We start from the raw sequence: 72,089 nt of genomic DNA, 5'->3' as shown, positions 1-72,089 counted from the left end.
GTGATTTGATTCCTTCCCAATTCGTCTAAATCTCCAACTTACTAATATTCTTTTGCACGATTATAGATATGTTTGTTTGGAATCCTTCTGTCCTTTCCTTATCTTCACTTTTTAGTTCCTGTAATAATTGATTTTCTATGTTTAATTGGTTTGAAACATAGTCCTCCTTAGGTGGTAGTATATTAATTTCCTTCCCTTCGATATTCTCATCTTTTTTTTTCCATTAATTTGGCTTCAACTATCCGAGTGGATCCCTTGCTTGAATCATCTTTTCCTATGTTTAACAAGTCTCTTCTTAGATATTCTATAGTATACTTATCTCTTCCTAACTTTAGGACTCTCTGGATTAGGTTCTCTTTCTAGATATCATTGCTGTTACTTATATTTTCATAACCAAATACTTGTATTAATTCTGCCATTAATAAGTCTAAATTATCTATTTCAAACTTGAAGAGGTTCAAGTTTTCCAACTCTTCATCCCAATTCAAGTCCCTATGAAGAAACTCCTAAAAATCTAAAGTAAGTTGTCTTTCCACTTTGCTCTGTTCACTGATCTTACCCTTGCGACTGCTTCCAGATTGAAGAGGAGAGTTAGACTTGGGTTGGGGGGGGGGGGGTCTGCTAGAATTTAGACCTCCTCTTGTTAGGCTCTTTATTTATGATATCAAGTTGTTTCTCTTTTTTCCTATTTTGATATTGTAGTAGACCAAAGTCTTCTTCTTTATTTTGAACCTTGCCATTACCTACCATTTCTTTTTCAAATAAGAGTAGATTTTCTTATTCTTCTATACTAATGTCCTCATTATCTAGAAGCTTCTTAGTATGCTAATTCTTTGTACTTCCTACTAGGACTACTTCTACATTTATTACCTTATTATTAGTGCCAACTCCCTGTAACTAAATCTTTGTCAAATCTTGGTTGCTAATATTACTTCCCTTAATTTCTCCTATTAGACTCTACTTGCTACTGGAATTCTACCATTTTGGGGGAGTTATGCTTTTATTTCCTATTCCCCTATTTGATGCTTCCCTATTTCCTTTGCTACTATCTATTGATGCTGATTTCCTTTTTACAGTCCTTTGCTTATCTGTTATCTTGTATGTTAGTCTAGGTTCTGTAACTTCCTTTTGTGCCTCTTTTGCCTCTGATAGGAGATTATGTATAGTCCTTGATGCTAGGTTTTCTGATGTTCCCTTCTCTTTCCTAACTATCCCTTCTTTCTAAGTTATTTCTGAATGAATTGGCATCTTTTGATGAGATTGAGCTACTTCTTTGAGATTCCTTATATTAATCATTAGAAAAGTCCTAATAAGATCCACTATATGATGTAGTCTTTTGAATATGATTTTCTTGTTGTCATCTAATCTTATGCATTCTAAGATTTTTACTTCATATTTAAAATACTTTAATCTATAAATAGCTCTATTGAATTATTTAAATTTGACTGGAATCAGAATGATGTCATTCTTGGTTTTTGTTTTGTTTATGTTTTGTGAGTCATGGTGTTTGCCTTGTGTCCTTTGTATGTTTTGTTTGGCTGCAGTGAATATTTTGTTTGCATTTGTCCTTCTTTTGGCTTGGGTCTCATTGTTTCATTATTTTGAAGCCCCTATGGTGTGGTGAAGATTTGCCTTCAGCCTAGTTTGCTTGTGCCATGGGAGAGTCAAATCATGGTAGAGATAAGGATTGCAAGTTGTAGGATGACATGGGAAGGAGTACATCTAAGGCAGATACTCATAAATCTACAAGTGAGAATGTTGGTGATGGGGAAAGAAAATTATCCTACAAGCAAGTGGTGGCTAAAAGTGTTCCGTCCATCTCAGCTATAGTGGTGTTTAAGGGTGTTATTCAAAGACAAAATGTGGAATCAGGGTTACGAGGAGGGGAAGGAGGATGGGCTGCAACCAATGGAAGTGGATCCCCCAGTAGAAACAATACTACCATTGGTGGAAATGGAGGAGAGAATGAAAAGTATCCATCTCTCAGCCCTAAGGTTCTTTCTCTTTCCCCCAATGAGGACATGGTGTTTGCAATTTTGAATGAAAGGTCTAGATTGAAAAGCATTGTTGTTTTCTTTGTGTGTTTGGATAAAGATGCTTTGCTTGCTAGGAAGTTTTTTGATGATTGGCTAGCAATAGTTTGTGGAAAAAAGCTTGGCATTTATGTGATGTATTGCAAAATGATTCAAAAGGGTTTGTTTGTTTTTTTTTTTGAAAAATATGCAAGAAAGAGTTTTGGAAAAAAGATTCTAGAATTTTGGTAGATCTATGTTCAAAGTCTACCCTTGGTCTCCAAAAGGTGATTTTGATAAAGTTGTCGCTAGGGCTCCACCGAATTGGGTGGAAATTAAGAGTTTGAATGTGGAATTTTGGCCTTTTATACCACAAATTCTTAAACCTTTAGGCTATGTGTTACAAGTTGAGCAGTTCGGGGTGACATTGCCTCACCTTAATGCCAGAGTTCTTCTAGCTCTAGCTTCAGAGGTGGATTTTCAAGATAATATTTCATTAGAGCTTGAGGGTGAGAGGTTTTGTTGGGATATTTTCCTCTTGGGGAATCTAATTGCATGTTTTCAATGCAGACTTAATGGGCATACCAAAAAGGACTGCCCAACTCTCCAACCTTCTCGTAAAGAAAAATTTAATGTGGTTAGTAATCAAGAAACTCCTAGTTTACTAGTCATGGGTAGTAAGAGTAAGAATAATAACAAAATCCCCAATAAAAATGTGGGGTCTAATTCGCAAGAGTTGGAATGTGGTAGTTTGTAGTCAGGGGATCTTGTTACCACCCCGAGTGTAAAGTCTCATGATGCCATTGATATTGATATCCCCATGAGTAATAGTTTTGTGTCATTAGCTAATCTACTTTTTGAAGAAGATTTTGATGTGGTGCCGGCTAATGGTGGTGCCTCAGATATTGTTCCTGCACTCATGGCCTCTCTTGTGTCAAGAGGTTGGTCTCATTCCCCTTAGGCTCTTAGTAAAGTTCAGCCTACTCTAAATGCCCAACAATTAGCCCTCATATCCATTAAAGAGAGGGTAGTTAAATCAAAACTAGGTAATAAAGAGGTACTTTATGTGTCTTTGGCTCCCGCTTCCTCACCTAGATATTTAGCTTTGGTTGTGGCTAATTCAGAGGGACAATTTACAGAAGTTAGTAGAAAGAAAAGGAAGACTGTAGAGAAAAGCTCTAGTCCTTTAGGGGATAGAGGGAGAAGGAATCTTACTGATTGCTTTAATAAGTTTTGTAAGAGTTCAAAAAATCCCCCTAAATGAACATGATGTTACACATCCATAGTTGGAATGTTCAACGATTAGAGATGCCTGATAGGAAGTATTTAGTTAGAAGGTGGTGCAATAATTTGAAGGAGAAAGATATTATTTTTTTACAGGAGATTAAGGTGGTCAAATTTCAAGCTTATTCTATGATGAAGTTCCTTTGGGACAAGGCTATTGGCTTTCAATCCAACCATGAGAGAGGAAAGGGAGGGGTGGCTTTGCTTATTCACCCGAAATGGGAGAGTTATATTGATAGTCATGGATGCTCCAAGTGTTAGAGGGTAATTTGGGTTCTTATCAATCAAGGAGGATGTGTTTTTGGTTTTTGTAATGTGTATGCCTCAAATAACTATAGAGAAAGATCAGAATTATGGGAGTGGTGTTGTGTACACTTGCCAAAGATTCCATGGGTAGTTGTGGGAGATTTTAACAATGGTGGAACACATAATTGATAAGGCTGGAGGCTTGCCTCATTGTTGGAAAGGTAATGAAATGTATTTTTGGTTTAAATTTAAAAGAAAGTTCAACTTGGTGGATCCCATGGAAAATATGCATGGCAAGTTCCAAGACATTTGGTTTACATGGTGCAATAATCAGTTGGGTAAGCATAGGGTGTATTGTAGATTGGATAGTGTGTATGGAGATAGTTCTTCTGTCTCTTTCTTGCAACAAAATTGTCATGCCCCTATCCAAGTTGTTCCAGCTTCTCTCTTTGATCATTCACCTATTCATGCTTGCATTAAGATAGAAGATTTAAGGAGTGCTGTAGCTTCTAAGAGGACCCACAATTCTTTCAAGCTTAATTCTTCTCTTCTAGAAGATCTTGATAATGTTGAGGCCATAACCATGGTTACTGAGATTCTTAATATTAGTAACCCTTTGCTTGATCCCATTGAACTCTGGAACTTAAAAGTGGAAGCTTGGAAGAATTTATTGTAGCTAATTGGTAAGAAGTTAGCCACGGATATGAATCAAGAGGAATCTATTTGGCTCTAGAATAAGCTGATTTGTCCAGAAAAAGAGTTACAAGAATGAGGACAGAGTGAGGAATTGGAATTGTAAATGGCTAGTATTAAACATCAGTTGAGTTGCATACAGAGGTACAAGATTCAAGGGAAGAGGATTAGAGCTAGGATGAATTGGATTGATGAAAGGGATAAAGGATCAGGATATTTTTTTAACATAATTAGAGCTAAGCACAAAAGAGAACTTATTAGTGAAATATTGGTTGGGGATAGAATTTCAAATGATCTTGAGGAGATTAAGTATGCCTTTAATAATTTCTACAATAACCTATTTTCTTCAGAGATTACTCCAGACAGTAGGATAGTGATGGAAGATTGCTTTAAACTTATTCCTCTAAAAATTTCAAAAGAAGAATATATTAGCCTTAATAAGGACATCTGTGTGGAGGAAATTGAAGCTGTTATTGATTCCTTTCCTAATGGAAAGTCTCTTGGACTGGATGGCTTCCCGGTTGAGTTTTATAAGATTAATAAAAATTGGATTTGTTCTGAGTTGTTGGGGGTGTATGAAGAAGCATTCAAGAAAGGGTCATTAGGGGGCTCCATCAATAAAGGAGTTATTAAGATTTTTCCCAAGATGGGGGATAAGTCTCTAGTTAGAAATTGGAGACCCATAACATTACTAAATTTGTCCTATAAAATTCTAGCCAAAGTGCTTGCTAGAAGAATTGATTTATTACTTAATAAGTTTGTGTCATAGACACAAACAAGTTTTATACAAGGGAGGTACATCTTGGAGAATTTGATCACTAGTTGGGAGGCTATGAAATGGGCTAAGAATGATGAGCAAGGTGTAGCCATGATTCTATTAGACTTTGAGAAAGCCTATGATAGGATTGAGTGGGAATTTGTAATAGTTATGCTTAAAGCTTTTGGATTTTTGGAATACTACTACAAATGGATTAATGTTCTCTTTAATGATGCCAGTACTATTATAGATGTTAATGGGTGCTTGTCAGAACCTATTGTGCTAGAGAGGTCGATTAGGCAAGGCTACCTGATTGCCCCTTTGTTGTTTGTGATTGTAGTTGATGCCTTGTTTTATATTCTAAGGGCAAAGGAGTTAGGTCCTCCACTGAAAGGCATCATTTTGCCTAATGGGGAGTCTTTGCTTAATGCTCAGTTTGCAAATGACACTTCTTTGTTCCTAGGATTTATTGAGGAGAATTTTGAGAATACCTTTAAAAGGATCAATTTCTTCTGCATGGCCTCTAGGTTTAAGATTTCACCTTCTAAATCCAATGTGTTGGGATGGTCTGTTGATCGTCTAGATTGGTTGGCTAGTGAAGGTTGGCATTGGTCTAGATTGAATCAGATTGTTAGGTATTTGGGTATCCCCTTCTTAGTTGAGCCAAATCTTAATAAGATGTGGGATCGGATCTATGAAAAAATTAATAAAAATAACCTAAAATGGCAGACCCACTCCTTGTCTTTTGTAGGAAGATTGCAAGTGGTACAAAAAGTTCTATCCTCTCATCATATATTTTTTGCTTCGACCTGGTTGTTTCTTAATTCTCATGTGAGTATGTTAGAAAGGATTTTGAGAGACTTTCTTTGGTCAGATGGTAAAGGGAACAAGAAGAGGCATTGTGTTAAATGGGAATGGTGTTATCAAGTTAGAAGGCAAGGGGGTTTGGGGTTGAAGGATATTAAAGCCCAAGGTTTGGTTCTTGCATCCAGATGGGTGTTGAAAGCATTATGGGGAGAGGAACCATGGAAAATTTTGATTAGGAACAATCTTTTGAAATCTATCATTAGGAAAGGTAAGAATTGGAAGGATGTTCCAGTGATTGACATTGTTTTAGAAGATTTTAAGATGAGACTGTTCGGGTCAAAAACATTTCAAACTTTCTAGAAGGCTTGGATTTAGGTGAGGAAGTTCATATAGGGTAGAGAAGCTACAAGGGGACCTCCTTATTTCTTGGTGAAGGATAGGTCCATTTGGTGGGGGCTTTCATATAATAATAAAGCCTTGGCCCTTACTCCGAGCTATTCAGCCAAAGCTTGGAATTTGAAGGGGATTTCATTGATCCAAGATATCTTATTAGAGGGGAGGTTAGGGGCGTGGGAGGAGATTAAAAGCATATTTAACATTCTTGATTCACAGAAAAATTCTTTCACCTTGATTAAGAAAGTGATCAAATTTGACAGCCCTTGTGATGTTATTGATTCAATGCTATTTCTTGATAAAATTAAGTGGGTTGATGGTGTTATGTTGAAAGACACTACTTCTAAAGGGCTATATCTCTGTATGAAGAAAGATTCTTCTCTCATTGCTAGAGTGATCTAGTGCTGGGGGAAAATTAATCAATTCTCTGATTGGTCTTTTTTCTTTGATTTTTTTTGGAAAGGCAAAGCTGAGCCTAAAAAACTTTGTTTTAAATGGTTGTTGTTGTCAAAAAAGTTAGCTGTGGGTCAAGTCCTTTCTTCTATTGGTTTATCCTCAGTATCTTGCAAACTATGTAATGTGATTGAATCCTTTGAGCATTTATTTTTTGATTGTGTGTATGCCTGCAAGTTGTGGTCTATTATTCTTGGTACCTTTAGTGTTTGTAATTGTGCTGGTAGTGTCTCTTGGAGTAAAATTCTGGCTGGATATGTAGAGAAATTTGATTCTAAACTTAACTCCTTTTGGTTTGCTCTTTCTACTGAGATTTTATGGATTCTTGGGAAGGATAGGAACAAAAAAATCTTGTAGGAAGAGAGAAGGGTACTTACTGAGTTTAACTTTAAACTCACCCATTTTCATATCATGTCTCAGGTTGCTTTGGTGCTCCACATTTCTAGGAGCGATTTCATGTTACTTATGAGGGAAGGCAACTTGGTAATTCACAAGGATAATGTGCATGCATCAAACTACACTGCTGAATACCAAAGTTTTTTAGTCTCTTCAGAGGCAACAGAGTTGAACAATATAAGTAATGTGTTACAGGAACTCAATTTAATCAATCAGGAAGAAAATACTGCTAAAGTGAATCGGAATCCCTATGAAGTTCCAGGGGCTCAGCGATATCCTAACAGCTAGAATGATGGCTAGAACTAGTTTGTTCTATTAGTTGGTTTTGTTGTTTTGGTTAAAATATATAAAGAAAAGTTGTAATTAAAACATGTAAAGGTTAAAAGTGACAGTATGTCGATGTTTTAATTTTTTTTGTTTTCACCCCCCAAAATTTTTGTAATTGTATATGTAATTGGGGGTGTGATACAATCTGTACTTTTTTATCAGACTTTCGATTATACTTGTAAATTCTTAAACTATCTTAATAGAAAAATTTGACTGGAATCTAAATTGTTAATCTTGCATTTGATCAACACTTTAATAATATTGCAATAAAGGAATGAAAAATCTATTCCTATAAAATCACCCAGAGATGAACCTAATTTCTTAATAATCTCCAAACTGATAAGTTTTGGAGGAAGGGATTGAAAGACAAACTAGGTTGGAATACAAAGATCTAACAAATTTTCTTTACAATCCAGAATCCAATCAAAAAATTTAACAATATAACCTTTAAAGAAAAAATTTGACACATAAAGAAAATCATTCTTGACATATTTGTCCCTATAATGAATATATAGTAATCTATCTGAGAGGTGAGAGATACTTACCTGATTCTGGCAAAATTCCTATAACCAGCTAGAGAGATTGAGTAATTCATCTTTTGGGCCGTTCCAAAATGCAAGAACGCCTACTTTTTGGCAATCTCTCCATCAGTCTTCACTTTCTTGATTACTGATTATGAGGGTTTTATCATTAGAAATGGATGGGGATGAAACATAAGAGAATTTTTTGTATGGATCAAGAAAACCAAGAGACATAGTCGAGATCCTGTGATGGGGAGGAATATATGATTTGGGTAAACCATATGGATTTGAACCTCCACCGCTTTCATTCCTACTAGGTTGATCTTGATATAGATGAGAGAGACTAGGATTGTTCTCCAAGAGAAACCCTTTTTGCTTGTAAAACCACTTATTCTTGTTTGAGCAAGCATATTTTGTAAGATTGAAGACTCTAATCTGGTGATCCAGGCTCGATGTGGAGAAAATGATGGGACGATTTTTGTGGAATCTCTACTAATCTCAGGGGCTAGGGTTAGCATCATAAACATGTTGAAATTTGTTCCATAATTTACCATTTTCTTTAAAGAAGATTTGGCACAAAGTTGTCTAGAATAATGATTGTGTGATCTGATTTCCATCCTTCCGTGCCTTGATGATTTTGCCATTTCTTTTTTTAAAGGAGTTATTGCCTGTAAGTTGAGTGTGTCCTAATGTCTTGTTATTATCTATTTGCTCTTGCTTATTTAAGACATCAAAAATGTTAGAAAGGGGCATTGCATATTCAATCTTAATGTTAGATTTGTTGAGAGGAATAGAAATAGCAGGATGCCTAGTCTTATTCAGCTCATTCAAATTAGAAGTTTTTGATGAAACGTTCTAACCTAGGCTAGTGTCCAAACTTGTGCCAGTCTTAGGGTTTCCTTTCTCTCTAATTTTCCATACAAATTTGATTGATCAATTCGCTTTTTTTGCATATTCTGCTCTACTCACCATTTCATTTCTAGCCACGAAGATATTAATATAGTTATTGCATATAATTATTAGTTAATTTAATTAATTGTAATTTAATAAAGTTTAATTAATAATAGATGTTATTGATTGAAGTTTTAAATTTATTTAATTATTATTAGTTATAATACTAATTTTAATAAAATTGTAAGTTATTTTATTGGAAAACCAATAAGTATTATTTTAATAATTTAAATAAATAATTATCCTTAGATTATTTTGGAATATTGGACTTAAAATCAAATTAGGGTAATTGTACATTTTATTCAAATATAATAATGGGTAAATTGTAAGGGTTAAATTGTAAATCGTAGGTACTCACAAACTTACACTGAAACAAATGTTTAAACCTTACTATTGACTCAATTATGTGCTTTCAAAGTCAAACCAAACTATGAAACTACTATGTTATCTATATGTTGTCTATGTTTTGCGTTTGGGTTGACTAGTTTTAGGACGTCTACCAGAGGCTTGGGAGTTTTGTGATTGTGGTATTATGATGAATTGATCTTGATCTTTTAAACTCAACAATGGTAATGTGTTGGTATGCTCTATGATCAGTTTGATTATATTGTTGGTTATTGCTTTTTGTGTCCTTGTGGGATAACGAGATGAATGCTATGACATATTTGACTTAACCTTTTTGAGTCTTCGATCAATATATTTGGGATATTTTCTAGTTGCTTGTAGAGAACTGATGGGTTATTGTGAATTATCTTTTGATGCTTTCCAGTCACTTTTATAGGATTGAGGTGATATTATATGATTATTTGATTTGTGATTTCATGAGCTCAGGGTAGGTTATCTATATGTAATGTTGGGAAGTGGCTTACAATGGAGGCCGGGGCCCTAAGTGGCTGCTAGGGTAACCCATTGTAAGTTTTTTAATAAGTGAAAACACTACACTAAATGAGAGTAAAATGAACCTAATAAGAGTCTTTGTATGTTCTCATCCATGCCTTGAGTGCTAGTACAGACTAGGATGGGAGTAAAGAGAATGCTTGGTTGTGACCATGCATCGTTAGTATGCCTTGTCAGTACGAAAAGATACTAGTGCTACATAGAGTCATTAGGGGGTCGGACTCAAGTTAGACTGCTAGGATAACTCTAGCGTTGATTCAGGTGATGACACTTTCCCACTTACATAGTCAATTTCCTATGTGTCTTTGTGTGCCTCTAGGTCTAGATGTCTATTTATCTTGTAACCTTTGAGTTAGATTACTTTTAGGGTTTCCTTGACATAGATATTACTTTTGATTTTGGGATTGATATCTTGTTTGGGACTTGAGACTATCTCCTAAGTGCGGTGGGAGTGGACCTTTTTGGGTTACCACAAGGTCTGGTGGTAGTGCTTTTTACTCTTACCATTGAGTTCTGTCCGTTGATGCCGTGGTTGGAGTTCCTCATCTGCATTTCCTTTCATTTTATCTTTGTGTATTATGATGGATGATTTCACTTATTGTATTGCACTTTGTTTCATAGATCTGAAAGGGACGATGTAATCTATTTTTATAAATGTATATTCTTTTAGCCTTTCATACCCTATGACATAGACAATGGATGATTGAGCATTTTGAATTTAATTGCCAAGTGGCATTCAGAACAAATATATATTATTTAAGTGGAATGGATTTGTAGTTGTACTTTCATGTGGATATGTTATTTGTTAGACTTAGTATTATTTAAATTTAAATGGGATTCAACATCATGGGATCCTTAAGGAATGTAATCTATTATGTTTGCTTATGTATGATTGTATGTTATTGCTTCTGCTACTTTATGATTGATGTGTATGTTATTCTTTCTTTAAAATAAAGATGTTTGGAAAGCTTAGAGAAACTTTAGGTTAATTCTTTTGGATCCCTTGGCAGGGCGTTACAGGTTGGAGTTGGGGAGCCATGGAGTATTGGGCTTTTGATGACATTGAAAGATGTGTAGAGGGGCCCAGGCATCACCCACTCACCTACCCTAGAAACCTCCACATTTACATGCCACTTCCACCATTCCATTTCATTCCACAAACCCCACTTTTCTTCTCCTCTTCTTCACTTTACTACCTCCATCATTAACAAAGTACATTTTCTTTTGCTTGCACCACCTATATAAAATTACCTAGAAATGGAGGGGTAGGATGTTGTTGTGTAGTTGTAGAAGGCATGTGGTTTGAATATCTAGGAGGGGAGTATGTATATATTTTAGAATACGTATGGCTTCAAAAAGAAGATTAAAAATAATAATTATTTTTTCAGTTGCGAGGGAAAAGAAGAGCAAGAGGGTTAGTGTTTATAAAGTGATGTTGGGATGGGTGAGTACCAAAAGAACACCATCACATTCACAACAGTTGGAGGAGGAATGCTACAGTTTGAAAGAGGAGAGTAATGGAGAGAAGGAGAAATCTCAAGACCAATCTTATGTTGTCTCCTGTAGTGTCGAAAAATTATGCTATTGAAGATGCCGAGAGAATGGAGCACAAACAACATGTTGAATTGAAAGGTGTGAAGAGAATAAACAAAGAGCTATAGGCTAGGGCATGTAAAAACAAATCTGGATTTGTTGCCACACATTGTGCTGGTCAAATGCGACAAGGGTCACAATGATCTTCGAGTGCAATTAATGGTATTTTTATTGAGATTTTTAGTGGTTTCAAGGGGTATGCATATTGTTTCAGCATAGATTTTCTTTCAAACCTAGATAAGCATGGGCTAACTACATGAGAGGAAGGAAGATTTTTGGGCATGAATGGCACAACTAACCTTGTGATAGTAAAAATGGGTAGGGAAAAGAAGAAGATAACAACAAAGCAAGACAAGGATCTTCTTCCTTCAAAGAAAGTGCACTATTTGATGTTATCATTATCATTTTTTTGATTGTTGATGGCTTTTGGGGGTTTGTAAGCACTACTGCTGGAGATTGGCAGGGTAGACAGGTGTGCAAAGTTGTTTTCGTGTTGATCCCTTGCTTTGTATTAGTCTATGAAAAATTCTACAGTTGGAAGAAATTTCTAAAGTTTTTTTTTTCTCAACTTTTTGTGTGAAAAATTCATTTTTACGACAAAATAGCTAATAAAAAAATAGGAATTATTGATTAAAAACTAATTAAAAATAAACTGATTTTTCGACTTTAGAAAATAACTAGTTTTAGATGTAAAAGTTAATTTTGACTAGGAATCTTCTCTTGAACTAATAATAAAATTGAAAAAAATTTCAACTTCATTTGCATGATATATTTTTTTCCTATTAGATGTCCACATGACTTTTTGCATTAGACTAAAATGTCTACAATATTTTACATCATATTACCTGAAATATATTTAATTATTCTAAATATTACTCCAAATAGTAGTTTAATTAGTTTAAGACTTTGTTTCCTTTTGATAAAGAATTTTGAAAATAATAAAAAGGGCCTTCCAGATTTAAAAAAAATATATTAATGTTGGGGAAAAAGCGTTGTACCATTGTACCGTTGAATTTAAAAAAACACATTACCGTTGTAAAGAAAAAACTTACCGTTGCAAAGAGAAGCCGCTGATGGGATATTGTTTCCATGCCTCGATTTAGAAGTTTAATTTGTTTCCTTCAAGCGCTGCTGGTGCAATTTTTAGTGTTAACCGTCGCTTGAAAAGGGATTCATATATCTGCAACGCAGCTTCAAATGAGGTTGAATGGTTGGATTATGGGGAAGCTCTGTTTTAATGAGTTGAATTATGGGGAAGCACCTTTCGTTTATTGAAGCCCAGAGATTGCAACAGATATTCAGGCTTTTGATGGTTGTTGCAATGAATATTCACAGAGTTTGGGTTTCTTTTTAACATTGAAACAAATGTTGCATAAGAACTTTTCATATTGAGTCTGGGATTACTGTAGGATTGGAAATGGTTCTGTTAAATTCTCATCCCCAGCTGGATATTGGAAAAGGAGTAATGGGGAATTGATATTGCAGGGAGAATGGATAAGTGTTTCAGGGGATAAATAGGAGAAATGCAAGAAAGATAATGACCGCAAGTTTCAGGCTTTTATTGTGAGGTATGTGTCAAAAACTCCTGTTCAAATTGTGTCAGACATTCGTGTTCAAATTGTTTTTCAAGGAGGATGGGTTCATTAAAAATATTCATTGCACTAAGGATTGGTTTATTATTATTCTTGTTAAATTTTCTTTATGATTTTTTATAGTGCGTATTAATATCATTTTTCAAATATATTAAATTCCTTCATATTCGTACAGCAGCAAGATCATGTATAGTATGTCAAATGACATTTTGAATATGGCTTTGCATTTGCTTTCAGTTTACATCTTTCATTTTATTTCTCTACTCCGTGCCTTTATAGCTCTTCGGATTAAGGAAAATGTAGACTTCACAGTGTTTTGTTTTTGAAGTAAACCCTCATTTTGGGTTTTATTTGAAATTCATGTAATGAATCCAAGCTGCAAGGAAGTTAATGGAGCTTTTCCTGAATCAAAGTAGCATTATTGAAATTTCCAAAATGTCAACCACAGCAGCCTTTTACTTTCAGGGAAAAGTGATAAATACGAAAACCCTTTTCTCCAAATTTAAATTAGCATATACAGATTATAAATAAGGAATAATGTGCTTATTTTCCTAGTTCTGTCCTCTGCCACAACTACTTTCCTCTGCCCCGAATTACATTTCCCCTGCAGGCAGGACATTTGTGGTCCTCAACCTAACAACTGTAGGAGCATTACAACTTCTCAAGAATTCGGGTTATGGAAAAATTGTCATATAATAATCTTACTCTCTAAAATTCATTTTCGTTTAGAAGACACACTTCCGAATTCTTTAGAAATGGTTCAGCATTTTGTAATCTACAAAACTTTGGTAGCTTTGATAGCGCATCTCCTTGTTTTAAAATAAATCCTTATAGCATAGCTATCATGAAGCAGAACTCATTGCACAACTATTGATAACCTAGGCCAAGGTCTTATGGGCACCCACTTTCTTAAAAATAGAGCAGGTGCTGGTGAGAATTTTTAAGAATATTGAAAGAAGTGATCCTAAATTTAAGGAAGCCACCCGCTCCACAAAAATAGAGCCCAAGCCCCTCCCATATCATCCATAGACATTATGGTAGCAATCATAGGATATTTACATTTTTATGTTTCATTATTCCTATATAATTTGTATAAGCATTAGGCCTAGAGTCATTTGTTATCTACACACCACAACTTTCGCAATCCTATCTTGTGGAACTCCTGTTACAACTAATTCAGCATTTTTTCTTTTATTTCTTTCAGTTCACTGATAATCCATATCACACATCCTGTGCTTTTAATTTTATCTTTTCTTCCAGGCGTTTCCAAATGATTTATAGAATTATTACTTTGAGTTTCTATCATTACATTCTTCTAACCCTGCAAATTGTCATCACTCATCCTAACATTTTCCATCAAAATAGATTTAGGATATCATCGTTGCCTACTTCATCCTTTCCCTATTGTGGCTATTGATGTAATAGTTAATACCCATGATAACATGTTCTAATGGTACTAGCATAGAGGGATTACAGAAAGTGTTTCCAACAATTACCATGTATCTATGAAGGTGCACCATGAGCTCACCAAAAAAATGTAGTTCTTTCCAAAATCCTTACAAAAAAGAAGGCAAGAAGGATCACATACATAAAAAATACTACTAAGATGAAGATACAGGATATGAATATTTGACAAAGGGAACCACCACAATGGAAATAGAATAATGGACCAAACCCTAAACAAATATGACATTAGTAATATATCAATTGAAATAAAGGGTAATGGTTATATCAATAATAAGATATATCTTGTTTAATATATTGGAGGGATTGGAGGGTTAAAGAGAGGAAAGGAAAACCATTTGATCACAACCTAGCACTTGATATGAATAAAATATCAGAATTTCTACCTTCTCAAAGAGAGAGTGACTATTTGGATTAAAAAAAATTCAATATGTACAAATCAGTAGGTGTTGGGCTAGGGCCCTTAGTAAATATAATAATCTTATATGACAAAAAATTTCATTCCAACTTCAAGAAGCCATAAGGAACTATGAGAAATCATATCACAAATCAAGAACTCATAGTATTAATTTTCTTAAATTAAACACATGACAACCACCATATAATGTAGTTGTTTTAGTTCTTTTAATTTTTGTTAGGCAATTATCAACAATTTGAGGAAATGTAATGTAATCTATGGGATATATTTGTAAAATCTTTTGGAAGTTTCCTGATTTTCTTAGGGGATGCTTATAGAAGATGTATGAAAGATGTAAAGAAACTTCATCTGAAGTCTTCTAGTATCTCAAGACATCTCTATGTATATCTTTAAAACATAAATATAGAAGAGGAGATTAGCTCCTTTGAAAGGACATGGTTCAGTGGCAAGTTAACTCTTGCTAGTATTAATAAACATAAACATACAACTCTTACTAGTACCAAGTTAATTTATTTATGATATAGGAGATAGTGACTATTGTAGCTCTAATTTGGTGAGAAATGTTCTTAATTTTAGTACCAGTTGTATTCCACTCTAATATAAGCTTGATTATTGCTCAAATAAAAACCCATAACCAACATTAATTATAATGACAACAATAAAGAGGAGATCTTTATAGTTATGGAATTAGAAGAGAAACAAGATCTAATAATGTATGGGATGTACGACATAAGTGTTGGAAATTTATAGGCATTTCAAGAATATAAAATGTAATGTGTGGAAGTGAAAATAAGTGGATACTATGGGCCCTGGATGATTAGCTTGTTTTTCAATAATGGGTCTAAGACTTCAGTATCTCAGATGAAAAAAAATTAAAGCCCCTATTTGGGTCGAGTTCTCGTGCCCCTTCATCTTGCTAGTCATTTATTCAAGCTATTGTACAAACCCTTGGTAAGGTGGTGTGCATGGAGCAAAAAACATTTTTTAACACTCATCCTCAAAGAAGGGTGCGCATTGAGGTCGACCTTTCTTGTAACCAGAAAGCAAATCTTGATATCCAAGTTGCAACTCAAATCTTCACCTAGTAGATGCTTTATTTGAACTTGTTGAACATATCTTATCAGTGTCAGTCTACTGAACATAAAATCAAGGATTGCATGTAGGTCATGCCTCTTAATAAGGCTCCTCCTAAAGAGGCATGTGCTAAGCCTATCGAGCTTCCAAAAGTGATGAATGGACAACTGAGGTGCATAAGGGTAAAACCTCATTTGCACCTTAGCAAGTAGCGTCGCTTTAGCCCAACCTTTGGAGCTCGCTATTCAACAAGGTGGTGTGCATGGAGCCAAAAACATTTTTTAACACTCATCCTCAAAGAAGAGTGTGCATTGAGGTCGACTTTTCTTGTAACCAGAAGGCAACTCTTGATATCCAAGTTGCAACTCATACCTTCACCTAGTAGATGCTTTATTTGAATTTGTTGAACATAAGTGTTAGTCTACTGAACATAAAATCAAGGATTGTCTGCAAGTCATGCCTCTTAATAAGGCTCCTCCTAAAGAGGCGTGTGCTAAGCCTATCAAGCTTGCAAAAAGGGATGAATGGACAACTAAGGTACATAAGGGTAAAACCTCATTTGCACCTTAGCAAGTAGTGTCTACTTCAGCCCAACCCTTGATAGAGCTCATTGCTATACCTCCCTTCATTTTGCTAGTCATGCTAGTGGTACCTCTCTCTCTACTACCCATTTTAAACCTTGTTGTTCAGGGGACAATGGTGTTTGTGAGTGCATGTCGGCCTATGGGTCCACACTCTATACGTAGCCTCCATGATTGTTTCTCAACCTCTTCAAAGGTCCTATAGCCCAGATGGTTGTGGAAAAGATCATCTTTGGTGAAGATTCTTATAGTAGTTTTATGAAGTAGAGAATCATCTTTGGTGGAGATTCTTATCATAGCTTTAGAACTAGTTCCTTCTTGCACAATAGTCTCTTCTCTCTTAGGGACAAGGATGATATGTAAGACTTATTATCATGAATTTTCTCTCATGGAATGTACAAGGTCTTACAGTCCTCTCTCACAAGTAATCTATTCATGATACTAGACACACACTTGGTTACCTAAATAATTTGTTTCTCTAGGAGGTTAAATTTTTTGGGTTTTACTCAGCACTACTTGTCATTTTTATTGGCCAGACAATGTGGTTTTTTCTTTACAACATGAAACTAGTTGAGGTGTTGTTATTTTTCTTCCCCATCATTTGAATTCTTCAATTATTTCTCACGATTCTAACCCCATGCAAAGAATTGTTTAAATTTTTCTATCTACGAACAATCATTTCTTTAGTATAGTTAAAGTTTATGCTCTTAATGACACTATTGAAAGATCATTTGTGACCAACTACTTGGTTTGTGTGTGGGGGTTTTAATATGATTGAGCTAGCTTCAGACAAGGATGGGATTTTACCCTTTAGATGGACAATTGGGGAACAAGAGGTTTGGTCCATATGCACAATAAATTGGGCCTTTTAATCCCAATTCTCACTACTGCTGACATGATGGGGTTTGGCATACTCCGTCCAATTTCAGAGATAGATTTGAAAGAATTTTCAAGTGGCTTGATCATGCTAGACTTACTACTCAATTATTTTTTTCTTTTTATGAGAAAAGAGAGTTACCTTTCATTGCTCTTTCCGATGTGACTTTGTCAGACCTCTATCTCATATTATTTACTATTATCTAGAAAACAACTCAATGCTGTCCTTCCTAAAGGCAACATGTCACTTGTTAATCATGAGCTCACTACGACTTATATCTTGTGTATTTTGAACTTGGAGTCTCAACACCACAACCACTTTAGGTGGATTCAATGGTAGAATGATGCCATCTCTCGTACAATAAGATTTCTCCAAATCTATGGTAGACAACTTGCCGTGCACCACATACATTCCTAAATGCAACTACCAGAGATCCATGTGTAGCTTTTGAGGCCTTGGCCATGAATCCATTTGATTCAGATTTGCAACTTTGACTTGCTAATCTCTAGCATTAGGAGCAAATTGATAACAATTATGCCATCAAGGAAGCCCAAATCAAGACTCATTTCTATTGGCAATTGAAGTTAGAGACCAAACATTGAAGGAATTTTTCCAAGCTCTTAGAGCTCGCCATACTTCTGTGAGGATCAAAAGAATTAAGAACAGTTAGTAAATCTTCTATGAACTTCTTGACATTCTTCAAGCTTTTGTTTGACAATATCAAAAGGTGTTCACAATGCATGGAAATTCAACTAACATGGACCAAGCTTTAAAGGAATGTACTACTATTACTCCAAACTAGATTGCGAGTGAGTAACATGCTTTCTATGAGAAAATGCTCACCATTAATGACCTCAAAAAAGTTGTGTTTTCAATGGTGAATGACAAAGCTCCTAGGTGTGATGGTTTTCTGTGTGAATTTTATAAATCTATGTGGAATTCCATTGGTCCCAACCTGCATAAAGTATATCTTGAATCCTATGAGTGACCTTGAGGATATCTGCAATTAGAGGCCCTATCACTTTGTTGAATGTCTCCTATAAAATCATAGCTAAGGTTTGGCTCTCAAGATTCATCATGTCTTGCCCTTAATTGTGTGCCCCAAGCAGACTGGTTTCATCAAAACTAGATATATCCTTGAGAATGTTATTGCTATTTGGGAAGGCATGGAGTGGGCTCACAAGTCTAAGCAACAATCACTTTTTCTCAAAATTGACTTCACCAAGGCTTATGATTGTTGAATGGCCTCTCATTTTGGCCACGCTTCATGCCCTTAGAGTTGGCCTTATTTTTATCTAGTCAGTTTAAATGCTCTTTGGGAATGCCTTTGCTTGCATCACCATCAATGACAAGCAATTTAACACCTTGGGTCTCTTTAGGTCCATCTACTAGAGATATCCTTTAGCTTTGCCTCTGTATGCTATTGCTATCAAAGGGTTTGGGTATATGCTTGCTAATGTCATCTCTTTTGACCATGGTAGAGGCATTTCCTTACCTAAGTCACCTGTTTAGCTTGTCAATTAGCACTTTGTCAATGACTCCTTCTTTACTCTCATTGAGGATGAGGAAAATATTTCCAATGCTCTGCAATGCCTTGATACTTTTTGCCAAGCTTTTGGTTTGACTATTCAATGACACAAAACCTTGTGCTATAGAGAATCTTTTCCTTCAACCTTGTCATGCCTTTTTTTGTATAAATGGAAATAGACTCAACACAGAGATATCTTCTACTTTTTGGGTATCCCCTTCATCTTCCAAGCTTCGATTGTGGAGCTTTGGAATACTGCTCTTGCCAAGATTGTAAAGAAGCTTGACTACTAGATCACCAAGCCACTTCTAGATCTTCTCTAAGGTTCTGACTGCCACCTATGTATACTATTCCTCATGTTGGGCTCCTTCCAAGGCCTCTTACATGAAACTTGAGAAGCTCCTTAGGGATTTTCTTTGGGCTTCTAGAGTGGATATAATGGATTTCATAGAGTCACTTGAGAGTATTGTTGTCTCCACAAGGATTTTGGAGGCCTTGGCCTTATTTCCACTCAGAAGTAGTTTATTGCCTTATGTGCCAAATGGGTTATTCATGCTCTTACTGGAGATGAATCCTAGAAAATCCTTCTTAGAAGTAGGGTATTGCCTTATGTGCCAAATGGGTTATTCATGCTCTCACTGGAGATGACTCTTAGAAAATCCTTCTTAAGCATTGCATTTCTTTTGGTTTCCTAATCAATAGACCTTCTTGGAAGGGGAATGGTTTTCCAACCCTTCTTATCATGCCCGAACCAGTGCAAATCTAGGGAACATTTTTGTTGTCATCTAGAGAGCCTTGGAAGCCATCAAGTCATAGCTTTATTGATGACGATTTTAGGGATGGGCTCCCTATGAGCCAACAAGCATTTGGTGGTCTCCCCTTTTGTAGTGCAAGTGGCTCCACTTGTTAAAGTGCAGGGTGCCAATGTGCTGTGTCTTTTCAAACATGGCATCAAAACACCTAAAGATTTATTTTGCAAAGTATCTATGAGCTTCAAAACTTGGGATGACATGCAGGTCTAGTTTTGTTTGACTCATCTAGATCATTAGACATTTGACCTACCAATCTCTACTTTGCCTTTTTATATGCTTCACAAGATGGATAATAAACTAGTCAAGCCATGTTAGAAGTGGTATTCATGTACTTTTGTTTGTTGTAAGCCCAAGATGGGATACCTCTAGTTGGCATCACACTTGCCTATGGTTGATACTCTCAACCACTGGTGGTACCTCTAGTGTTCTCAATAGAACTAGAGATACAATTTTAATACTATTTGGATCACCATCACTAGTGTATTCTATTCTAGGGGTTACCTTTGGGCCATCGACTCAAACATGTGGGATGTCCTTTTTATGGACAACAAGAGTCTTTTTTGCATTTTTTTTGTTCTGTCAAAGAGCTCAATGATATTGGCTTTAGATTCATGAATTTTTTAGGCCCTTTAGATTAGAGATTTTTTTCTTGGCATATGATCGAGGAGATTCACTTAGAATTCAATTTAAGTATACCAAGATTTGGCATGCTTTCAAAATGGAGATTTTATTCACACTTTGGAAAGATAGAAATGGTGTTCTTTTCAGTCATAGGTTTCTTGATATAAATGTTTATATGTATGCTAAAGCTTGCCTTTGGGCCATTGACTCAAACATCTAGGAGTTCCTGACTATTAATGTCTTTTTTATGGACAACATGCGTCTTTTTTGCATTTTCTTTTGGTTCCATCGAAGAGCTCAACAATATTAACTTTGGATTCATGATTTTTTCAAGTCTTTTAGGGTTCATTTGGTTTATGGAATTGTAGAAATCAAGATTTCTATAAATCTTGATTTAGCCAAACCAAGGTTCTACAAATCTTTATTCCTATTTTTGGAATTTCACTTGAACCATTTGTTTCACTCGGAAGATGAGTGAGAAGGTACATTTTATGCATAAGCTTGGAGTTACCAATAGACTCCAAAAAACAATCCAGTCTATTGTTTTTACACCTCAAAAAATCTAACCAGGTTCTGATTTTCAATTCCTAGTTGTTAGTGGGAAGTCTGATAACCTGGTTTTGAGACAAAATTATAAGCTTGATATTCTAATTTCATTTTGCTAATTTTGAAACAAACAAAAAATATTTCAAATCTCATTTATGAAAAAGCCAATTCCCATCATCTTCCATGAACCAAATGGACCGTTAGAGTGGAGAATTTTTCTTAGCATATGATAGGGGATATTCACTCAAAATTCCCTTCAAGTATACCTAGATTTGGCATGCTTTCATAATAGAGATTTTATTCACGCTTTGGAAGATAGAAATGTTTTTCTTTCCACTCATAGCTTTCTTGGTAGGTAACAATGTAATGATGCATATTCAAGTACAGGCCAAGAAGATTTCTCTTGTGTGGCCCGTTTGCAGGAGCTACTAAATCATTGGGGTAATACCCTTTGTATTGTAGCTAGAGTGTCACTAGATTCTACTTCTGCTAACTGCACTCCACCCCATGGCCACTAATGGAGCCACAATTCTTCAACTTACCACTCTCACACTCCTTGATCTCAGGCTCCCTACTACTCTCTTGGCAATGAGACTAATGGCTGGTGTCACTACTCATCCTCTCCATTGTAACATGACTTTGGCTAGTCCCTAGGTCTTGCTCCTATTGTTGCTCCTTGGTCCACCCCTAATGTTGTTTCTACATGGCCAAATGCCACTTATTCTAAATGGTCTTTCCCTCATCTGACCATGACAATTTTTCTCCTAGGACTGAGGAGGAAATAAAAAAAGAAAAAGAAAAAGATACTACTAATGATGGGTGTTCTCTGCCTGATCCACCAATGAACCTCACTAATATATGGAGTTCAGATGATCACCACAGTCCTCCCCCCTCAATTAGTACTGCTCTTGTAGCCTAAGGTTGTTTGTATTGATTTTTTTGATAAATAGTTTGAAGCTTGTCCGACCTTATTGCCGTGTGAACTTTTGTGGGGTAATCTTGTATCCTCCAACCCCTTTTGTGAATATATAACTTTAATATTTATTTAATAGAAAAAAAACTATTCATCAAAATAAAATAAAATAAGTGGATTAGTATTGCAATGTTTGTGTTACAAGATTCAAGAAGAGTTGGCAGATTAACGGATTTTTGGATGATTCATTTATTAACAGAGGAACAAATATGTTCCTTATAAAGAATTACAAGGACGTTGTTTCTAAAAGAAACAACGTAGACTAAAGACGGAATTAGAAACAAAACTAGAGACAGGATAGGAAACATTCCTATCTGGACTAAAGAAAAAAGAGACAGGATAGGAAACATTCCTATCTAGACTGAAAGACGAACTACAGACAAGTAGTTGACTATTATAGAAAGTATAAGATATTATCTTAATAGTTTTTCCATAGTTCCATCCTCTGTTCTTATCTATTATAGTAGATGAGTAATGTTGATGTTTGGTAGCTTCTGTCGAATAAACCTATATATAATTATATATCAATTATATCTCATATATAATTATATATAGGTTTATTCGACAGAAGCTACCAAACATCAACATTACTCATCTACTATATATATATATATATATAATATTATATATTATATATATAATAGTAATAATAATGATTAAATGTTTATTATATTAATTATCTAGTCTCTTCATAGGTTATTCTGAATTTAAATAAGAGGTCACTACCATTTGGAAAACACATACAAAGTATTATGGTAGTGCAAATATATTTGCAATGATCCTCATAAAACCCAACATGGTATCAGAGCTAGGCTGCAAATGACAATGAGATTGGGTGTAAGAAAAAACCAAAAGCACTTTGGAATGAGATGTGACAAAGGTTGCATATTCCATGTAAGTAGAAGAGTAAGCATTGGTGGAAGACATAGATCATAGTAATCAATTTTACATGTAGTTTATTACTATAAGAACCCGACAATGGTCACCGTTGAGAAAGAAAGAAAAGGAAATCGTAAAAGGGTATAGAGGAATACATCCCTACTAATGAATGCAATTGGATGGAAATAAATTAGATCAATGCTGAAGGTATGTAAGTCAATGATCATGTTGGAGATCCTAAAGGATTTTATGCTAAGCATTACTAAAAAATCTTATTAAAGAAAAAAAACACATTAACCAAAGTGGAAGGAATATGCAGTTAACTACCAAGCGGCCCTATCAAATAGAAAGGACATAGGCATTACAAAATTGACATGCTCAAATCCATCTGCGAGAAGGGCTTAGTACCCAATATAGGCATTGAGATAGTTTGTGAAGTTTGAGACAACACTCAACAAATTAAAAATTAGAAAGATCAGACACCATTGGTTTAACGGAGTGGCTAAGGAGGCACAAACAAGTAATTTAAAGGGTGAGACCATTGAATGTGATCTCTCCAAATAGAGAGAGGTTACTGTAGACCTCAACATCACTATCTTGTAGCATTTAATGTGTCACTAATAGCGCTCATGAGCTCTAAGTTATGACCCTCAAAAGATCGATCTACATACCCACTTAGAGCATCTTAGAGACTGTTCAGTATGGGGTGGCCGTGAACATTGTAGGCTCTCTATGTTTGGAACAAGGGTGTCACTAGGGTTATTATTAAGTAAAAAATCATTTTTTAGCTTCCTCAAGTTTTGGCATCAGGCATAGTGCAAGTTTTGTGTTATTATTAAGTAAAAGCATCATTTTTAGCTCCCTCCACATTAATTACATTAAGTAAAAACATCATTTTTTCTTACATTAAATCAACAAGTTTATATTTACAATATCTCATGTGTTTCATCATTATTACATCAATACTTAATAACCAAGAACCATAGTGTAAAAAATAGAATAGATTTTCTTCATTTTGCTCTTTATTCGGCTTTTATCTTCATGCATGACTACTCTTTATGATGCACCTACATTCCAATATCATAAAAAAATTAGTATCATGACTACATAATAATAAGTTACTTGAATTTAAACATGATAATCATCAGTTCACTAAATCATTATGAACAAAGAACATAAGAAGTAAATATACCTAGTCGAGTGTTCTTGTAGGGTCCTCTCTCTACTTTAGGGTCCCCAATAGGGCTTTCTGATCAACATTACTAATCTTAAAAAGTTCTTTTACTTCTAGTTTTCCTCGATGCTTCAATAACTTCATATTTGTTGCTATAATAAGTGTGAATATATAGGAATTGTTTTGTGCTTTTGATAGTCTTCAAATGCAGGAATTCCATTCCTTCTAAGCATGTACATCTATAGCCATGTTCTAGCAACAACAAGTGAACTAGTAGGATATGTGAATCCATCATAATCTGTAATCAATTGTGCAAGCTTTTTTTTACCTCTTACATAATGTACTAACCAATAATTTGATTTCTCATCATTCCCCTATGGTGCAACCAATGCAAAGACTTGTCCTGGTTGAAGAAGATCCGATAGATGGTTATGCTCAATTGAACTTTCCAATAGTTGGTGTACATATTTATCTTTTAATCAAAACAAATAATTAAGAACTTCTATGCCCAAATTTATAAGAGAAATACAATTTCCCAACAGTTGAGGAATCTTAACTTCCTTAATTCTTCTTTGTTGGTAAGGTTCAACAACCTTATTAGATATTTAATCAAAACATCCTTTTGAATAAGAATCACTTTTAACTAGAAAGTAGCAAGGCTTCCCACCTATTCTTGGATAGAAGGATAATAAGATAAACAACAATTAAATAAACAAGAAAGAATAAAACAAAGAGAATGCACAATTGCTCTATCAATCACTTCTCATAAAGGCATACAAAATAGATAACTTATCTAACATATACTCAATATAATATCCAACACCAGGAAGGAATATATTTAAATAGTTTGGTATTGATTCAATACTAAATCAACAACGAGCAATCCAAAGCATATAATACTCGAATGATTAGATCTTTCATTCCAAAAAGAACATTCTTGTTCAGATACAATGTTGGAAAACTTAAAACATTTGTATAACTATTAAAACTTAGATAAAAGTTCACAGTATGATATCCATCAAAAAATTGCCAACCCCTAACACTACTGAGTTTCTAGTTTAAACAAAGTGATGTCTGAGAATCTCCATCAAAACCTGAATCTTAGATAGTTTTAAAATAGTTAAAATAACCAAGTCTTTAATGGGTACATAGACCCTTGAAGCAATTGATTTAAAACTTGAAAATGAAAAGAGCATAAAGTAAAGATTCTCTAGAGAGAATCATCATCATGATTCTTTAGCGGCTCTTCTTCTTCCTCATCTTCATCTTGAGCAAGAGGTCCTTGTGCCAATTTCTAGACTCTGTATGTACCAATGAATTCTGACATGGTGTTCTTGTTTAGGCTCTTCTTTATAATAGAGATATTGAAGAATAAGAGTCTGCTCTAGATCGCAGTCGAAAGACTATTTATTCTATTATGAATAATTCCAATTTTTTTTATTTTCGTATTTCCTCTTTACTTTTTCTTTAATGATCTTCTGTATAAGTCGTCAGTTCCTTTAAATAGAAAATAAATTGGATGCTTTTTTTTTCTTTTCATTTCAAACTAGCATCGGATCGTAGGGACAATATGAGCGAGAAAACATAGAAGAGTTTTTTCATTGTATAGGGCTATACGGGCTCAAACCGTAGACCTTCTCGGTAGAACAGATCAAATTTCTTATTACCAAAATCATCTTCATCTTGAGCAAGAGGTCCTTGTGCCAATTTCTAGACTCTGTATATACCAATGAATTCTGACATGGTATTCTTGTTTAGGCTCTTTATCCTCTGCAGGCAATTCTTCCACGTGTCCCTATCCTGTTTCATTCTAGTGACACTTTCTAGGTATTCTAAAAGCTACTGGCTACACATGCTAACCATAGTTTCAACTTTAGCAAGCTTGATAAGGTCTGCCACAGTCAAGTCCACTCCATTTTTGATTTCATATGGCAGTTCTTCATATTGCCTAACCAATGTCTCTATGTCTAAACCTCCTTCTTTGAAAGGCACTAGGAAAATTGAACTGACAATCTATAGGTCTTTATTCATACCTTCTTAAATTGTTTTGAATTCCTTCTCAAAAGATTGAATGTGGAAAATGATTGAACAGTAATTAGAAACTCGCCAAGCTATGTTTTTTCACAATATATAGATCAACCTTGCATTGACCATCTGCAAAAGATTTTCCTCTAAGAATTTATCATGGCCATACTCCTCCACATCTACTAGCTATGTAACCATAGTGGATAGCCTTTCAAATTCCTCTTTCCATATCATCATCTGATATATGAGCCTCACCTATCATCACTTCAGCAAGAGTAAATATCTTATGTAGGTCTCGTACACACTTAGTAAGCATATTTATCATACAATCAATCTAATTATGGATGAAAGAGATAATGGTTTTCCCCTTCTTCAAATCATCCATAAGCTATTGATTTTTAGGTGCATTGGGATCAAATGTGAGCTGAGATGAACCGTCAGTCACAACACTTTGCCCTTTTAATGATCCAATGTACTCTACCATCGTATGGATTTCTGCCTTCAATCTCTTCTTCTCAATACCATCCTTTTGTGATTGTAGAATAATTTGTTTTGTGGATGAATCCACCCAATGCTCCTTTGTTTCTCAGTTAATCACCCCTAGGTTGGTACAAGTAATCTCAAAGTTACTCGGGTCTAATGTACCAGTATCATCCTTTGGGTTATAAGTCACCACTTCTACAATGTTGTTACCTATGTCTTGGTCAAACACTATCCTAGCTGAACTTTTAGTCCTTTTAGATTTTGGGGCTCTGGCTATTTATTTATTCACGATGTCATTGATAGGGAAGAAAACATGGATTAAAGATTCTTTTCTTATTAACTGAGGCCACTAGCCAATTGGGTGTGGAATCCAAAGCCTTTTAAAGTTCCTTGTCTTTAACTAGAGTGTTCAAGTTCTCCATCCTTTGTGGAGAAGTTCATACTATCATTTGAACTCACTGAAGATTATCAATTAGGATGCCATCAAAATCCATGTTAGGCTCACTATCAACCTGACTAGCTTCACTTGATCCAACAAGCATTTCCATATTGCTTCTCCTCTTAGAGCATGCCTTTTTCACTAGAGGGGATTATTGCTTTGCACCTTTTTAATCCTTGCAGACCTCATATTACCTATAGGTTTGAAATGGACATTAGAATAAGAATCAATTGATTACTAAGCACATTGTTCCTTTTTCATTATTAACCAAGAATTGGTCCTCTCAAACACTATCTTTTTTCTATCAAGGAGGTTATCCTCTTCTTCAAACTCTCAATTAATACTTACTTTGCTAGAAATTTACGATTCTAATTTTTGAGTGCCTGTTAAATCTTTTTTATCTTCTTTTATACTAGAGACATCGATATCCAAATTTAAACAAAAATGTCTAATTTGGGAAATGATGAATCTACTATATTCTCTCCTCCAAACATATAACTCATCTGCACAATCTTCCTAATAATCTTCAACATTAGGATCATACAAAAACTTCACACGATAATCAAATAGGCTATGAGCTATCCCTTCGCTATCAAATTTCTACCTAGAATGATAGGAGCCAAGATGGACATTGATTAAATCTAAACTTATGCACATAGCATCTTCCATACTTTGATAGGTTAGCTTACCTAGATTGAGTGGAAAAATGACATCAGAAGCTTCATCAGTTGAGAATTTATTTATGATTGAGACAAGTTGTCAAGATACTTCATCCAATATGAAACGATCAAGGGAAAACTTAGGGAGTCTCAAAGGTTCTTCATGAAAACCACCCACCCTCACATAGGTAAACTTGGGAAATTGAATAAAAATACTACCAAAGGTTTGGACAAATTTTAGGGATTCGGAAGAAAACCTACAATGAAGAGGACTTTTAATTTCAAAGCACAACTTCCCTAAAAAGGTGTCATGAACTTTCCTAAAACTTTCTAAAACTTTATCTCGGTGTAACATAGGGTAATAGTTATATATTGTGATATTTTCCATCTAGGGTTCACGAGGTAAATACCAGAAATCTTATATACTAGCTATCATATATGTCAAATAGGAAGACATAAAAATCTTTCTTCATACTTAAAGCTCCTCTGAGATGACTTCTTAAAGAGATAGCAATCAATTCGGTCCAGTCTAAAAATTGAGATCCTTTCAAAATAATTTGGATATAAAAATACATCCATTTCTCAAAGGAAGACACATCTGGGGAACCGCAAATTCGATGCAACAATACCATGACATTGTGAACCTAGGGATTCATATGAACTTTCTTGAGAATCATGGGCAACCTAGAGCCACCTTTATAAGTGGTTGCAGTCCAGCTCTTCACAATGAAATTTCTATAAACATCTAACTTTTCAAGAAAAATCTAGCCTGTCATAATGTAGGAGTCAAATCTACAAATTCTTGCTCTTAAAAATGGAACAACTTAGACATGGTCTCCCTAGAGATATTCATCAATATGCTTTTATCTTTCTTCAAAATATTTCCACTAGTTATATCGTATCTCTGATTGCATTCATGAATAAATTATGAACATGGGTAGGCTTGTGGGAAATTGGAGGCCATAAGAAAGTTAGTGTTTAAGACTTTGATAGAGAAGGTCTATGCTAATTTCTTACATAATCTTTCCATTACCTCACCTAGATCAACCCCTAAAAGATCTATGTTTGATACAATAGGAGATTTACTACACAAACTGTGGGTATTCCCAAAAATGTGCATAGTAGAGTTCATGGTTTAAAAGTCCCTACCATTGCTTGAAATTCAAAAAAGCAAACCTAATTTCTTCTGCTAACAAGTGAAAGAAAAAGGATTAAAGGGTTCAAGAATTACACGAATAACATAAATTATCATGACTACGAAAGAAAAGTTCACTTCTTCAAACTCTTGCTATCGACACTCAATCAACTAAAGAAAAACATGTCTTCAAAGAAGGGAAATTTCACTCATATATAATTCATAGACAAATTAGGGGATTAATCATGGGAAGGGCATAATTAATTACACATGCCACAAAAATAGGAGGATGTGACAAGGTAGTGCCTAACAATAAATGTAAAGTGGGCAATTTAAATGATATGTTGCCTCCACATGTGCCAAATTTCTCTTTCACCCTTTCAAAAAAACTCTTGGCATGATATTTGATAATTACCTTACTTTGATTTATTAACCATCTGTGATTGATGACATCACACATGATCCATGTCAGACCCAAAAAGGCATCCAACTGTAACACATTTTCTAAGAATCAGACTTCGTGGTGTAAAAAGATAGGGCCCGTCAACCATATTGCACGAGGACTAAAAAATGGTTTGAAATGATGAACCAATTAAACCTTTTGAACTTAGTTCAAATGGTACAAGGGGTACACAAAGTTCAAGACATACCAAAGAAAAATAAATCACTAACAATTGCCTTAACCAAATTGTTTACAAAGGGAACTCGGGGTTGAACATGGTCAACAATTAGCTTGGGGGAAGAAGGTATTGAAAGGATGAGGTTTGTGAATGATTAATTGAAATGTTATCATACCTCAAATTACATTTGACTCTTGGCAGAACCAATGGTTCAACATAAACATTTGAAAATGAGAGTGAACCAAAAATAAAGAATAAAAATAGCGACTCTAAAAATTACAAACTAACACCAAGTCATCATTTCTGATAGAGGGTATGAGAGACAATGGAGTAAGATAATGTGGAGCCCATTTGTCTACCCATTGACTCAACTCACAATGATCCCAATCACACTAAAAACTACTAGGACAAAAACAAACTAGCTATCAAGTCCAAATGGTCCATGTACTAGAATTAGAGATCTAGAATGAATGTATTTTTGAAGAATATCTAATAGTAGCACAATATGATCTATCACCCATGGACTTCTCCTCAAAATACCAAAAGAAGCTATGTACTTCTTAATCAAGAGCCCCCTAGTAATAATGTTGAACTACACCAATCACCAATCAACAATGCTATGAAAATCAAGAAGCTCTGCTCTTGAAATCTTCAATTGCTCCTTAACAAGAGCTCTCTTTACACATTCCCCTACTCCATCATGTTCCCCTTTCCCATGGTCGGACTAAAAATAACTCCAAATATTAGGCAACCCCTCTTTATGTGCATCATACACAACCAATAAAACATATAAGCATTCTTGAATTGACCTATGTAATTATCTAACCAAATAATATGTCTATCCATAGCAATATCATGCTTCTACAAGAAATCAAAATAATTCTTGAAACAATGTTGCACAAACACGTGAGAGTGAGATCTATCATCACTCAAGTAAAAATGGTACTCTCTAATAATCTTCTAATTATCTTTTGCACTATTAGGGGCATGTCTATAAGTTATGTGGACAAAAATAGCAATATGAATGGAGTAGTACTACTGAGATTGTGTTTCATTTTGAGGCTGCAATATGTATTTCTCTACAAAGTTAACAACTGATATAATAGTGCCAATGAGAAAAGTCTCCTTACACATTCTAAATTGTTGATCCAACCACTCAGACCTATGACTATACCTTGCATACTTGTAGAAAAGATTTTTCTTGAAATCTAAAATAAAATGAGCCACATTAATTTCTTTTGCAACCAATTCATAGCTAGAGCCCTCACCACTCTTCAATGTGTATTTCACTATTTCATATACCTTTTTTTAAAAACTATTGTCCTTCCAAGATCTTGTTTGCACCCCTCATAGAAACATGTTATAAACTTGGATAAACCACCATATTCTAAACACTTTTCATTTAAGCAAGCATTTCTATAAAAGAAACAACCATCAACCCAAGGACATACAAATTGATCTAGTAATTCTCTTGATGATTGTGGAAGCCCACTAGCACTACAATTCTCCAACATTTCATTACTATGCAAACTAGAACAAATGGAGTGTAATAATTCATGATGCATAGAAAACTCCGCATCATATTTGTTACAACATGTATTTTGAATCTTAAGTGGCACTCGATAAATGGCTTCAAAGATTCAAAAGCCCTTTGTGATACATGCAATCTTAGATGACTCTCTCTAAATTGTTTGAAGAACATAATTTGAATTACCTCCAAATAATATTTAGAATGTGGCATGCGGTCTCTAATGCCAATTCTCAACTTCAACACGTCTTTAGGATTCGGTGAGACTCTTGAGCTAGAGTGCCAAAATTGTGTAATTTCTTGTTTCACATCATTAGTTAGCTTCTTATCAAAATGTGGAAGTCTCCCACTAAAAGCCCACATATCATTTTGAAGAGGATCATCAATTCTCTTTCATCTAGTAAGTGTTCTCAAAATAGTATGATTTAGGTTCAAGTTAATACAAGTTTGTCTCATCTATCTACCCTTTCTCAAATGATGGCTTACAGAAGAGGTTGTAATAATCCTTTGAGCATCTCTCTTGTCCTTCTCCTTGATATTTTTCTCAATACTATTGAGAGCACTAAAAAGATTCTTCACAATAATGACATTTCTTTCCATTTTCTTAATGACACAAATCTTCAATTTGGAAAGCATAGGTCTCATCCTTTTCATTTTTAACAAGTGCATACAAAGTTGACATTGTTCCACTACTGTCTTTTTGCTTAAAAACATCTTATATAGTTTTGAAGTCCATAACCAAATGGTTCTTTGTGAATTTTTTCCTTCAAAATTACTAATAATGATTTCATAAATTTTAATTAACCATCTTGATGTTCTAGGACCTTCATTTCAGTTATAGTTAGGAGATATGTAAGGTTCCTGTGCATTTTCATTTTTGACATAGCCAATCCTAGCATTCATATTATGAACTAGTACATTTTCATTTTCCAAATTTTCAATCTTGACATTGTCATTATCAATTGGTACATTTTCATACAGAACATATTCATTTTTCAACTCTACAATTTCACCTTCCATCAATAAATAGTCAACTTGATTGACATTTAACATAGCATGTCTCTTCTTTTGGTGGTTTTCCTTGTCTCTTTTTCTATTTATTGCAATGTCTTTATTCTATATCTTCCTTTTGCATTTAGCCTTTCAATGACTACTCCTCCCCATTCAAATGATAATATTGGACACCTTATGAAGTTTTGTAGTCATCTTTTCAAACAATGGAACCCAAAAAAAAGTTTTGTCTACTAAAATACTCTTGAACTTCGTGAAAAAGCCAAAAAAATGTGATTGTCGAGTCTATAGCAAAAGATAATATTTTGGTAAAAGTCTGTCAGTAAAATAATTTAGGTACTCAATCCCATATTAGGCACCCATTCCATTAGCAAATACCTCAAATTGACACCCAAAATTTGGAGGGAAATTAAGTGTGGACAATTATATAAGTATATAGAATTTACTTATTATATATTATTATACAGTTTACTTATTATATATTATTATATTTTGTATATATATATATATATATATATATTAGTATTTATTATAATTACATAATTATTGATCAACATGACATGTGTTCCTAAGGGTTCTATAGGACCCCTAGGGACATATTGTAATCAATCATATGGGTAGAAGGGGGTTGTAGGCTAGTCTATGACCCCCTTTGACCCATTTCATCATGACATGTGTCCTTAGGGATCATAGGGACATATTGTAATCGGTCATATCCTAGTTTCAAGCTATGACAAGGAGCCCACTAAACCCAAGACCTTCGGAGATGCTGTGATCATATGCTATGATTTGACACCATGTGTGAGTTCTTTTCAACTTCATTCTTTGAGGTCATCTACTATGATCAAAAGCAGTGTGTGTAGATCCCTAGCATTCGAATGGAGATCCCATGCCCTAGCCCTGGCATTTGATTGGAGATCCTATGGTGAAGTGTAAGTAAGGTATCAAGATGCCATGATTAGATGCCATGTGTAGGTTCCATTTTGTGCCTCCTTCCTATTATCAGTGCAAGCTGCAGTTAAGCCAAGTACTGTGGGCTATAATAGAGCCATTATACTTTGGAGGGACTAGTATGCTAGTTGTTGGCACTTTCTATAGTTGATGACCAAGTGTTTAACAAAATATCTCTACAAGAAGGTTATCCACCCACAAGACAAGATTGCATGTGAACTATTCGACAGAATGTTTGGTATAATATCTACTTTGGTTTATTAAAATATGGCTTAGTATTGTTTATTCATATATTGCTTAGTATTGTTTTGAATCATAGACCCCCCACCTAATCCAACAACATTAGAGTAGATAGTTGACTACTTGACATTATTAGAGAAGGATAATGAAGCTCTGAAAGTCACAAATCTTTCCCTCTGAACAATTTCCTAAGGTCTCTTAGTACAATTTTGGAAGTTTGAATAAGTGAGTCAAACTCTCTAGGATACTATTCACTCCCTATCTCAATCATTAAATGACTTGAACTAGCAAGTTGTGGCTATTTCTTCACACATCGAAGACCTCTCTGAAACTTTTACCACACAAACAATAGGCATTACAAAAGATATTAGCTCCATTATTGAAGACTTCAAGGATATTAGAAACCTCAAGGACAAGAAGACTGAGCTTGTTAATAAACAAACATCTCTTTTGATGGAATAAGAGGAACAAATTAAAACTTGGGCCTCCACTTGCAAAAAATCTAGCACTACTTGAAAAAATTATCCAAGAGAAGTTGGCAAAAGATTGTGTTAGGTGCTTCAAGGAACTCAACCTTCAGGTTAGAGGCCTTCCTTCGTCCTCCATTGATCCTCTCCCCATAGCTACTCATTTCTCAGCAAGCAATAGGGTATTTCTAATATTACTTAGACAAAGCATGGTTTGGACACAATGGCACCCTTTTTCTTAAGTTTTTCTCACTAGTTGATTGGCTACAAGCTCTTAGGGTAAAGAAGAAGCTCTTCCTTCTTCTCACAAAGATATTTCTTGATGAGGACCTCACAAAATCATAGGTAGCTAAACTAAATCACTCTAGGAGTCTCATGGTAGAAGCAAGGAGTAATAGGAAATGAGAACTAAGAAGGAATCTAAATACAGTTATTCATGACTCACCTCCCAAGGGTTGGGATACGAGACATACCCAAGCCAAATGGCAGTCTAAGAACCAACAATTGGGCAATTCTAAGCCATTAATTGCTCTCTACTTGTCAATTGTTTGAATGGAAATGGCTCCTTGTGGTCTTTTCCAAGCTTACTTCATGATGTAGTTGGGTATGCTAGTTTGTTGATTGTTATCGAGACTCATGAGAGTCCTGCTTAGCCCCTTCCATGTTACACAAGGTACCAACGGCTTTCAGTTTATAGAGAGGAGGTCTACACTTTAGGTGGTGTGCGTAGTTTCAGTAGGGTTGCTTATTTGATTAGAGATGATCTATTCAATACTACCACATTAGTTCTTTTTGACACTCATGCCAAATTTATGTGGATGCAGGTTGGAGGCACCAGTCACCATCAAAGACATATCTGCGTTGCCATTTGTTACATTCTACTAACTTCCTCATTTTATGCCACTCATAGTGTTGAGAATGAGAACCCTTATATAGACCTATTTGAGAGCATCTCCAAGTTTGGGGCTATGAGTGACATCATCATCTTAGGAGTTTTTAATGCACAAACTAAAGATCTCCAGAACCCCCAGTGTGACTGTGGGTCTAACTTGATTTGTACTACCAAGAAGGATCCTACTAGTATGGGGCTTTAATGTTTTTCTAAGGATCACAATGGACCTCTAGCTTGCTATGGTCACCACCTTCTCTAGCTCTGTGAGTCCTCTGACTTAGTGATTTTGAATGGCCTCTCTTGCTTCCCAGGTTTTGAGCATTTTACATGTTGGCCTCATAGTGGGGGTAAAAGCATGGTTGATTATATCTTCATTATTTCTTTTTTTCTCCCCTCCATCCAAAATTTTACTATCTTCCATCTTCCCCTGACTAATCATGCCCTTCTTAGCCTTTCAATTCATGTTTCATCCCACACTCTACCACTCATCTCTAGTCACCCTGCCCAGATCCACCCCCATACCCATTTCTGTTTCGAGGATAGTGATCAAGACATCTTCATTTTTTATTTGAGAAAGATCATAGTCAGGTGTCCACCATGTTTTACTCACTAGCTACTATAATTTTGGAATTGGCTCTCCTTTCTATCCCTCACCACTCCATTCCCAATACTCCTAGATCTATTTGATGGAATACTTGTCCCATTAACCAGTGGTTTGATGATGACTGTAAAACTTTTCACTACTTCTTGTGCTTGGCTTTTGATACTCATTTCCTTGCTTTCACCAATTTATGACTCTCCTATTAATGCTTTCTTCATCATAAGAAGCGATTATTTATTGCTTCACATGGCAGTCTCTCCTAGACATGTTTATTCAGTATCCCAAGTTGTTTTGGTGCATCATGTTCCCCTGGTGTTACCAACCCTAGTCCACCCCTAACCTTTGTCTCCTTACCTCCCATGTCTCCATGTTGTATGACATCATGGGTTAGCTTACTCCCCTTCCTAGCCCACTCTCCCATTGTCACTTATTCTCCACCTCCAACATATACAAGGCAATCAAACTTATGAGATGCAGTAGAGTGGTTGATGAGGAGGGTTTTCAAGCCGAGCTCTTCAAGTTTGGTACCATGATCCTTGGCCCTTATCTCTCTATACTCTTTAATACAGTGGTTTGTTTTAGTTTTCTGGACTCTTGGTCAAAACATGTTATTCACTCGATCCATAAGTTTGGGCTAGCCTTTGATCCCAAAAATTATAGGACCATCATGATTGGGTATTGCCAAACTTTATGCTACAACATTGAATACTATTTTAGGGTCAAGCAAGATTCAAGGTAGACCACCAGACCATGGATCATATCTTTACACTATGGACTATTATCGAGGAGGCTTGACACCACTCGAAGAAAGTCTACTATTGTTTTATGAATTTTCATAAGACTTTTGATTCCATCCTTAAAGCAACCCTTTTTTAGAGATTGAGAGATGTTGGTATTTTCAGATCTTATTGATGACTATCATGAGGTTATATGAGACATTGATTAGTAGAATCAAGACTATAGAGGGCCTCTTTGACCCAATCTAGAGTACCATTAAGGTGAAGAAGGGTTGCCCTCTCTTGTTCACCTTCTTCAAGATCTATATTGATGAGCTCGAGGTTTTTCTTAGTGACTCCTTGCTTCTAGGTGATGGTTGTCATCTACACCAAGTATTGATCTCCATCCTTCTCTTTGTTGATAATGTGGTTCTTCTTTCTTTTTCTCTTGAAGGTCTTCAGAGGCTTTTGGATAGACTTGCATCTTTTTGTGACATGAGATAGCTAGTCATGAACCTTGAGAAGACTCATGTTATAGTCTTCAATAGGCTGAAGACCTCACATCTCCATTTTCACTTCTAAAGTCAGGAAGTTGAGATTACATCATCTTACACATACCTTGGAGTTAAGTTTGTTGGATCTTGTTTTAGCTTGAGATCAACCATTCAACCTCAAATCAGTAAAGGGTTAGGTTCCCTTGCCATGCTTGAGAAATAATGCTTTAGACACCACTTTCAGGTTACATCATCTAAGCTATCCCTCTTGGATTCCTTAGTAAGACCTACAATGCTCTATGGTTTGGTGGTTTGGGGTCCTTCCCTTTTAGACTTGGATTGGGCCATGATCGAGTGTACCTAAACTTTGCTCCTCCATCGAATTCAGATACTCTTACTTAGCCTATTGCTCCTTAGTTGCTATTGCAAACTTTGATCTAGCTACTAGAGCTCACTGTTGGTATGCTTAAGCTACTATCCTGCTAAGTTCATTTGGGATCAACATTGACCATCTCCCTCCCTACTAGTTCTCATTGGACACTCTGCTCATCTACTCCCCTCTAGATAGGAGTTGAATAGGCATGTCAGACTTAACATCTGTAGGCAGTATATCATATGGACCTAGGTGGATCCTCTAGTGGGACTACATCTAAGGATGGCTTTCTACGTCGAGCACTTCTTAGATATTTAGGATGGGATTATTGTATGCCCTAAGTACTTACACAGATACTAGACACATGCCCTATGTATCTTCCTTGGCTCCTTTAGGGTGGGCTCACACAAACTTGAGATCCAGGCTGATTACTATATTGCTAGAGAGGATTAGGTGTGTACACTTTGTACCTTAGCAAAGGTAGAATCTGAGATACATTTTCTTTTTAGATGCCCCATATACTACGAGATTAGAGGGAGATTTTACTATCTATTTAGAGATTGCAGATCCCTCTCAATTTTTTTTAGGTACACCAATCATTATTGCATTGCGCTCTATCTCTTTGAGTCCTTACAGATTCGTGACCATACTTTATAGCTATCGTTTCCCAGGAGTTAGACCTAGGCACTATAGACACCTAAATTTGATTATACCACTTTGGTAATCTAATTTAACCATCTCTAAAGGCATCATTAATTAAATTCCTATTTAATTACTCCTTTGCCATCCCCTAGCTGATTAATTTAATTAATCATCTATAGTCCTAATTGATAAATCAAATAACCTATCATTTATCAATTAAATCCTATTCTTCTATCTAATTCCAAAAATCCCCATTTATTAAATAAATCTATTTGATAAATAAAATCCTCAAATCTAAAAACCCCTAACTTATCCCTAATCCTTCATTTAGCCTAATCCACCCCATCCACCCATGCTAACCTAGCTTAGCCACTAACTCACCCACCCTCATTAATGCCATCCACTTGCACATCTCTAACATCCTTAATCTAATCCTAAACCCAAGCCTAATCCACCCCATCCACCCATGCTAACCTAGCTTAGCCACTAACTCACCCACCCTCATTAATGCCATCCACTTGCACATCTCTAACATCCTTAATCTAATCCTAAATCCAAGCCTAATCCACTCCCTAATGTTGTCACATTCCCTAAACAAGTTTAAGACTTTCCTAAACCAAACCAAAGTCTCCCCTCAAAAATCCCAACCACCAAGTCATGAGTGCTCTTACAAACCATAAAAGACTCTTATAAGCCCACTCATGACTCTTACATCCATCTTCCACACTCTTCCCTCTTCCACACTCATTCCTCTTACATCTCTCTTACATACTCAACCCCACTCATCATGCCTTTAACCAACCCTTTACCCTACCCTCTAAAACTCATCCTCCTTGTGACAAGTGTCACCTTCTCATTGGTGCTAAACAAGCACAATCCATGTGCTCCCCTTTGAGTGCATCTTAGCCCTCCTTAACCATCTCCCCATCCTTGCATCTAAGCCCTCCATCCCTCTACCCCTTGGCCTATAAATTGAATCCCTTCCCAAGCCATTTCATCAACAATCTTTGAGCTAAAGTTACCATGCTATTTTGAGAACCAAAGTCATCAATCTTAACCTTATAATGCCAAATTGAGAGCTCACAAAGCTACCAATTTGCTATTATCCATCTCCACCATTGAAGCAACTTTGAGCATACATCCACATCAAAGGACACATCTACAAAATCAAGGAAGCATGGAGTGTTTTCTCTTTTGAGGTTTGCATTTCTTATTTGCTTTCTTTGTCTAAACATATATGTAAATTTAATTTTAGTTTGTGAATGTTTACTTCATTGTTAATGTTCTTTGCATACTAAATCTTGTTCTACAGACACAACTTATTACGACCTTCTTCTCACCCTTAACTCCAACTTGGGGCGTGAGGTGACCATACAGTTTCCCTAACACAGGCCATTCTAGATCTGTGAGACCTTGTAGGGGACCTCTTTGCTAGTGACACTCCTCTCGTAGCACTCAGCTTCATCATAGGGTCTCTGGTAGTCGCACAGATCAGTCATTGTGAGACTTTTTCCCTATGAGGATAGATATCTAATCTTTTTCGTGATGTCTCTTTCTTTCTTCTTCTTTTATTGTGCTTGTTCTTTTATGGACACCATTTGGTACTTCGTTTGTCTTCTTTTTTCTTGTTGTAAGTTTTTAGTCCCATAGGACCCAAGTTGTGGTCTTTTGTTGGACATTAATAATATTATCTTATCTTATGAGTCAAAGAGGGTCGTAGGCTAGCTTGACCCATTTCATCATGACACATGTCCCTAGGGGTCTAGGCTAGGGACATATTGTAATTGATTATATGGGTCAAAGGGGGTTATAGGCCCCTTCAACCCATTTCTTCATGACCTAAGACCCCTAGGGACATATTCTAATTGATCATATGGATCGCAGGGGGTTGTAGGCTAGCCTATGACTACCTTCAACCCATTTCATCACAACACTTGTCACTAGTGGTCCTACTAGCCTATGATCCCCTTTGACCCATTTCATCATGACATGTGTCCCTAGGGGTCCGGGGTCCTAGGACCCCTAAGGACACTATAATTGATCATATGGGTCAAGAGGGTCGTAGGCTAACCTATTACCCCCTTTGACTTATTCTATCATGACATGTTCCTAAGGACATATTATAATTGATCATATGGGTCAAAGGGGGTCATAGGTTAGCCTACAACCCCCTTCGACCCATCTCATCATGACATTTGTCCCTAGGACACCTAGGGACATATTGTTATCAATCATATGGCTTAAATAGGATTGTAGGTTAACCTACAACCCCCTTTGACCCATTTCATCATGACATGTAGTCCTAGGACCCTTAGAGACATATTGTAATTTAATAAACTCTATAACATGCTATTTAATAATTTCTAATACTATGTTAAAATATATATTATAGTAGTATATTTAATAATATATTTTTACTATTATATATAATAAAATATTGATAATATTCATAATACTATAGATAATATAGAATACTATATAGGGTGTGTGAAGGATCATGGTAAACCAAACTATAGCCTTAAGTGGCAGTGGAAAACCAACAAATCAAGATTATGTTGACACATAATTTTAAAGTAGCTATGGGCTTTATATCAAAAAATTGTAAGAAAGGAATCTATAGGAAATTGAATGTAGTTTCTAAATTACTAGGTCTTATGTGGAGAAACAATTATTTGAGTTGTCAAAATCTTGAATTTTAATGCAGTATTATAAAAATTTCAAGGCGAAAATAAAAAGTAGGTGTATGTTTGATCACTTTAATCAAAATCAAATGATAATATTTTTAAATAAAATTATAGATATAAAAGGTAGACTCATGCTTGAATATAACATATTTTTGAGTATTTTTATTTCAAATAAATAATTAAATATAAATTTTCTATTATAACTTTTTTTGAATAAAAAATATCCCATATCTAACCACCTTAACTAATTGAAAACTTTACAACTTTTTTTTTCTTAGATTAGGTGAAGCATAGAATGTGACACAACTTTTGGATTTCAAAAATGTTATATGGTTTGAAAGTTATAACTATTTTTCAATCAATATGTTAATCAATAGTTTACAAACATCTTCATTAAAAATTAGTTAATAAATACTTATCAAACTCAGAATTTGACAACAATTATATTGAGGGAATCTTGAGAGTGTTATCAAAAAGCCCTTTTCATTTCATTGGATTTTGATGAAAAACATATTACTAGATACTATTCGAAGTTTGAATGTCATTGAAACATGTCTCAAACACATTTTTTGAGTTGACCAAAGAGCTCTGATAAATACCAAGTCTAATTGGGTACTTGACCCAAAATTGAGTACTTGAATGTGGTGGCAAAAACAAAATTTCAAAGGTGGGAAATAATTGTGCATTTTAAACAAAAAGTTAACTAACATATTTAAATATGTTTTCACATTTAAAATATAATGATATATTTGAATACTATTATTTTATATAAATTTGTTTTATATTATATAACAAATTTTATTGTTATAATATTATACATGATATGAAATATGATTCGATAGTATATTAGTATCATACTACTATATATTATTATATAGTATCTAGAATATTATAAATATTATCTATATATTATTATTATATTAAATATATATTACTATAATATATATTATTACATAGTATTAGAAATTATGGCATAGTATTATATAGTTTATTAAATTACAATATGATCAATCACCCCTAGGAACATAGGGTAATCAATTCTATTGGTCGAATGGGGTCGTGGGCTAGCCAAAAACCCCATTTGACTGATTGCATCACGACATGTGTCCCTAGCCTACAACCCTATTACTATAATAATAATCATCATCATATATTTCTATATAATAATAATATTAATATATTATATAATAATAATAATCATATATTACTATATTAAATTTAATAATAACAATAATATACTAATATATACTAATATAAACTAATATATAATAGTTGCTGATTTCCTACACTTGCCCAATTGATTTCCCTCCAAATTTTGGGTGATCATTTCAGGTACTCGATATCATATCGGGTATCCAATCTTGAATCAAATACCCAATATAGGATGGGGTACTCAAATTGTTTTACTGGCAAACTTTTCCCAAAATATTCTCTATCACTGTAGACCTGAAAATCACAATTTTTAGGGGCCATTTTCATAGGTTTGGAGAAAAAAGATTGTTTGGGGTCCATTCACCCAAAAATGTTGCAACAAGATTTGATTAGGTGTCCAGTATTGTTTTCTAAATGGGGAGCAATAGTTGTCAAAAAGCTAAATGCAAAAGGAAGGTATTGAATGAAGACATTGCAACATATAAGGAAAGAGACATGGTAAATCACCGAAGAAAGAGACAAGGTATGTTAAATATGAATCAAGTTGATGACGTATTGATCGAAGGTGAAATCATAGAGTCAGAAAATGAATATGTTTAGTTGGCGAATGAAAATGTACCAATTAATAATGATAGTGCCAGGATTGAAAATTTGGAGGATAAAAATTTATCAGTTCATAATGTAAATGCACAAGAATGTTACATATCTCCTAATTATAATAACCATGAAGGTCATAGAATACCAAAATGGATAATTGAAATTGATGAAATAATTATTACTAATTTGGAAGGAAAAAAATCACAAAGAACCATTTAATTATGGGCTTCAAGACTATATAAGATGTTTTTCGACAACAAGATAGTGGTGGAGTAATGTCAACTTTTTATGCACTTATTAAAGATGCAAGAGATGAGACTTATGCTTTCCAAATTGAAGATTCATGTCAATAAGAAAATGAGAAGAAATGTTCATTATTATGAAGAATCTTTTCAGTGCTATCATTAGCATTAGAAAAAATAGAAAGGAGAAGGATACGAGAGCTACTCGAAGGGTTATTACAACCTCTTTGGTAAGTCATCATTTGAGAAAGGATAGATATATGAGACAGATTTGTATTGACTTGAACCTAAACTATACAACTTTGAGAAGAGTACTTACTAGACGAGAGAGATTTGACAATCTCTTCAAAATAATATATGGGCTTTCGGTGAGAGACTTCCCACATTTTGATAAGAAGCCAACCGATGATGTGAAGAAAGAAATTACATAGTTTTGGTCCTCTAGCTCAAGAGTATCACCCAATACTAAAAATGTGTTGAAGTTGAGAATTGACATTAGAAACCACACACCACATCCTAAACATCATTTGGAGGTAAGTTAAACTATGTTGTTCAAAGAATTTAGAGAGAGTCATCCAAGATTGCATATATCAAAAAGGGATTTTGATTTTTTCAAGCCATTTTATTGTGTGACACTTAAAATTTGAAATACATGTTGCAAATATTATGTGGAGTTTTCTATGCACCATGAACTATTATGCTCCATCTGTTTTACTTTGCATAGTAAAGAAATGTTGGAGAATTGTTGTGCTAGTGGGCTTCCAAAATCATCAAGAGACTTGCTAGATCAATTTTTATGTTGATGGTTGTTTCTTTTATAGAAATGCCTACCTAAATGAGAAGTGTTCAATATGTGGTGGCTTATCCAAGTTTGACACATGTTTCTATGAGGGGTGCGAACAAGATCTTGTAAGGACATTAGTAAAAAAAATGGTATATGAAACAATGAAATGCACATTGAAGAGTAAAGGTGAGGGATTTTGATGTGAATTGGTTGCAATAGAAATTAGTGTGGCTATTTTTATTTTTAGATTTCAAGACAAATATTTTCTACAAGTATGCAAGGCATAGTCATAGGTCTCAATGGTTGGATCAACAATTTATAATGTGTAAGGAGACTTTTCCCATTGACACTATTATATTAGTCATTGACTTTCTAGAGAACGACACATTGCAACCCCAAAATGAGACATAATATTAGAATTACAACTCCATTTAGATTGTTATTTTTGTCCACATAACATATAAACATGCCCCTAATAGCACAAAAGATAATCAGAAGATTATCAAAGAGTACCATTTTTACATGAGTGATGATAGATCTCACTCTCATGAGTTTGTGCAACATTATTTTGAGAATTATTTTGATTTCTTATAGGAGCATGACATTTCTATGGATAGACATCTCATTTGGTTAGATTATTACACAGGTCAATTCAAGAATGCTCACATATTTTATTGGTTGTGTAGGATGCATGTAGAGAGGGGGTGCCTCATATTTGGAGACTTTTTGAATTTGATCATGGGAAAGAGGAACATGATGGAGCAGGGGCATGTGTGAAGAGAGCTCTAATTAAGGAGCAATTAAAGATTTCATGAGCAAATCTTCTTGATGCTCATAGTATTTTTGATTGGTGTAGTTCAACATTATCACAAGGGGGACTCTTGATTCAGTAGTACATAGGTTCTTTTGGTTGGTTGAGGAAGGGTCCATAGGTGATAGATAAGATTGTGCTACTATTGAAGATTCATTAAAAATGCATTTATTCTAGACTCTAATTCTAGTACATGGACCATTTGGACATGATAACTAGCTTGCCTTTGTTCTAGTTTTTTTTAGTGTGATTGGGATCACCGTGAGTCAAGTGAGTGGGTGGACACATGTGCTCCACATTATTTTACTCCATTGTTTATGATACCCTCTATTAGAAATGATGACATGGAAACTTTAGTTGAGCATAACCATTTATCAAATCTTCTTCATCCAAGACATATCTTTGCATTGGTTGCACCATAGGGGAATGGTGAGAAATCAAATTACTAGTTAGCACATTGTGTAAGAGGTAAACAAAGGCTTGCACAACTAATCACAAATGATGATGGATTCACATATCCTACTAGTTCAATGGTTGTTGCTGCTAGAACATGGTTGCAAACATACATGCTTAGAAGGAGTGGAATTCTTGCATTCAAAGACTATTAGGAGCATAAAACAATTCTCATATATTCACATCTTATTATAGAAACAAATGTGAAGTTGTTGAAGCATCAATGAAGATTACCAGTAAAAGAATTTTTTACTATTACTAATGTTGATCATGAAGCCCTATTGGAGACCCTAAAAGAAGAGAGGACCCTATAGGAACACTTGACTAGGTACATTTACTTCTTATGTTCTTTTTTTAATATTGATTCGGTGAACCGATGGTTATCTTGTTTAATACAATTATTTACTAATATTTTTTATGATATTGGAATGTAGGTACATCATGATTAGTAGCCATGCATGAAGATACAAACTAAATAAGAGTAGAACGAAGAAAAATCTATTCTATTTTTGACACTAATTTTTGGTAGTTGTGTATTAATATAATAATGATGAAACACTTGAGATATTGTAAATGCAAACTTGTTGATTTAATGTAAGAAACAAAGATGTTTTTACTTAATGTAATTGATGTGAAGGGACCTAAAAAATGATGATTCTAGTTAATGCTAACACCAAACTTGCACTGTACCCAATGCTAAAGACTTGAGGGAGATAAAACATAATATTTTTACTTAATACCTTAGTAACACCCTTTTTTTGGGTGTGGAGATCCTCCAACATTTGTGGCCACCCTATACCAAAGAGTCTCCAAGGTGCTCTAAATGCATTTGGAGGTCTATCTTCTGAGGGTCATAAGTTAGAGCTTGTTGGAACTATTGGTGAAATGTTGAGTATTATGAGATAGTCATGTTGTGGTCTACAATAACCTATCTCATTTTAGAGAGATCACATTCTGTTTGGATTCGACACATTGATCTTGCTTAATGCGAAAACTTGCAGTATGCCTCAGTTCATAGGTACATCACTGTGTAACTTTGAAATTGCTAATCTTAGCATCAAATCATTAGTGCAATTAGCTCCAGATGTGTGGGTGAACCCTAGTGAAACCCTTGTTCTGACCATGGAGAGCTTCAAATATTTGCAGCCACCCTGTACCGAAGAGTCTCCAAGGTGCTCTAAGTATGTTTGGAGGTCAATCTTTTGAGGGTCATAACTCAGAGCTCATGGGGGCTATCCGTAAAATTTTGAATGCTACAGGATGGTCATGCCAAGTCTTACAATTAACCTATCTCATTTCAAAGAGATCACATTCCATTTGGATTCAACACAATGATCTCACTCGATGCCAATACTTCCAATGTGCCTTATTTCATAGGTACATCACTATGAAACTTTGAAATCATTGATCTTGGTATCAAATCATCAGTACCATTAGCTTTAGATGGGTGGGTGAACTATAGTAACACCCTTGTTGTAACTATGGAGAGCCTCCAACATTCACGACCACCTCGTAGCAAAGACTCTCCAAGGTGCTTTGAGTGCGTTTAGAGGTTGATCTTCTGAGGGTCATAACTCAGAGCTCATTGGGGCTATCAGTGAAATGTTGGATGCTACAAGATGGTCATGCTAAGGCCTACAATAACCTATCTAATTTCAGAGAGATCACTATTTTTTGGATTCAACACAATGATCTCGCTCAATGCCAAAACTCACAATGTCCCTTAGTTCATTGGTGCATCATTGTACAATTTTGAAATCATTAATCTTGGCATCAAATCATCAACACCATTAGCTCCATATGGGTAGGTGAATCCTAGTGATACCCTTGTTTTAGCCGTAAAGAGCCTCCAATGTTCATGGCCACCCCATATCAAAGAGTCTCCAAGGTGCTCTAAGTGCATTTGAAGGTCAAACTTCTGGGGGTTGTCACTTGGAGCTCATGGGGGCTATTGGTAAAATGAAAAATGCTACAAGATGGTCATACCAAGGTCTACAATAACCTATCTCATTTCAAAGAGATCATATTCTATTTGGATTTGACACAATGATCTCGCTTGGTGCCAAAACTTGCAGTGTGCCTCAGTTCATTGGTGCATCACTGCACAACTTTGAAACTGCTGATCTTGGCATCAAATTGTTAGTGCCATTAGCTTTGGATGGGAGGGTGAACCATAGTGACCCCCTTGTTTCAGCCATGGAGAGCCTCCAATGTTCATGGCCACCTCGTACTAAAGAGGTGCTCTAAGTGCATTTGGAGGTTGATCTTCTCAGGGTCATAACTCAGAGCTCGTGGGGGCTATCGGTGAAACATCAAATTCTATAGGATAGTCACGCTGAGGTCTACAATAACCTATTGACACCCCTATTTTGACCACATAACCCCAATAACATTTAGGACCATTACATACTGAAATGTCTCAAAACACCAAAGATGGGCTCTTAAGACCAAATTGGCCATGGATTTGACTAATTGTAGATATCTTAAGGGATTACAAAGATCATTTCAAATTAAACATATTTGATATAATTTCAAATTAAACATTGCATCAAAATTTGATTATAAAGGTTATTAAAATGTTCTTCACAAATTATTTCATTTGAATCCAATATGACAAACATGATCAAAATGAATGGTATTCCATAAACATGAACAATACCCATGATCCATGACAAATTAAACAATACTATACTAAATTAATATGTATATCATTGTGCACATAAATAACAAAAATATATATCAAAATACATGTATCCATTGACAAATTACACAAATATATATCAAAGTTGATGTATCCATAGAAAAATTACACAAATATATAATAAAATACATAGATCCATGTACAAAATGTGGCTGATCATACCATCAAAATGCGCATAGTATCAATGCTTGTATACAATTTGGTATATGCCATCTCAAAATATCTCATGATGCATCCTATGACAACTATACTATCCTCTGCTACTGGTGGATGATCAAAATGCAACCTTTTCGTTGAACTAGGTGGATCAGATGCCTCCTACATAAACAAAAAAGGAAATTTCAGAGCTAGACTACTAAATTTATATGATTGTATGTATCCAACATTGAATTACTCAAATGCATAATGATCCATTCTTTAATGAAGATTTATAGTATTAAAATTTCATCATAAATACCTCTCTTGTTGACCTCTTGCACTAGTCAAGAGTCCTCTCATAAGTCAAGATGCTTGGAACCTAGTTGGTTGTGGCTTGTATATGTTCAAGAATGTTTGTTAGATGGATCTACAACTTAAACTATAACATTATAATTTAGAGCATACTAAATTTATAACATATAATCAAGAATTCAAACTACAACTTACCTTTGTCTACTCCTCTAGATATAATGGATGTGTGAGCAAAGATACAAATCTTTGACGTCCAACCTCCTATACACTAAGTGTTTACTATGAGATAAAAAAGCCTACTTGTTAATATCATGGAAATCAGTTTTGAATTTGTTTATGAAAATAAGGAAAATAACAAATAAATGATACTTATACATAAGATGGGGCTCTCCCTATGAATGGAAATGCCTAGAGGGTCTGCAATGTTGAATCTTCTTGGACTCATTACTAGTAGCCACACCCTATACAATAAAGAATGTAATTAAATTTAATTAGCACAAGTATTTTATAAGAATGCATAGATATTTAGTCACTTTAAAAGTAGCTAATTACCTTTCCCTTGTCAATGGGCTCTGCCTTACCCCCTACACTCTGCCCCTCATTGATAGGTGATACCTGTTAGAGAAAAGAAAGATTAGAAGCCCTATATGCTCCAATATCAAATAGAAAAATGATGAGAATACTGCACAATGTACCATGGAAATAGCTAAGAGTGTGATATTATCAACCTATTTGAGCTCCTTCTCAGTCATCAATTAAACATGAATGAAGATCACATACTTGTATAAGTTAGTATGGGTTAAAATTACTCTATTATAAAGATCAACTTTAAATAACCAATGTCGTAACAAAAAATGTATACACGTATTGACACAGAAGGATCCCATGCTTTGGCATGTCCCTCCTCTCTCATGTTAGGGTGTGTCGCCTTTGTATGCATGTATGGTGTATCATCCTCCTCAAATACAAATTGATACTTAGAAAGATCACCTATGAGACCCATACAAATATTCTTTAATGTTATGCAACTATGGGGCACACAAATATGTGATGAACTCACCAATGATGAACTCGCTTCAACATCATCAATATGGGGAGGCAATACTGACCTAGCTTGGGATATCAATAGGCTACTCAATCTATGGATAACACTAATAGTCTAAGAGCTAGCCTTTGCAATTATATCAGGATGCTACACTAGAGGAGGGGAGGACACATTAGTAGGAGGGACAAAAGTGCCAACTTTCTTTTGCTAGGCAAGGGGTCTATCCTGAGGAGCTCCTCCTCCTACACTCATGTTGGGCCTCATGCTTTAGTAGTTCACCTTGAGGTGCAACACAAATTTGACATTCAATTTTCTAATGAAATAGAATGCCACCTTTAAATTGCTATGTGGGGGTTTGCAAAAAACCATCCACCAACGATCCCAAAAGTTCACACTCATAGCCTCATTTTTGCACATTTATTTAATTGAAAATTTGGCCTTTTTGCGGTCTACTATTTTACCAATTTTTGGGTTTACAAAAGGTTAACTATATCTATTGACATTAAGTTATTATTGCCATTAGTGACAACACTTACTCAATTCTAAATGATTACTGAGTGCATCACTCAGTCTACAGTGTATACCGAGCATCCAGTGGTTACCTTGTAGGTTCATCACTTAAGTAGTTCGTACCGAGCATTCATGAAGCTACCGAGTGGGTGTGCAGCTCAGCAATATCCACTGAGCTTCATAGTTTACACTGAGCATCTCAGTGTCTATTGAGAAGTCAGATTGTGTCATGAGAATCTAGTGTTTACCGAGTGATGGAAGTGTAATGTTTACCAAGTGATGGAAGTGTAATGTTTATTGAGTGGAATCAAGGTAAACAAAGGATCTAGTTTTTGCTGAGTGACACTACATCTACCAAGTCACTTGTGGTTACCGAGTCCAAAACTACGTCAAGTGATTAGTATGGATCAAGCCTTCACTTCTACCAAGTGCATGATGATGTTGTGTAATGTAGTAGATGCTAAGTATCAGAAGGTGACCAAGTCAGTTTAGTGAACCCAAATTTTTTACCATTGAGCTGACTCAGTAATGTTTTGTTCACTTGTGTTATGGCCAACCTTGCAATTATAATTATTGGAATGGTATATATGTAATGTATTATATCATTTGCAAGAGGAATAAGATATAGATAAGAATATCAAGAGAGACATGTAATGTTTTGAGAAAAATGAAAGCAAATCAGCAGAAGAGCAGAGTATTCAACAAGGTCTACAAGGAGTAGTAAAAGATTCATCAATCACAAGAGGTGATCTATACTTCAAGGATCTAATCAGCAAATAAAGTTTGTAAGTAGATCCACTATTTTATACTAATAGGTGAATCAGTTTTGTAAATCCTTTAATAGGGTAGACTGAATAGTCTTTGTATAAATCTCCTAATAGAGTGCATACTTCAGTGTATGTTTGTAAATCCTCTAACAAGGTGGACCTGGCAGTCCTTTATGCTCCTAATAGGGTAGATCACCAGAAGTGGTCAATGTAAGCCTTAACAGGCCAACTTTATATTGTAGTAATGAAGTTTTGTGGGTATCATCCCCACCCCAATTTTACTTTCTATTTGGAAGGTTTCTGGGTCACCAAATCACTATGTACATGTGCTATCTCTCATTTATGCAGTAGATTAGATGAATGAATGATGAATAGTATATATGGTTAAAATGCTAAAATGTTTCAAAGTTTTTAAAGTTACTGATTCACCTCTCCCCTTTGAGTAACCTATCATATCTTGAATATTTCCAACAATTGGTATCAAAGCATTTTGGTTCTCAGGACAAAGCTTGACAGCTTAAGCAAAGATCAAGGACAATGGAGATATTCAGACTTGACAAAGCTATTGAAAATGAAAAGCTAGATCTAGAAATGGCCATGGCTCAACTCAAAGAAGCTAAGGAGCATCTTTCTCAATCCCTGAAGAGAAGGAAGGAACTTGCAAGAAAAATGGATGATCATCAATATGTTGAAGAAAAGATTGAAGACCTTTTACCATCAAGCAGTTCAGATGAAGCTAATGAGGCAATCAAGGAAGTCCTAGCAAAGAATGGTTCTCTACAGGAAGAAGTAAGAAAGCTTAAAAGAGAACAAGAAATTCAATCAATCAGGCTATGTGAAGTTTTGGAACAGAGAAACAAGGCAAATGAAGAATTAGAGACAAGAAATAATCAATTCCTTCAGCATGAAGATCTTGTAGATTAGTTATCTAATGCAAATAAAGAAATCATGAATCTGATATCTAAAAATGAAAGCCTGAGGAATGATTTAATTACTAAAAGACAAATCAATGAAAGCTTAAAAGGTGACTTGAGATCTGAAAGACAAATCAATGAAAGTTTGGCAAATGACTTGATCAGTGAAAGACAAATCAATGAGAGAATGATGAAATATCAAGTAGACATGACTCAATTAAATTAGCAAAGTGAGTAGAATCTTCATAAACAAAAGGGTAAAGTTGGACTTGGTTATAAGGAAGAAGGTGAAACCTCCAAACAAGGTGCCCAAAGGAATCAAAAACCTACTTGTAATCATTGTGATAAGTTAGGTCACACATCAAACAAGTGTTGGAGCAATGGAAAAGGTAAACTCAATGTTAAATGCTACAATTGCAGTCAGCATGGTCATAAAGCTAATGAATGCAAGGAGAAACAAAAATTTGAAGGCATGTCACAAGTGCAAGAAGCATGGTCAGAAGGCATTCCAATGTAGATCCAAATCATCCAATCCAGCTGAACAACTTGTTAAGGCAATCTTTGGATGGGATTACAATACTTGGTGCAGATGTCATTATTGTGGAGAATATGGACAAATTGGCAAAGACTGCTCAAGGCATCACTTAAGAAAAAGAGATACAACAGTAAGATGTTATACATGCACTAAACTTGGTCATATAGCTAAAAACTACATGCATATAGGAAGAGTTGAAGATGAAAAGAAAACTAGAGCTGATAACATTTGGAAGCAGATCAGGCAACAATGGATTCCAAAATCTACCGAGCAAGATAGTTCAAGTGATGGCAATGGCACTCAAGAAGTGGGTGACTCCATCATTTCCAATTAGATTCATAAAGGATCTGGAATTGTATCATCAAGCTATATCCAGAGCAATTCCAAATGCAAGAAAGCAAAATGATCAAATCAGAAATCCAGATACAAAAAGATCAAAGAAAGCATATCTTTCGCAGAGCTGCATCTACCGAGGAAAGTTAGTTGAAGACCTTACTGGGCTAAGTCAGGAGTAACTAAAAGTTTTGTTTGAACACCAAGTTGCAAGCTTCTACTGAGCAAATGAATGACAACCTGTCAAACACTATGTCATCTCATCTACCTTCCTACCAAGCATTAATGACAAATTTTTCATCAAAAGGGCAGAATTTGATTTCATCCTTCATTGTGATTTCAGAGCTAAGAAATTTTTAGGTGCAATTCAAGAAATTTCGAGCGATTCCAAGCGATTTTCTAGTGAAAGATTTGTTCAAAAAATTTCAATCTTTTATCGAGCATCAATGGCATCCAGGAGCAGCAGTGGCACCAAGGAAAAATGAGGTTCAGAGATGCTGGTAAAGGGTACATAATGGAAAGTACCCAACTTCAAAATTGTTCTGATCGTTACAAAATCACTTGACCCTAAAGGTGCTCAATCTCAAATTCCATCAAAGGTACTCCTTATAAATGATATTTGCACACATTTTAAATGTTCTATTCAAAAGATTGAAAACCTAGAGATGGACAATGCCCTAGGAGAAATGAGTGTCGATGGCTCTCTAAAAATTGAGCATAAGCATCTTGAAACCAAAGGCTTGACTCATATCTTGCATATGCCAAGAAGCTTCCAAACCAAGTGGATCAGGTATATTCTGAGTCGAGTGCACAATGGGAAACTATGGTTAGAGCAGCCAGTGTTAATCACAAAGAAGATGATTCACAAAATCATAGGTCTCCCTATGGTCAACAAAGTGAAGGTTACTAAAACCCTAGTATGGGATGAGTTGCAAAAGATAACCCTAGCCGAGTGGGACGGTAGAGGTTTAAAGGTTAGCACTGTATCTAATGTTGAACTAAGATTTGGCATTCATGTCATTGCCCACAAAATCTATAGCTCTAGTTGACTGAACAATGTACCTTGTGAGGCTATGGATTTGGCCTTCAAAATTATAAAGAAGAACCTTGAATTTGACCTATCTGAATTACTGTTGAAATAATTAAACAAGAACATGGACAGTATAAGGACTTCAAAGAACAATCCCTGTAAATTTGGTTCTCTATTGACTTATTTATTTTTCTATGTTCAAAAATTCTTTCCATCAAAAGGAACTGTAGTATGGAGAAAAGATATTCCCATTCTTTATCAGATAACTGAGTTTGTAGCAGAAATGGGTGAAAACTTTGATAGCATCATGGACAATTATTTTGAAGATTTCAAGGAAAGAATGAATAATAGGTTCCAAATTTCTCCAAAGTTGGTTGAAGATTATAGAGATGATGTATGCTTTATGGTTGACTGTGATAAGGTATACATTCAGCAAGTTAGGCCCCTAGTTGCACTGGTGAAACCTCTTCCCTATGAGGTAAATATGATGAGGCCAAGGACATTATTGAAGCACTGGTGAATGAACTAGTAGACTCAAGGCAACCAATTTTTGGAACATATAATGAGGTAAAGGCCAAAATTGAGCTTGAAATCAAGCTACCCCAAGCCATAAGAAAAGGCAAGAGGAAGATAGCCAAATTAAAAACTACTACCAGCCCTCTTATGCTTACAAAGGGAAAAGGTGAGGAGGAAGAAGAAAAAGGAGAAGAAGAAAGAGAAGAACATGAATCTAAAGAGGAACAACAAAAGAAGAAAGGTAAGGTAATTATTACCAAACCTAAGAAAAAGCCTAGTGTAGTATTCTCTAGAAGAACCAGGAAAGGCAAGTAGGAACCTATACTAGTCAAGCCTCCACTCACATTTGAGGAAAGGCTTAAACAATTGGAAGAGGGAGTTGGGATCACAAATTTCAAGGCATTGAAATTTGAAACAAGAACAAATGCAGAGAAAATGCAGATTGAGGAACTGGTACTCAATAAGATGGGTAAATGGAAATACTCCCTGGACTAGCTTGCCTCTCAAATCTCCAAAGAACTGTTGGAGAGATTGCAACCGAGGTGGGAGTCAGCCACCCAAATGGCTAAAGACATATATGAGCAATCTCTGAGGAATCTTCTACTAAGTCTTACTGAAGTGGAAATAAAGGCAGCAATGAAGAAACATGAAGGTAAAATGATGATTAGATTTCACACATGTTTAATTTTAATTAAAGACATTGAGCATGTTGTAAATGATGCAACAAACATGTGGAAGAACATTTATCATCTGCAAAAGCCCAGTGAAGATCTAGTTGAAATCAAGGATGATGACAACAGTGGTAGTGATGATTTTGATAGCACTCCATCCATCACAGTTACTCCAAGAGAGCTACATGCACTAATGAAAGAAAAAGAGGAAGAAGACAAGGAGGAAGAAGCACATGAGGAAGATAAAGATGTGAGGCCTCACCCTCGACTCATCGTAGCATAGTGATACATTACTCTTATTTTGTTATCCGCGACTCGAGATGTCGAGACATTATCTGATGCTTAGAACATATTTTATTATTTCATGTTGTGTGATGTTATTTCCAGATATATTTGATGATTGTCATTTAATGTTCATGTATATGTATGTTGACGAAATCAGTAGATGTAGGATTGAGATTTGATTTAAGATATTTCAAATGGTTAAGAATTATGAAGAATGAAGAAACATTATTGATGTATGTTTTAAATTATGAAAATTTCTAATACGTATACATATATGTACATGTGATTTTATGGGACTACTGATGTGTGCAATGAGTGTGCAGATATTTAGCCGAGAAACCCTACGGAGGAACAAAACTGATCTCCATGTGCTAAAATTTGGAAACCCTGTTGTTTGTAATTATGTTCTTTCAGTGTCGCTTGACACTCGTAAAATGTTATGTGCTTCGGTATGCTAGTTAGGGTTAATTGTTTAACCTTTGGATTCAAGTTAGTGTCAATTTTCTATTAGATTCTTAATGAGGGTTAGTCATCCCTAATTCGATTTTGTGCTTAATTTGCAAGTTAGAGTTGTTAGATAGACCTATTTTATCTCTAGATTTTTTTTGACTCTAACCTCTTCCCTAAGGCTTTAAAACATGTTTTTTTTCTAACTAAAGGGTAAGGGTATGGGTATGGGTTAGGGGTCTTTTCCAACCCCTAAGCCCCTTTTTTTGACTTTTGAGGTCACTCAAAAGTCCCCTTTTTGCCTTTGTGCGAAATTGCAAGTGGTTGTCATGAGTTGTCTTACCTCATCTCCACTTAGGGTTTAACCTTGGTGTAGGTTGAGTTAGGAGTTTCTAGTATTGCTCCTTTTTGGGTGGTTGAGTTGGAGGCTTATTTAGAGGCCTTCCTTGGTCTAGTGGTTTTGTTACCCAATCTCTACATTTAGAGAAGTTTTCTTGAAGCTTGAAGGAAGGAAGGGGATACTCTACTCAAACTGGTTCATTGCCATTACCTCTTTGTGAAGGTAGGAAAATCCCATCTCCCTTATTTAGTTTTTATGTTTTGTTTCATGTTCTTGTTACCTTGTTGTTGTTTTACTGTTGTATGGTTGTGGGTATGTTGGGAAGATTTGTAAACCATGTCTTTTTGGTTGTTTTCCTTCTTGTTTATGTTTGAAATTTTGAGTTTTCCTTGCATGGGTGTTTTGGTATTACTCACCCTAGGAGAGGGCAGAAGTGACCAATTTTGGGAGAGGTCTGTTTAGTTGGACTCCAACCTGTGTAGAGTCCCTTCACAGGATGAGAAGAGGGATAAAGGGTAGGGTGTTATGGGCCCCTACCCATCAGCACAAACCTGGTATGAGTATGTTGGGAAGATTCGTAAACCATGTCTTTTTGGTTGTTTTCCTTCTTGTTTATGTTTGAAATTTTGAGTTTTCCTTGCATGGGTGTTTTGGTATTACTCACCCTAGGAGAGGGCAGAAGTGACCATTTTGGGAGAGGTCTGTTTAGTTGGACTCCAACCTGTGTAGAGTCTCTTCACAGGATGAGAAGAGGGATAAAGGGTAGGGTGTTATGGGCCCCTACTCGTCAGCACAAACCTGGTATGAGTATGGCAAGTTAAATGGAAGAACGAAAGTTCTTGGTTATTGGCCCCGATTGGGCATCTGAATTTGGTGTTGTGCTTGACTTCTCCAGTTGGAAGAATCCACCTCTCCCTAGTCTTGATTCATTGTGAATCTTATTGTGTAAACCATGTGTGATTTTGCATGCTTGATGTTCTTTTGGTTCTGCTTGGTTGTCACCCGATCAGTTATTGGTATCCTCCATGGTTCTAGAAGTGAGATGCAGAAAACATTACAAACTCCTTGATTTTGATCATGAAGAAAATTTGATTAAATTATTGAAAATTGGGATTGAGATCCTATTGTAAATTGTATTTTTAATCCTTATTGTATATGGCAACAAAGCCGAGTTTTCTTCCTGATTCTTTCCCGGCTGAGCCTTTGAATCAGGTTAGCCAATAAAGTAATGGATGAGTGTATTTGGTTCTCATAATATTTGTTCATAATGTTTAGTTGTATGAGTGCTCATCAAAATATAATAAATAAACTTGTATATATATATAGATGGGAGAGTAGAATCATAGATAATGTCTTGATTTATGAATGTTCAAGTTTTAATTATGATAATGAAGAGTTGAATTGATATAGTGAGTTTCAATTATGATGTATAAGTATTATGATGAGATCAATCAAGAGCAAACCATATATTACGAAATCAAAGATAATTCATTTCTTGATAAATTTCATGGTGGTTATAATCAAATTTGAATGAGAATAATCCACCACCTTTTCTTTTATTATGTGTATAGTATCATTCACCTTCTAAGTTCTTCAAATATGATCAATTGGACTGAGAGGTTGTATTCTTGAAATCAATAATAATAATAATTAGAACATAGAACTCATACCATGTCCTTGAAGAATTAATATTAAACATACATGTTTAACTAGAGATTGAGAGACTATACCTAATGTACTCCTTTGCATTGGAATACTTGTATTAAGGAAGAATGTTAATAATAGATTTATGCAAATCCTTAGTAACATGAATGAAATGCATAAAATAGCATGACCATGCCTTGTCAAAATTTTTGCTTTCAAAAAAAAATATGCACTCCCAAGAGTAAAAACTCTCTGGAAAATACATGGAGAGAAAATTCATTGCTTCCAAAACCACAAAGCATATTCTTGCTCAGATTTCTTCCTAAATGAATAAAGAAACAAATAAATATTATGTTATTCTCTTGAGTGTATAATTTTGAATATATAAATGTGTACATTTTAAAATAAAGTCTATATCTTCCTTCTCACCTAATAAACTTTTTGACATTACTTCTTAAACTCTTACGTAGGCGCAGTAGTTGGAGGTTAAGTCAACAATGGACATGGGGAGGGTGATGTCACCCTGTCCCCATGTCACATCCCCTCCCTCTACTTTCTCCTCTCAAAACGTGCGCTCATTCTTTCCTTGGATGGGGAGTTGACTGTTATGTTTTAAAAAAAAAAATTTCCTTGCCCCACGTCAAACTTGGGTCCTTTGTGGGGTGGGGGGGATCGAGACATGACTGATGCAGACATCAGTCACGTGATCATTGCGCAGGGAGTTTTCGGGGGTCGTTTTGGTAGGTGTTTTAGGGGGTAGGTTTTAGGGGGTAGGTGTGATAGATGTAGGTTAGTGTTAAGATTTGTTAGTTAGTTTTAATTACTTTAGTTAAGTTTTTTTTTGATGTTTTATTATTATGTAAGATTGATAAGGGTTAGTTTAGATATTAGTTAGTATAGGTTAGTATTAATGTTAGTTTTAGCATTGATTGTTTAGTTGCTTAATTATGTTTGATAGGATTTAGTATAATTTTAATGTTAAAAGATTTTATTGTTTTAATTAAAGTTAGTATATTTTAGTTTTAGTTGTGTTGGTTAAAGAAAGGATTAGTGTATGTTAATGTTAGAATAGTGGTAACATTTTAAAGTATTTGGTTTTAAGATAGTTTAATATTAAATGTAATATAGTTAATATTTTAAATTAAGTTAGTATTCCTTGTATATATATATCAATATAATTTAGATGCAATTTTAGTTTGAGTTTACTATAAATTGAATGTGGTACTCGATTTGTGATTAGACTAGAATTTAAAAATGATATGTTTAGTTTCGTTATGATTTAAGTATAATGTTAAATTAATATTAATTTATAAGTCCTACCGTCAATTACATTAGTATAACTTTAGCTCCATACTATAATGATTTTTAACTAGTCTAAATGTATTATTAATTTATATCTAGCTAGTTTTTATTTCATTAAATTAAAATTTAGTAAGATTTTGATGGTTTATTAATATGTTAAAATAGTTGATTTTGATTATATATTTCCAATGAATCTAAACTTGAATACATTTCATTGTCTTTAAATTATTTTCGCATATTGTTGTAAGTTAATGTAATGACATAATTTTCGTCAATATCAATCTTGTAACAAAGGTTTTCAAAATCTTAACGATGTGATCGTTCTCATGTTATAATCTTAAGACGTAATGTAGAGAATCTATACTAAAACTCCTATCTCAATCATATCAAACGTAGAGCATGTTTAATTATTAGTTATTATTAAAAAAAAGTTGTGTTTTTTCCCTCGTAGTTTGGGCATGAAAAAAGATGAAGAAGATCTAGTTAAAATTACAGTAGAAGTGATTGCATCCCTTCCTCACTCTCCACCAAAGACTATTATATCCACTATGGAGACAACTTCTACAAGTGAGATTGTAAGCACAATAGTCACATTAATTGCTCAATCTTCACCAACCTCCTCCTAGTTCCAGGTATCTAAAACAGAGGTGCGAAGCACTTCATCTATCGAGTTGTCTGTCACTTCTTCAGCCATCGAGTCAACCTCCTCCACTCCTTCATCAACAATGAGTGTAACAGTAAGTCCTAATTTTTTTTTTCATCAGTTCCAACAAGTTCTACAGTTTTGTTTCCATCAGCATCATTTGTATCCACTTCGATTCCAATAAGTTCAAGTACTACTATGGGTACTCTACTAAGTATGACACCAATTTTGGGAAGTATTTTTGATCCGGTTAGTACTCCTATTGGCATTCAATCCTCAAGTCCTATCCCATTTTTTACTGCTAGCCCTTCCATCTCCACTATTATGTCTATTTCTAAGGTCAAACCAGTCATCATAGAAGTCAAACAAAAGCATCCATTAAAACTTCTGATCACTGGAAAAGAAATTGATGAAGACTTTGACCTAGACACTGAGATAGTGATACCTAAGATTAACTATGACACTGCTACCATTGAAGAGATGAGGTTAGCTAGTCAACTCATAGAGATGAAAGCTACACAGAAGCAGTTAAGGTCTGAAAGGGATAAGGAATACATAATAATTGAGAATGCCAAGAATATAATTACAGATGCTATAGGTGTTGAAGTAGATTCCACTCAACACATTTTGATTCAGTTAGAAGAAGCTGTACAGAAATTTAATGAAGATTTTTCTGATCAAGAGAAACTTATTGAGAAAGCTAAAAATAAATTTGATAATAAAGTGCTAGAGCATATTGCTCAAAAGATAAAAATAAAGCAAGTTGAATTGTCAACCTTTTTTGGGAAATTTTAAAAATTCTTTCAAAAATGCAACATCACTTTTTGCTAAACTTTGTGATGTTTCTAGTTTTACCAAAGAAATAAAGGATAAGTTAAATAAGATTGACATTGATATGTAATCAAGGGCTTCCAAGCTAAAGGTGGACTCCTCCTCCACAACCTCCCATCACACCAAAATTAGATATTTGGCAGAACTATTGAGAGAAGAAGCAAGGATCCGGTCTACACTCATAGACATCCAACAAATGATCCTTCCTATCATGGACACAATGCTGAAACATCTTGTTCATTGTAAAACATTCGTCCAAGATCAGAACTTCTTAGTGGCTAATCACTTGATCCAATTATTAGTGGAAGTTTAAATTGCTCTCTCCACCTGTCAAATTTTGTAGCAGACTTGGGATAGTACTTTTGCAACCATCCTTAGGGTATATCAAGAATTTCTATCTCACTTTGGTGTAGCCTTATAAATTTTTTATATGCAATCCATTGGCATTATTGTCAAAAAGGGGGAGAGATTCAGAGATTTAGCATAATAAATGAGGAGAGTTATCACTATAAGTGATAGGGGGAGTTAGCACTCATTAGCGTTAGCATGTGTACATAAGTATCTTTGTATATACATTATAAGTCATCAAGAAGGTATATAGAAATGTATATGCAATAGTTCTACAAAGATCAATTTTGAAAAATCAAAAATCAATGAGTCAGTTTATGTACATATATTTTGGCTCATAAGTATTTTGTCACTAATGCCAAAGGGGGAGATTGTTGGTATTAAGTTATTATTGCCATTAGTGACAACACTTACTCGATTCTAAATGATTAACAAGTGCATCACTCAGTCCATAGTGTATATCGAGCATTCAGTGGTTACCTTGTAGGTTCATCACTTAAGTAGTTCATACCGAGCATTCATGAAGCTATCGAGTGGGTGTGCAGCCCAACAGTATCTACTGAGCTTCATAGTTTACATCGAGCATCTCAATGTCTGTCGAGCAGTTAGACTGTGTCATGGGAATCTAGTGTTTACCGAGTGATGGAAGTGTAACATTTATCGAGTGATGGAAGTGTAAAATTTATTGAGTGATGTAAGTGTAATGTTTACCGAGTGATGGAAGTGTAATGTTTATCGAGTGGAATCAAGGTAAACAAAGGATCCAGTTTTTGCCGAGTGACACTACATCTACCAAGCCACCTGTGGTTATCGAGTTCAGAACTACGTCGAGTGATTAGTATGGACCAAGCCTTCACTTCTACTGTGTGCATGACAATGTCGAGTAATGCATTGGACGCCGATTATCACAAGGTCACCGAGTTAGTTCAGTGAACCCAAGTTTTTTACTATTGGGCCGACTCAGTAATGTTTTATTCACTTGTGTTATGGCCGACCTTTTAATTGTAATTATTGGAATGGTATATATGTAATGTATTATATCATTTGCAACAAGAATAAAACATAGATAAGAATATCAAGAGAGACATGTAATGTTTTGAGAAGAATGAAAGTGAATTAGTAGAAGAGCAGAGTATTCAGCAAGGTCTACAAGGAGTAGTAAAAGATTTATTAGTCACAATAGGTGATCTATACTTCAAGGATCTACTCAGCAAATAAAGTTTGTAAGTAGATCCACTATTTCATCCTAACAGGTGAATCAGTTTTGTAAATTCTTTAACATGGTAGACTTAAAAATCTTTGTATAAATCTCCTAACATAGTGCATACTTCAGTGTATGTTTGTAAATCCTCTAACAAGGTGGACCTAGTAGTCCTTTATGCCCCTAACAGGGTAGATCACCAGAAGTGGTCAATGTAAGCCTTAACAGGCCAACTTCATACTACAGTAACGAAGTTTTGTGGGTATCATCCCCACCCTAGTTTTACTTTCTATTTGGAAGGTTTCTGGGTCACCAAATCACTATGTACATGTGTTATCTCTCATTTATGCAGCAGATTAGATGAATGAATGGTGAATAGTATATGTGGTTAAAATGTTGAAATGTTTCAAAGTTTTTAAAGTTACCAATTCACCCCTCCCCTCTTAGTAACCTATCATATCTTGAATATTTCCAACTATATCATCTTGGGGTTTTATGAGATATTTTCAATTTCACTCTTACCCCCAGTGAAAGGTAAAACCTAGATCCATAACCCCCTTTTAAAATCCTATAAATAGAAGGGAAAATAAAGAGCAAAGAGACCCAAGTTTAGACATCTATACTATATGCATTTAGAGCTATCCTTTATCATTAATTTAGCATTTTTGTTGTAGAGGTTAGTGTTATTTAGTATCATTCTAGCACCATTTTAATATTATTTAGCAGTCGTTATCGTTGTTTAGTCTTATGCATGCACATGCCTTAGCATTTTCATGTTATTATCTTCATATAATTTGCATTTCACATAGATCTCATATAAGCCTTCATAGATCTCCACTAATAACATAGTCCCATTCTAGATCTATTACTAAGATGCTAGTCTGGGAGCTATTTTAGTAGTTTTAGTTAGGAAAAGATGAGATGTTCATAAATTCATTATTTAACAGTGATTTATTGGGTCTATATTAGTTCATTGTTATTTTGATTGCAGTCTACGCTAAGGTCTCATGAACACACAATGCCACCATGTACAAAATGATGCCCACTGTGAGGCTTCATTCTAAAGCCTCATTATTCTTTAATTTTCCATTCTAATCTTTGAATCTCCCTGTATATCTTTGTGTTACTCTTATTTCTTGTGTAGATCTGACTTGTTATAGGCTTAACAATGTGGGAAAAGACTCATAATAGGAGCAATAACCTTTCAAAGATGCCCCCCAACTTAGGAATACCAGAATTGAGATATTTTCATCATTCTAGGACTTCTGAACACTGTTTTAATGCTTTTAAAATATCTTATTATGCATTTGAATTTTTTTGTAATGCATTTAAAGTTTTTTTATAATGCATTTTTATGATTGGACAATGCATTTATAAGATTTGATAGCACATTTACAATATCTTTTAGTGCATTTACATGTTCATCTAGCACTTTTAGTAGATATTATAATGCATTTGAACAATCATATAATGCACATGTATAGTTCTATAATGCATTTGATTAGACCTATTGTTTGTCATATCTAACTGAAAAATATGATTTATGAGTTCCTTATCCTTCTGAACTAGATAGGAACTCCTAGATCATTGAAGTTGCAAGAAGGGAATGAAGATAGTTAAAAATGTGCCTAACCTTTGCTAGCATCAAATTAGGAAGGCTTGAAACTCGGGCAATTAAACTATAACTTTTCAAAGTTCATAACCTAGTTTAAGCAAAAAATTGATCTCTTTGACCTACTTGGAAATATGCCTATGCTCTCAACTCTTTGAACTTGATCAAAATGCCAAACCTTTCAAAAGGGTCAATAGGAATCAATTTGGGAATGGACAAACACATAGACTAAATAGGAGCTTCTTGTTCTCCTAAGATTAAAGGCTCGTAATTGAACATCTTGTTTGTTGTGTTTGAGAAGTTGGAGTAGTAGGGATATTCTTTCACCCCTGGATATTCTCTAACCCTTTTCAGGGTGAAAAAATTTCCAAACCTGCTTTCAATTTCTATTTCTTATGCTTTTTCATAGGTAGTTTACTCAGCCATAGAAAGGCATACCTCCCAAGTTTTGTCTTAGTAGGTTTGGTGAGAAGGAAACCCTTCTAATCTTGTATTCTTAATGGAACGCAAACTAATTGTATTTGAACATAGCCTTCCTCTAGTAGTCTTGAAAGAGATTGTGCCAACACCCCACCCCTCCCACGTTGGTAGGAAGCTCTCTTTTATAGAGAGGTAAATTTGAACATGATCAGATCAACACTAAAACCCCTAGTCATCATCCTTAGCAAGCCATTGTTGGGAACCCTTTTTATTTTGCATTTTATTTTTGTGTGTGAATATTTCATTTTTTTTTGGCTATTGCTATGCTTGAATGTGCATGTTTTAATAAATGGTAAAGAACTTCAGATTACAACACTTAAAGAAAATTTAGGCATGACTTCAAACCAACCCAAAACTAGAAGTAAACACTACAATATACCTTGAAATAGTACATTTAAAGCCTAAAAAAATGCACGTGCTTACTAATTTAATGTATTAGAAACCCGAAGTAGTGCATTTGACATATAAAACAATGTATTTGAGCAAGAAAACAACATATTGCAACATTGTAATAGTATATTTGCATTTGAAATAACACTTTAGCAGTATAGGAGAGCCCCTGACATAACATATAATCACACATTTAAGTAATATAATAGTGCATTTGAACACTTCTACAACACATTTTAGAGAATTTTTGAAAGAGTGGCTACCTTTACAAAGAATTTCCATAAACAAAGAGTATATATGGATACCCTTTTCCTCCTTTAATACTTTGTAAATTTGAGGAACTTTGAAAGTGTCCAATATCTTTAAAATTAAGCAACAATTTTTCATCATCCTTATCATTCAGACAATCCTACCTAGGGATTTTATACAACCAACATTATCACTCCAGCCTCATACATCAAGTTAAATACAAAAGGACACACACATCCTTTCATCATTTGACTTCACAAAGCTAGCTCTTGTCACCATTGGTACTACTAGAAACTATTCCAAAGATAACTTGATACTTCATAACTTTGTCTAAAAAAATCATCTTCACAACATGAAAGCACAAAAAGATTAAAGGGTTCTTATTCACCTCTCATGTGACCAAGTAAAACTAGTGTAAGTGCTAAATAGAAGGAACTAAAAAGATTGACCATACAATTAAGTGAAAGAATAGAAAAGAAAACCACCAAATCTACACAATCCTCAAGCACCATTGATCCTAAAACACCCATTGATTTCCTGTTAGCCACCATTGCCAAAGAACCACCCCTATTTGCATAACAAAATTCAAAAATCACTAATGGAATAGGTTCATCTCAAGCTTGGGATGAGAATAGCCTCAAGTCAAAGATTGAGGACTTTCAACAAAACTAGAACATGTTGATATAATGGAGAGATTACTAGAATGACACAACGAACACTACTTGTTATCATTAGCACAACAACGTGAAAAAACTTGCTTGCAAATTTTGATATATCTAACCTCAAAAGGGATCATGAAGAATCACCCTTGGAGGTCATTACTCAAAAACTCCAAGACCTACAAATGGAAATGGAAAGGATGAAATGAGGAAAAATTTGACTAACCAAATTCTTTCTAGAGAGGGTATGCCCTCGCCCATTTGATAGAAGTGTCATTTTGACACCTTTTCCCCAAAATATGCAAATACCAAAATATGACAAGATCCCCAAGATCATCTTTGCCAATTCTATACTTTACATATGGAATTTGTGCATGACACAACTTATCTTATGTGCTTATTACGTAAAAGTTTGGAAGCCCAAGCCATGGAGTGGTTCTCAAAGATCCTCTCAAATACTCCTATAACATTGAGAGAGAGGTCACTATGATTGACCTATGCAACACAAAACAACTCTTGGGGGAGTCCTCCAAGGTTTTCTTACAAAGATGGAGGCATACCTTTGCCAATACCATTGGGATACCCTAGACAAAGAGAAAATTGTTATATTTATTAATAACCTCTCCAAACCTATAAATTATTGGCTACAACTTCAAGGTCCTAAAGATTTTAAAATCACATTGGAAAATGCAGTCAAACTAAGAGAAATCTTTCCCACAACCACACAACTCATCTAATCGATCAACAATAAACATAAATCTTGGTGGAGGAAAAAAAATTGGTAAGTGATGGAGTGGTAGAAGCAAATAACATTAAACCACAACTTTATCCTTCTCCAAATCAACAATATCTAAATGTTAATAATATCAATGTGCCTACTTGCCAAAACCAACAAAAGCAAGACAACGCTCATCCATTCTATCACCAAAACATAACTAATCCTCCAACACGAAATATCCCCATCCAATAAGTGGCATATAACCAAGCCCCTCTGCCAAAAGGATACAAGTCTATCAACTCACCTAGAGTATACACTCCCATAGGTGAAACGTATGAAAAATAATTATAAACACTTTGAGTTGATGAGCTTATTGTATTACTAGAAGCCAAACCCTATGAACCATAAGTTAAAACCTCCATGGTGGAATGACAAACATTTTTGTGCCTATCATCAAAATAAGGGGCATCTTACCAACAATTGCTATGCCCTTAAGGGAGCCATTCAAAAACTATTCAATGATGGGACCATTGAAGTGTGCAATCTTTGTAATAATAGGGTAAAAGTACAAAGCTATGTCACCTTTTATGTTGACTTATCAAAATGACTAAATTTTTGTATTTATGTCTAAAAATCAATTTTTGTCAAACATATGATCTAGATAAATTCATTCTAGCTAAGTTAGATATGGTCTCACACTTTTCAAATTGGAAATGTCTATTAAATGCATGTTTTATACTAGTTTGTATCCAATTACTAAAAAAATACAATTATTTCATAACAGTGGCTTTTCAATAACTCTTATTATTTTTTATGATTTTTTTAATAACATATAAACACCATTTTATAGAGCTTAGAGTCAAGGATATTGTCATATAGATTTGACAGTGTTTTAACTAGATTATAGTATATTATAATTTAAAAATTCTACAAGCACGTATTTTAACACTAAAAAAGATGTCAATTTTGAGAAAGAAAAAAATATTAAGTCATAAAAAAAAAAATTTATATGATGTTCTAGAGGAGAGAGTCCTCTTCTAGAATGTATAATTTTTCTCCTTGTTCGAATAAATTTGTTTTGAAAAATGTGGTGGGAGATGAAAACTATCGATTTTAGGTGATTTGAAGTTTGAATCATTATAAAAGAGAAAATATAGGTCTAAAGCTGATTTTTATTTTTGATTGTTCTAGCTGTATATGTTATCTATAACACAGTCTAAGATCAAAGGGAAATAAGTTTCTTTCCATATAGTTTTGTGGTGGGAACTAGACCCCTAATTTTTTAACATTTTTCAGTGGCTAAAAATTAACTATAAGAATTAGGAAAATATATCTATTCTTATTCCAAATAATTATTAAAAATTATAATCCTAAACTTCATCCATTTCTACACATTTCATTAGTTTACTTCATTTTCAAATTCAAAATAATAATACCATTTTTTTGTTATTGAAGGTGAACATGTATACTTTTATTAGCCTTTTCCTTTACAAAAGGGTGACACAGGTTTGTGCTTTTACCCAATGATGATCACATAGCCTTTAAAAATCACTCCATGAGCTTTGAGAAGGGTGAATCTTTCAAAAAAAAACCAAACTACATCCTCTAATGACAAGGTTAATTATGCCTACAATTATTATAATACAATCAACATGATCTTCAAATTTGATGATGTTATTAATGTTATCATTGTCAAAGATAAGCATAAGAAACAACCCTTGAATGCCATCATCTAAGGTCAAGCCTCTAAAGTGGTTTTGTCAAGGGCAACCACTAGTTTATACAAAGCCACCACAAGCTCTGCCATATCCAAATATAGTCTAGTTAACCATCTATTAAAAACCCCTGTGCATATCTCCATCTTTGAATTGTTACAAATATCTCTAGAGCACAAATAGATCTTGAGAAAAGCCTTAGTGCCAAATGATCTTGATGTTAATAGATTCCAAAATATGGTAAGCAACCTCATTGCACCTCATCGTGTATCCTTCTCAGCACAAGATGATAATTTTTTTGCTCATTTACAAAACTCCCAGCTACATATTAAAGTCTTCATATATATAAATAGAGTAAATAGAGCTCTGGTCGATGGTAGGGCTGGTCTCAACATCTACACTTTAAACTTGGTAAAAGCACTAGGATATACAGAAGATGTTGTTGATGACAAGAAAATAATTACAATTAAGGCTTATGATGATGAGGAAAGATCCTCTAAACATCTGTCAAGTCCTCGATCTAAAGTTAACTTACACCATCCTATTAGTTAAGTCGTGGATCCATGACATACAAGCAATTCCCTTTACTTATCATCAATATTTGAAATTTCCATATATAGGTCAAGAGATAACCATACTAGAGGACCAAAATTATACACAATATTCCAATTCCCTTGTTCCTCATAACACAAAAGAAATCACCTTCTCGATGAGTAACGTCAACCAACCTATACCACCAGAAACCTCAACCTCCAATAGTCAAGAAAATAACAACTTTTCCACAATGACTAAGGAAAAATAGAAAGTGGGTTGTTCCAATTCTTCTCTCTCATCACCATTACTACCAAGAGAATCCAAACAAAAACAATATGAAGAAATCTGTTGTTTAATGAAAGTGCAAATCTCAATGCAAAGGGGTAGAAAAATATTCAATTTCATTATTTTATCCACTACTATCTCCTAAATCTCATGGCATACCAACTTCAACTACTCTTCCTAGGCCCTACAATGAACACTTTGTTAAAGGAAGTGACATATCTCCAAGAACCACAGCAAAAGAAAACAAGAGGATACAAAATGTTGATATTTCCCCTCATCTTTTTGGAAAGGGTTACGGCTTAATAAAGAAAATTGGTTACCCAGGTGGAGGTCCTTTAGGTAAGGGAAAAGGTATTGTAAAATCACTAGCAACACATTTCAGACCCAATAAATTGAAGATAGGGGTAGTATATTCTAAACAATAAAATGAATGATTTTCACCCTACCCTAAGCCATTGCATCTTGATAAGTCCCAATCTAAATATGATGATTCCTCTTCCTCCGCTTTGGTTTTGGTGCCAAGAGAAAAAGATATCATAGATCAAAGAGAACCTAATACAAAGAGAGTGAACCCCTCTTTCCCTAATCTACGCCTTGTAGAAGAACTATTCACAGATGCCATTAATATTGAAGATGATGATGATTCTACCAAGTGTGAATTTCATTCAAATATCTAAGGAATCCACCCAAGATAAAGAATGTGATGTTGTTCACATTCTAACACAAAGCACTACCACAGAACAAGAATTTGCTTCTAGCTCAGACCTTATTCCACTGCACAAAGTCAATTCATGTCTAAATAGTTTGGAAGTAGGCATTAAAAAAAAACATGATCTCACACCATAGGGTGATGATGAACCTAATGAAAGAATCCATTCCAATCCCTATTCCTAGATTTCTTTCAGACAAAAATTGAAAATGAGGATATTGAGCAACCAAAGACTCTAATTTTTTAGATAATTTAGAAGAAGCACACATCATAGACTTACAAGATACAATGTATGATTCATTAAACAAGGTCATATCCTTGAACCCAACTGAACCACATCCATAACCTAATTCATTATGCTTAGTCCATCCTGTGCTCATTAAGTAGGATATAATTGAGCCTCATAACATTCCTACCTTCAACATTGACTGAGATATCTTTGTATACCTCAATGCAGTTGAACCATCTCCTAGAGTAGAACCAAGTAAAGTACCCATAGATGAGTCAAGTATCAATTATCACAGTCACAAGAAAAAGGGGTCAAACATATCAAAGATCCAATGATGTACACCAAAATGAGAAAATAGAAAAAAATAGAAGGGGTGTATCTATAGGTGAAAACTCAATTGTGGCACCCAATTATGAGATAATTTATATTTTACCCAAGTATTCAGAAGAGGGGTCATCTATTCTAATTGAGCCAATAGAGAAAGCCAACATTGGGATAGAAGCAAAACCTAGAATTATTCACCTAGCACAGTCATTAACTGCAAATAAGAGGAGTGAATTCATTCATTTCTTCAAGGAAATACAAATTAATTTTGCATGGTTCTATATTGACATGCTAGGTTTAGATCCTAATATTATTCTTTATCATCTCAACATTATTACAAAAGCTAAGTCAGTCAAATAAAATCTCATAAAAATACATCCACATATATCACTAGTAGTGAAAGCAGAGTTGGAGAAGTTACTTCATACAAACTTCATCAGGCCATTGGCCTATGCTTCATGGATCTCCAAAAATGTGCCCATTTCAAAGAAGGATGGTATTATATAGATCTGAATTAATTTCTATGATGTCAAAAAGGCATGTCCCAAAGATGGTTTTCCCTTATGATGCATTGAAGTCATTGTAGACCTAACAATATGACACTCTATATTCTCCCTTATGGATGTTTTCTCTGGTTATAACCAAATCAAGATAACATCCAAAGACTAAGAGAAAACAACCTTCACTTGTGCATGGGGGGCATTATGTTGGAACGTCATGCCCTTCGGTCTCAAGAATGCAAGAGCTACATATCAATGAGCTATGACCATAATATTTCATGACATGATAACACTTGAAGACCAAGAGAAAAAAACCTTCACTTGTGCATGGGGGCCATTATGTTGGAGCATCATGCCTTTCAGTCTCAAGAATGCAAGAGCTACATATCAACAGGCTATGACCATAATATTTCATGAAATGATGCATACATTTATGGAAGATTATATAGGTGATCTCCTACAAAAGTCTTAGAGTAGTGAAGACCATCTTCAAATTCTAGACAAGATATTCACACATCTAGAAGCTTTGAAAGTTAGGTTGAATCCTAAGAAGTATGCTTTCAGTGTCCAATCTAGAAAACTCTTAGGCTTTATTGTATCTGCCAAAGGGATAGAGGTAGATCCTAACATGAAACCTCTCATACACTGATTGTCCCACTTGAAAACTACATCTTTTTGGAGGAGGTGAGTAAAAGGCACACATTTCTTGGCCAACTAAGATTGAATCTTTGAATGGACTAAAGTATCCCTTAGAGAGAAAGTAGTTGACTTAGGTTCTTGGGAGGTTTCATGCCAACAATGGCTTGAAATTTTTTAGGATCTACCTCTATCCCTTTGGTGGATGCAATAAAGCCCAAGAGTTTTCCAGATTGCACCCTCAAAGCACACTTCTTAGGATTTAGCCTAACTTTAAAAACTTAGGTAAGGAATCAATTATCTTATCATTGAGTTCCACAATTGGGTTCTCTCCTATAGATACACCTCCCTTCTATTTTTTCATCAAGAATTACCACAACATGGTGTGGGTCACTAGATTTTTTATATGTTTGATCCCATTTCATGTGATTGAGATAGTTGATACTTGACCCATGCATGAGTGCTTCACTTGGCTCTAGTTTAGGAGATGGTTTAACTGCATTGAGGTATATGAAGATGTCTCAATTAGTGTCAAAGGTAAGAATGTTATGTGACTAAGTTATATCCTAGCTAATGAGCTGGGGATGGACCAACGATGATGACTCAACGTATGGATATGGTTCGGCTGGTTCAAGAACATGACTTTTGTAACACCCTGCCAAGGGATCCAAAAGAACTAACCTTAAGTTTTATTGACTTTGTAAAAAATTTAAGAAAAGAAGATGAATAACATGTACAATAATCATAAAGTAGCAGTAGCAAAAACATACAATCATACATAAGAAAACATAATAGATTACATTCCTTAAGGATCCCAAGATGTTGAGTCACAGTTAAATTTAAATAATACTAAGTCCAATAAATAACACATCCACATAAAAGAATAACTACAAGTTTAAGTCCATTTGAATAATATACATTTGTTCTGAATACCACTTGGCAATAAATTTAGAATGCACAATCATCAACCGTACATGTCACAGGGTATGAAAGACTGAAAGAATATACATTTATAAAATAGATTACATCATCTCTTTTGGATCCATGAAAAAAAGTACAATAAAATGAATAAAACCATCCACCATATAAATATAATCATCCATCATAATACACAAAGATAGAATGAAAGGAAATGCAAAACAAGGAACACTCCAACCACAACATATACAGATAGATCTCAATGATAAAAGTAAAAAACACTACCACCCAACCTCATGGTAACACAAAAAGGTCCACTTCCACTATGCTAAGGAGATAGTCTCAAGTCCTAAATAGGATATCAATCCCAAAAAATCAAAAGTAATATCTATGTCAAGGAAATCCCTAAAAGTGATCTAACTAAAAGGTTCCAAGATAATCCTACATCTAGACATAGAGGCAAACAAAGACATGTAGGGAATCTACTATGCAAGTGGGAAAGTGTGATCACATGAATCAACTCTAGAGTTACCTTGGCAATCTAACTTGACCTTAACCTCGTAGTGTCTCTACGGGGCACTAGTATCCTTTTGTATTGACAAGGTATACTAACGATGCATGGTCACAACCAAGCATCCTCTATACTCCCATCCTAGTCTGTACTAGCACTCAAGGCATGGGTGAGGAAAGAAAAAGACTCTTATTAGGCTCATTTTACTCTCATTTAGTGTAGTATTTTCACTTATTAAATAACCTACAATTGGTTACCCTGGTAGCCACTTAGGACTTTGGCCTCCATTGCAAGCCACTTTCTGACATTATGTATAGATAACCTACCCTAAGCTCATAAAAGTAGAAACCAAAGAATCATAGTTTTCACCTTAGTCCTATATAATTGATTGGAAAACATCAAAAGATAATTCACAATAACACTTTAGTCCTTTACAAGCAACTGGAAAACATCCATAAATAACTAATTGAAGACTCAAAGGTTAAGTTAAATATAGTCATACCATTCATCTTGTTATCACTCAAGAACACTGAAACAAATAACAAATAATAGATCCAAACTCATCATAAAGCATACCAGACACATTACCATGGTTGAGTTTAAAATATTAGAATCAAAGCATCATCATAATATGACAAACATAGAAATCCCAATCGTTTGGTAAATGTCCTAAGACTGGTGAACACTCTAGTCAACCCAAACCCAAAACATAAGACAACATACAAATAACAATGCAGTTTCATAGTTTTGTTTGATTTTAAAGATACATAGTCTGAGTTTACAGTTAGGTTTAAGTTTTTGTTTCAATGCAAGTTTTCAAATAGATGAGATTTATAGTTTAACCCTTATAACTTAACCCATTCTCGTATTTGAACAAATTATCCAATTAGCCTTATCTTATGAAATTCCTAAGTTCATGCTTTAAATATCACAAGATAACTTTAAAATGATTATCTATTAAATTATTAAAATAATGATTATTGATCATTAAGTAAAATACTCACAATTCTATTAATAATCAAATTATTAAATAATAATAACAATAAATATAATTAAACATTATTAATTGATATTTATCATTAATTCAAATTAACTTCAATAATAATTTAAATTGCTAAATTAATAATTAAAAACTATTAATAAAGTTCTTTTTTAAATAATTAATATTCATAACTAACATTTATTAAAATTTAATATTTTAATTTTAATTTTAAATTTAATAAAATTAAATTTTAATAA

The 72,089-nt window shown here is 34.7% G+C and overlaps 1 long non-coding RNA gene across 1 annotated transcript; it reads left to right on the top strand.

Annotated features, from left to right (window-relative positions):
- Nucleotides 1-12,441: 12,441 nt before the first annotated feature.
- On the top strand, nucleotides 12,442-43,810 carry LOC149560796 (uncharacterized). Its single transcript, XR_016363380.1, has 2 exons — nucleotides 12,442-12,898; nucleotides 43,291-43,810. It is a non-coding gene; the product is annotated as an uncharacterized LOC149560796 (long non-coding RNA).
- The last annotated feature ends 28,279 nt before the right edge of the window (nucleotides 43,811-72,089 follow it).

The sequence above is a fragment of the Cupressus sempervirens genome, chromosome 4 (assembly GCF_028749045.1).
Source record: "Cupressus sempervirens isolate cs-2001-9-10 chromosome 4, ASM2874904v1, whole genome shotgun sequence".
In the NCBI taxonomy this organism is placed as follows: Eukaryota; Viridiplantae; Streptophyta; class Pinopsida; order Cupressales; family Cupressaceae; genus Cupressus; species Cupressus sempervirens.
Note: the sequence above shows the minus strand (reverse complement) of the source record. Positions and strands in the feature narration are given on the sequence as shown.